This window comes from Paroedura picta, chromosome 6 (genome assembly GCF_049243985.1).
Source record: "Paroedura picta isolate Pp20150507F chromosome 6, Ppicta_v3.0, whole genome shotgun sequence".
NCBI lineage: Eukaryota > Metazoa > Chordata > Lepidosauria > Squamata > Gekkonidae > Paroedura > Paroedura picta.
The window spans coordinates 46,522,889-46,594,977 of NC_135374.1; the positions used below are offsets into that span (position 1 = coordinate 46,522,889).

The 72,089-nt window shown below is 41.0% G+C and overlaps 1 long non-coding RNA gene across 1 annotated transcript; it reads left to right on the forward strand.

The window, feature by feature from the left end:
- Positions 1–45,725: 45,725 nt before the first annotated feature.
- On the forward strand, positions 45,726–52,501 carry LOC143840677 (uncharacterized). The gene is made up of 3 exons (XR_013232306.1): positions 45,726–45,904; positions 50,884–50,966; positions 51,436–52,501. It is a non-coding gene; the product is annotated as an uncharacterized LOC143840677 (long non-coding RNA).
- The last annotated feature ends 19,588 nt before the right edge of the window (positions 52,502–72,089 follow it).

A 72,089-nucleotide genomic window follows, 5' to 3' on the forward strand; every position in this document is an offset into this window, starting at 1 on the left:
CCCTTCCAACTCTATGATTCTATGATTCTATGATTCTATGATTCTATGACTGGTGCAACTACTGTTCCCTGCCCAAAACCACTATTTAACTCTATATAGCTATGCCCTCTAATTCACTCTCAAATCCACTCACTTATACCTAAACAGTTTCGCAGGGCCTGCAAAAGGGAGCTCCTCCACCAGGCATTTGGTTGAGGTTGACCTGGACCATCGCTTCCAATTGGCCCTCAGCCCCCCCACTCCTATTATAACCGCCACTAGTCTGCCTGGCGCACTGGGTCCCGATGGGAGTTGAGCTGAGGCTCCTTTGCAGTTCATGTTATTACTGTTATCATGTTTGGGTTATTGTTGTTGTACTGTTGCTGTTGTCACATGTGTTCCTCATGTCATATGTATCTGTTTCCTGTTCCCTGTAAACTGCCCCGAACCTTCAGGGGACGGCAATATATAAATATAAATAAATAAATAAATACACTTTTAGACATTTCAGTTCCTAGTATTAGTTCTTCAGAAGAGTCTTTGCTCTCCCTGAGCTCTTTCATTTCTGTTGGTATTGCCAGAAGGCAATTACCAGTTGACTTGCAGGGGAGCATTTTGGTCAGAAGAAGGACACTTAATGATGTCAATATGGCCACATATTTAATGAAACAACCACCCTTTGCAGGGTTGGCCTGGGACAAGAGTTAGAGTCTGACCCACACACATCCGGCTGCTCATTTCCTTCTCATAGGCACCCCGAACCCACTACACACCCAGCCAGGAGAGAGGGTCCCTTGCCTCAAGTGAATCTTTTACCTGGGAAGCAGCCTCTGTTTGGGAGGAGCCTGCAGGCACCCACCTAGTCTGGCAACCCCCCACTACCACCTGGCAGACGAGTCCCTGGATTCCCAGCCGGGACAGCCACACCCATTCTGTGCCAGCCTCATTAGTAAGACTCCCAAAACCCACCAGGGAATCCAGTTCTCAGACTGATTCCCTGCCAACAGTCTCTCCCTCATGCCCCAAAACCGAGGCTGTGAAAAACACATAAAACTAGTCCTACAAAACATAACCCAAAACTGCAATACACAGGGAAGGAGGGTGGGGAAGCTGTCACTGTGGCTGTCCGAGAGGAGAGGCAAGCTCTGCACATGTGGTGGCTATAGATAGCTGCCTGCCCGCCTGCCTGCCCCTGACACTATGCGCCCAACACACATTAGTGCATCAGCCCATTGCGTCCTTCCTTTCCCATTCCCTGGCACATCAACTGCTGACCCCTGTTTAATCATAGCCGTCTAAAGTTCTTGGTTCTCTGATACATCTCTTTGTGAGGTTCATGTGTTCAAATATGAAAGATCTGTGCATAAAAGAAACTTCCTGATGTTTTTCAAATAATCTCCAGTGTCCTCATTGGCTCTTTCAAAACTTCCTTCTCCCTGCTTGTCAATGAACTGATTGAATGGATAACAACAGAACAGTTAAACAGTTAGGTCTCTTTCTTCTCTTTATATGCATTTATTTCCATCTTAATAAGACTTCTTTATACTTTTAAGTAGCTTGGTGTTGTGCCCCTCATTGCATATTTAAACTCTGCCAACATCAAAAAGCAATTTTAATGCTTAGATATGAAGCTGTATTTTATGTTTTTTATCCAGTCTTCAGATACTCCACCATATTGATACTTTACCATATTGATTGATGGGAAGAATGCATAAAATATTTGTACTTCCTATTCATATTCTATTCTGTCCAAACTGTGGAGAATATCAAGACTATACATTTGTAGAAGTTGACACTTATCTGACTATATTTTAGACAGAATTGACATTGCATCGTAAAAGGATAGTCTGAGCCTTGCTTCTAGATTCTGGAATGCATTGGGAGAAAAGACAGCTCCCCACATGCCTTACTGGACAGTGACACATGGATAGAGCACTCTTGGGCATCCTGCTGGATAAGCAAGTGCTAACTGTGACCAAAAGTGCCTTTTACCAGGTTTGACTGGCTTGGCAGCTGAAGCCTTTCCTGGACAGAAAAGATCTGGCCACTATGTTGCATTATATTTAGACTAGGTATTAAGCCCACTGTACCCAAAATACAGTGGGTGCTAATGGGGTGGGTGGATGGATGGGCAGAAGAAAGAAAGAAAGAAAGAAAGAAAGAAAGAAAGAAAGAAAGAAAGAAAGAAAGAAAGAAAGAAAGAAAGAAAGAAAGAAAGAGGCAGATAAATTGAGGAAGGAAGGAAGGAAGGAAGGAAGGAAGGAAGGAAGGAAGGAAGGAAGGAAGGAAGGAAGGAAGGAAGGAAGGAAGGAAGGAAGGAAGGAAGGAAGGAAGGAAGGAAGGACAAAGTGAATTCTGGGAGGAAGGATAGCAGGAAGGAGGGAGGTGGATGGGCTGAAAGGGGATGGGACAGGGGTGGGAGGAAGGGGGGAAGGTCCCATTGGTGGAGGGGGAGGTAGCGATGGTTGGTGAAGAGTGAGAGAGTGGGTGGGTGGGGGCGGGGTAGCAGGGGCGGAGGGTAGATGGGGCGGAAGCCTTCCCCACTCCTGAGGTTTCTGCTTCGGTTCAGCGAAAGGAGCAGGCCCACTGCATCAGATAAATGGCGGGCCTGCAGCTTTCGCCACGCCGAAGCCTTCCCCCCCCCCCAAGGTATCTGCTTCGGCATGGTGAAGCTTTTCCACCACCTTCCTTTCGCCTCACCAAAGCTTTTCCCCCACCCCCTCCCCTCCCAAGGTCTCTGCTTCGGCACTAGAAAAATCATTAATGCTTGGCATGGTCAGCGGCAAAAGGAAACGTGTTCTCCAAAGGATCCGCTGGCTCGACACGATCAAAGCCAATACAGGGATGACCATAAACCAACTAAAAGAAGCAGTCAGAGACAGGGGCGCATGGTGAAGAATTTCCTATAGAATCATCAAGAGTGGGACATGACTGAACGCATGACATCATCATCATCATCATCATCATCAACTTGTTTGTTTGAAATTGTTAGCAGCACTGATGGTCTTTTTTAAGGATAGAAAGGTTGGATATGAATTTTGTAAATAAATGAATAATAATTCATAAATACCTCTGCTTGATCCTGGTTACTAGCTGCTATCTATCAGTGGTTACCCACATGGCAAGGGGGATGTGCCGTGCAGGAGGGATGAAGAAAGAACAAATAATAAGGCACTGGGACTCCAAGATGGTACAACAAAATAATCCAATGTACTAAACAGATATTCAGGGAATCTTCAATCTTGAATTAATTCTTTAATAAGCAAAAATCTTAAACAATTTCATTATAGTTGAGACTGATAGTTGTGGCTTTATCAAGGGACATCAAATTCTTAAAAATATACAATAGTATAATTAACAATTATATAACAAATCAATAACTGTATAACAAACATATACTTAACAAATGACATGAATATATATTCAAATTGTTTTCAACTGGAAGCTTGAGTTTAGGAGAACAATCTCTAAACAGAGAATCTAAAGCTAAATAAAACAATGGAAATATTAATTATTGTAATTGTAATGACATAGCATGACTACAAACCTCTGTATTACAAAAAAAAAATCTACCTAGTATATATGGTTTTATTCTGAATACCATTACAGCCAACCACTGTAAAATTAAACAAAATAAAATTAAGAAAACAAGAAAGACCATAAAGTCCTAGAAATTCTAAATGAAGTTATAACAATAACTTACAATACTGTTGTATAACATTTTATAAACAGCTACTCCTAGGTTATACATTCCAGATATATCTGAACCAGATTGAAAAGAATGTTAAGTATCATGTGTAATTAACAATAGCTATGGGATACAGAAGGGCAACAATGAGTCAGCAATTACATAAAACAGTGGAAATCCAACAGATTATTCAAAACCCTAGGTTCCATTGCACAATTTTTAAAAATAGCACAGGATGGGCATGAAATCAAATAATGCACTTCAGTTTAGTTCTTGATTTATGGCCTCTGGAGAGTGGGGCAGGCCAGGGAACATCTCTGGTTGCTGTCTCTGACTGCTTCTTTTAGTTGGTTTATGGTCATCCCTGTACTGGCTTTGATCATGTCGAGCCAGCGGATCCTTTGGAGAACACGTTTCCTTTTGCCGCTGACAGTGGCACCCCGACTCACTGGCCTGTCCCACCCTCAGCAGAGTGGGGCAGGCCAGGGAACATCCACCGGCATGGCACCCAGCTACACTGGCCTGTTCTGCCCTTCACAGAGCAGGGAAGGCTGGGGTGTCTCCGCCACAGTAGTGCCTGGCCCCACTGATCCATCCTGTCCTCCAGAGAGCAGGGCATGCTGGGAAGCCTCTGCTACCATGGCATCTGACTCAGTGGCTTGGCATGTCGTATGCAGAACTGAGCAGGGCCTGGGAAGTGAGGAAACACTGTGGTTACTGGCAGAGGGCTGCAGAACTCCTGATGCAATAGATTAAGAAGGTGGGATGGGGGTGTATGGGTGAGAGTGTGGGTATGGATGTGTGTGGGGGGGATTGTGTATGGATCAGGAAGGAGATGTAGGTGCGAGAGGCAAGGTGTAGGGGAAAGGTGTGGGAGGAGGGACTGAGGGGGGAAGGACCATGAAGTACAGGCAGGTGCGAGAGGCAAGAGGGGACGTGGGAGCTGAACAGTTTGTGTGTTTGTATGTGTCAGAGAGGGAGGGGCCAGGATCATAGCGTCCCACGGCAGGTATGTGTTTCACATACCCTGTGATAGTCAGGCTCTCATGAGCATTTTTATTATTTTTTATTTTTATTTTGCAATTTTCCCAAGGAACAGAAAGCAGGGGGTAAATGGGACTAGGAGTCACTATAAACCCCTGCTTTCTGTTCCATCCATGAAACACCACAAACTCTCATTAACTGCTTTCATATTTGTGAAAGTTCATGAAAGTAGACCCCTCTCAAAATCTGTATGTGATTCATGAACAGGGCAAAAATCATGACAAATTTTGCTTTGTGGTTCCGTTCATGCCTATCCCTACTGTGTAGACTGTGGAGAAGGTTAGAAAGAAAGAGGCCAGAAGGACAATGGAGAAGAACACATAATTTAATAGATCCATGCTATGCTCAGGTCCACAGGTCACATTTCATTTCTCTTTGAAGTCTCTTTGAAGTCAAATCAATGCACACTTTTGTAGCTTCAACCCTGATGTTTTATGCTGAAAAACACAGGACAGTTGTCTAGGAGGAGCACAGTCAGATTTGGGAAGATATTGCCTGCCTCTGAGCATCTACACAGTAAAATTCTGAAATGCTGCACAATTCCTCTTCCTGCCCTTCCTCTCTTGGAATTTATCTTTGATCATTGTTCCGTTGGGAGAAAAAGAGAAAGAAAAATAATATATTATGTTACTCCCCTTGTTTATCTCATGTTTACCCTTACCCTTTTAACATGTAAAGGAGAAGTACCATATATTTTGTGCATTTGTGCCACCACCAGTCTTTCATATGACTTTGTATTATTGTAGATTTCCTTGGATTAAAACTTCCTTCATTGATATACAGCCAGCTTCGAATTAATAAATATTTGGCCTTTGTTTGCTTGTGTTATAAGTTAAATGCAAAGCTATTTAATGAAGCCATAAAATTGCAAATTTACCAATTCTGGGCTATTTCCTGTGAAGGAATCCCTGGCTTGCAGCATTCGCTGTGATTACTATTTTTTTGGCAGTTGCTTGTATCTTCTTCTGTTTTCAAGAATGAGCATTTAGCCGTCCATTGAAAATGTATTCCGCATTTCAGTCATTAATTATGGAACACTTACAGCAGAACTGTTGATATGCATCTGTGCCACATGTGTGGCCTTGATCAGCCAAGTCGTTTTTTTAAACAATTACAGAGTTAATTCTGACAAAACACCAGACATCTGGTCTAGTGTGAACAAAGGATCATAGATACAGCTATTCATTCAAACAGACCACCTACTCCATTAGCCCTCATTAAAAGATGGTCCAAAATCCAGCTGCTTAGCATACAAAAAAAGGGGGATAGAAATGACCATCAGGGCAATACAGAAATGATAAATCATCTTCATTCACTGGGAATGTTTATTGTTCCCAAGTTCACTTACAATAAAGTGCATATTTTTAGGAGAGATTATTGAAGAAAATTTTCATTTCTGCTTTGTGTATAACTCAATTTTTGCTTTTTATATAATTTGTGTATATAATACAACAGTAACCCAGATAATCTTAAAGTCCTGTATGGGTAAGATGTAAAAAAAAAAAAGCTCTCCAGAAAATCTAAAACCTAAGCCTATCCTCTCCTGATCCTTGGTCACATCTTCCAAAACAGATGTACAGCAATTGCACATCTGTTGATGTTAAAAATTAAAGTTCCTCAGATAAAATAAAGGACTGTTACAGTGCTATATACAAAGAGTACAGGTGTCATCCCATAATTCATCCTTGTCTTCACATTATTCAAGTTAAAGGAGGAAAAAAAACCCATATGAATATAAAACAGAAGAAAGAAGTGTTAGATGAAGAGATGATTCAGATGGTACTGTGTTGATCTTTTATTAAACGTACCAATAAACTTTCCATGTCTGTTCTAAATTGGATTTTCTGCCAGTATTTGAATGTCAGATCAGCCCTGGTCTCAAGGAGACATTACCCTAATTTGACACAGACAGATAAATAGGGTACACATTTTGACACAGCTACCACAAAAGGGAATGTGAAAAAAAACAGGGGTCCCTTGCCAAGGGGGCCAGGCTGCATCAATGTCATGTGCAAGTGGGAATGTGCCTCGGCAGGGATCCCATCTGAGCCTGGGGCTTTTCCTGTCTTTAACTTTGAGATTAGTTTCTTAATTTTATTCACATGAACAAACAGACAGCTGGGAATATTTAAAGGAATGGTATCATCTACATTTGGTATTTATTTATTTATTATTTATTTATTTGTATTTTATTTTATACCCCTCCCTTCTCGACTAAGTCATCCTGAGGCAGCTTATGACAATAAAACATACCCCATGAAAAACCATAAAATTTAAGATACAATCCCTAAAAATAGAATTAGAGGAAATATTGAATGTCTCAGAATAATCCTCCACCCATTCCTCCACCCATTCTTGGGTAGGTATAGCCGAATCTGTAGGGGTGGGATTTATTATTCAAATAACTAGAAGTTATTTGTCATAATGTTTTATTGCACTTAGTAGACAGGTCCAGTTTTCTAATCTTACAATGACTAACAGACAAAATAATCTGTCTACTGAAAAATATTTTTTTTTCCTTTTATGAAGTGAGGAAAGAAGGACTTATCCTGGGGGGGGGGAGTGGCCAGTTTATCAACCAAATGTCATCTGAATTACAGAATACATATTGCTGCTTGTTTACTAAATAGCCCTCAGGTTTCAAGTATATTGAACTAAGATTTCTATTATAAAGGCTTCTGAACAATTTGTCACAGCTGTCTTACATGGTGAGAAAAAAAATGGATCTGTTCCCACAAAAGAGGGAACAAAGAACAGCAGGTCTTTGCAGCATGCCTTAAATTAAAAGGGAAAATTACACTATCCAGGAGATCAGTAGATTCAAAGAAAAACATCCTCCATTGCTTTTTGTACCCTGCTTTTTAGGAGTTTCAAAGAAGCTCACAATTGCCAGTCGTCCCTCTCCCTAGAACAGACACGTGAGGTAGCTGAGGCTGCAAGTCCTCTGAGAACTGTGATTGGCCCAAAATTACCCAACTGGTTACATGTGCAGGAGGGGGAAATCCAACCTAGTTCTCCAGATGAGGCGACCGCTTTTAACCTCTACAACAAGCTCACTCTCAAGCACCCAAAGTTGGGGAGAAGAGATTCAAAATTCCCAAGAATCCCAGATTTGTATTCCAGTTCTGGAAAATTACTGCAACAACCTACAGAAAAAATTCCCATGTATATCTCTGGCTACAGAATTTCATAATACACATTCCTAATAGCACCTAAAACAATATAGGGATTGATTATACATCTCACTGAAATCGCTGAGATTTATGTGCAGATCTCCTTTTCTTGATTGTGGTACACATCATTCATATCTAACTTCCTTTAAAAAAGCCATATTTTCTTAATCTGGCCTGTAGAGATCAAGCTGCCTGATGCTGAAATGATAGTTTCTCGGAGCCAAAACACAGCAGCAGATTATACACTTATCATGTATCAGGTTGTCATCATTTAAAAAAAAATACACCAGGAAAAGTGACCTGGAGAATTACAACAGTTTCTACCATTCCCCCACATAAATTTAAATGTCATGATGCTTAAGGGCACAGCAGGAATCCAGAGCATTATCACATGACCTGACTTTGGCTGACCATTTTAATAACACTGAACACTGAAAACAAAACAATTTTGATCCCTAAGGTCAAATTCACACATGTAACAGAAGTGTCATTGCCAGCTGGAATTTTGTCAGTTTAAGATCTTGCTGTACATGGTCAAGTTATATGCAAAATAACTCACCACATGATTTCTCTTTAAATCAGAAGAAGAAAGGAATCATAATTTAAGGAACTGTACAGCTAGCAACTTTAATATATACATGCCACTTGAAGTAGCCTCTACAAGGCAATACTCTAATGAGAATGGGCGGTGCGGACTTGCCCATGCTGCTATTTGGTGGGTGGAGGGCGGGCAGGAAGAGCGGTGGCTCAGGCGGCCACACCACATTCCGTGCTTGTGCGCTGCAGCAGCAGGGCGCACGGGGTGAGAGGCAGGGCTAGGAGAGTCCTTTTAGGGTGCTTTTCATCTCCTTCCCGCCTCTTTGCCGGAGCACAGGCAAGCAAACCCACCCACCCACCCCGTTGGGTATTATTGTTTGTGGTTTAATAGTTGTATTTTGTCACAGCGTATTTTGAGCCTGTTTTGAGGGGAGCCAGTGTGTGATCAGTCTTCTCGTGGGGATTGGGGCCTCCTTAAGGGGGTGGTGGTAATGAGCAGCTAGCTGACCCGGTGGGGTATACCAGGGTAGCTCGTTCATGACCAGACAGCTCTGGAAGTAGCCAAGGAGGTTTGCACCCTTTGGCCCTCCATCTGGGTTGTCTCCCATTCTTAGGCAAATCCAAATCGGAGATCCGTATTCCCAGCAGGGAACAATGATGGACTCCTTGTGGGTTTGCATGCAGGTGTATCAATCAGCGGACTGCCTAGGTCAGGCTCATTCCTGTGTTGTGCCAACCCTCCGTGGCTGGTGGATTATTAAAGCTGTGGCCATTTAAATGACATAAATTTGAGTTGCATCATCTTTTCACCTAACTGGCCTCCTCCCTGCCAAATGTATTTGGATGCTGGTATTCACAAAGCAAACTTAACAACTACCTGAAAGAGAGAGGAGTGATTGAATATTTGAGTCTTTGGGGTAACAGAATAGCTGGGCATGTTATTGTCTCAAGGAACTAAAAATCTTCCACAAACAGCATTGGAGTGAGGTCATATTATCATTTAGCTAACATTTGTGTGAGCTTAAAAGAGCCTTAGTGCACATTAAGATACATGGTGATACTACTGTTTTATTTCATTGATGATCTTACCAACCCTCAGCCAAATGCAGCTCTTGAAGTGCCCTATTTATAATTGCTATAGACCTCTCCATGTGCATGACATTGATATGAAAGATTAATAATCTAATCACACTTATGCCTAGAATGTCATCTAAAATCTGAGATTGGTTCTGTTCTTCTGTTACATTTTATCCATTTTTATTTGTTTGTTTGTTTTATTGGATTTATAGCTCGCCCCTATCAGACCTTCCATTTCGGGGCATTTTACAACATTCAATAGTAAATTTTTTGCAACTAGTAGGAAGCATATCAGGAGACAATGGAAAGAGTTTTGCATTATTCAGAAATAGAGATGCTGTGAAATAATTGCCTTTAACTCTTACTTTAGGTGGAAACGTTTTTGCATTCCTGAACTCTGGCTATGAACATTGATTAGAACTTCATTATCTACTTTCAGGATGATTAATGTATGGGGATAGAATACAGAATATCTGAACTGAGTCAGGTTAGTTCTTTGTCTTAAAATCTTGACCATCTTTCAGACTCTCATGGTTTCTCATGAGTCATGTCTTTTGTTTGTTCCACTTGCACTTCCAGAACAAACCTCCAAATCCTATTTCTGTACAAACGCTCAATAAACTTACAGTGAACAAAAGGCTAAAAGTCAAAAAAGCGTGTATTGGGTTTTGTTGTTGTTTGCAGGGCAGAATAAAAAAAGAATTCACTGCAGAGATACACAGACTAGTCAATATCCTTTTCTTCACTACATCAAGTTCACACTTTAATTACATAGGGAAAATGATGCATGTATTGGAATATTCCTGACCTCAATTTAATGAAAATATTTAGAGCGTTATTTATTTTCAAGCACCAGCCTCATAAGTATAATAATTGAACTATTTTAGATTTATTTATTACTAGCAAGAAAGCCCATTGCAGCCAGGAATAAAATGGGCGCTAGGACCCAGAGGACACCGGAAGGCACAGATCTCTCACTCTCTCTCTCCTCCCTCCCTCTCAATCATAGCAAGAGCCATAAGAGGTAGAATCATAGAATCATAGATTCATAGAGTTGGAAGGGGCCATACAGGCCATCTAGTCCAACCCCCTGCTCAACGCAGGATTAGCCCTAAGCATCCTAAAGCACCAAGAAAAGTGTGTATCCAACCTATGCTTGAAGACTGCCAGTGAGGGGGAATTCACCACCTACTTAGGCAGCCTATTCCACTGCTGAACTACTCTGAATGTGAAATTTTTTTTCATGATATCCAGCCAATATTGTTGTACTGGTAGTTTAAACCCATTACTGCATGTCCTCTCCTCTGCAGCCAATGGAAACAGCATCCTGCCCTCCTCCAAGTGACAACCTTTCAAATACTTAAAGAGGGCTATCATGTCCCCTCTCAACCTCCTTTTCTCCAGGCTGAACATTCCCAAGTCCCTCAACCTATCTTCATAGGGCTTGGTCCTATTAAGGTAATCATGGTTATTTGTAGCAGGGAATGAGGGCTCGGGTTTGTATAACTCTGGGAGGCACAAACTCCCATTTTGAATGTCTGATTCAAAAACCACATATGTTGGCCCAAAAACATGATCAGCTACACAAGGTCCCAGAGGGACCCAGAGGGTAGCAGTGGGGGATGAGCTCTCGCGTTCCTACAGGCTTCCATGTGGAGTCCCACAGGGCACGGTCCTCTCCCCCACACTGTTTAACGTCTTTATGCGCCCTCTGGCCCAGCTGGTGCGGAGTTTTGGGCTGGGTTGCCACCAGTACACTGATGACACCCAGCTCTATCTCCTCATGGATGGCCGCCCGGACTCTCCCCCGGAACCATTTGCCAGATGTTTGGAAGCGGTGACAGAATGGTTCGAAGAGAGTCGCCTGAAACTCAACCCCTCCAAGACGGAGGTCCTGTGGCTGGGACGTAGGGGGCGGGAGCAGGAAGCGCGCTTACCCACCCTGGGAGGGACGCACCTTACCATCGCGTCCCAGGCCAGGAATTTGGGCGTGATCATTGATGCCTCCCTGACTTTGGAGGCACAGGTCAAAAGAGTAGCGGGCAAGGCATTTTTCCAGCTTCACCAGGCCCGACTACTAGCACCCTACCTGTCCCCCGAACACCTAGCCACAGTGATCCATGCAACGGTCACCTCCAGAATAGATTTCTGTAACTCGCTCTACGCGGGCCTTCCCTTGTCCTTGATCCAGAAACTTCAGCTAGTGCAAAATGCAGGTGCTAGGGTCCTGACTGGTACACCTTGGAGGACCCACATCCAGCCAGTGCTGAGGCAGCTGCACTGGTTGCCAATCGCTGCCCGGATCCGGTTCAAGGTTTTGGTTTTAACCTTCAAGGCTTTACGCGAGTTGGGACCCACATACCTGAGGGACCGCCTATCGCCCTATGCCCCCCGCAGAGCCTTACGTTCTGCGGGAGAAAATCTGTTGGTCGTTCCTGGCCCTAGGAAGGCACACCTGGCCTCGACCAGGGCCAGGGCCTTTTCGGTCCTGGCCCATGCCTGGTGGAATGAGCTCCCGGGAGAGCTGCGGGCCCTGAGAGATCTTACATCATTCCGCAGGGCCGGCAAGACGGAGCTCTTCCACCAGGTTTATGGTTGAGGCCAAGGCTAGTAGGGGGAGGGAGAAGTGGACTAGCCAATCTTGCCATGTTCGCCTGCTAACTATTAATTGGGGGATTGTAATTATCGTTAACGGATTTTAATGGATTTTATGGGGTTTTAGAATGTTGTAACCCACCACGAGCCGCAAGGGAGTGGCGGGCAATAAATCGCATAATCATAATCATAATCATAATCATAATCATAATCATAATCATAATCATAATCATAATCATAATCATAATCATAATCAAGGTCTTCATGATGTGTAAAGCGGCCATCATACTTATAGGATAATGGACACTTGGGGAAAAAGACATTCCATCATATCTCCTGAATCTCCAAAATAATACCAAGTTATCAAATTAAGCAAGCCTTCCTGAATTAACAAAGATTGAATCATTTCCTGTTACAATTAACAGAGGACCCAGATATAAGATAACAAAGGGCTACTTCTTCAACTACAGCTCCCATTAATCTCCCATGTAAAATTTCTTGAACAGCCTTCTTGTGATGGTACCCGTACTTAGAAGTGTTCACTTTACCACCTTTAGAAGAGAAGACTGGTTTTGTACTCCACTTTTTACTACCAAAGGTTGTCTCATAGCAGTTTACAATTGTCTACCCTTCCTTTTCTCACAATGGACACCCTGTGAGGTACGTGAGACTGAGAAACCTCTGAGAAAATTGTGACTGGCTGATGGAGGAGGAGTGGGGAATCAAACATGGTTCTCCACATTAGATGATGCTGCTATTAACTACTACACCAAATTGGATCTCTTAGGAAGCTGTTTTCTTCAAGAAGGCATTTGGTGGAGTATAAAGTGTTCTTGGCTGTATTTTTAACCATGTGATTTTGTGTCTGTGTGTTCAAGTGTGTACTGGTTTTAACTTGAGTCCAATAGCACCTTTAAGATCAACAAAGATTTATATAAGCCATGAGCTTTCAAATGCATTCACTCTTCCTTAGAAAAAATGGAACAAGGTTCATAAAAGTACATATATAAGGCAAAAGCAAATTACTGGCAAATTAGTAAACTGTGTCATAATATCCAAATTATTCAGTCTTTTTTGTTAAAAAAGCTAATAAGTTTTGCTACTTCAGACCAACACAGCTATCCACTTAAATCTGGTTTTAACTTCTAGATCAGTGGTCCGCAACCTTTTTGGGGTTGCGGACCGGGGGGGTGGGATCCGGGTGCCGCGCATGTGCAGCAGCCCCTGCACAAACGTGCAAGTCCGCACGTGTGCGTTTGCGCCCAATGGGGCTGCAAATGCAAATGCACAGCAGTTTTGCACATGCATAGATTCACAGACCTGCGACTCATGTGCGTTTGCACTCCTGGTGGGGCCACAAACGGGCATGCGCAGCAGTTTTGCGCTTGCTTGCATGCGCGGACCTGCTGCACATGCATGCTTGTGCTCCTGGTGGGGCCGCAAACGTGCATGCATGGCAGGTCTCTGCGTGTGTGAAACTGCCACGCATGCACGTTTGCACCGCCGGCATGCCGGCGGACGTGCTTCCCTCTCCCCTCCTCCTGCAGAAGGAAGCTTGCTGGGTCACAAGCTAATCGACCGCTTTGGTGGCTGATTTGCTCATGGCCTGGCGAGTTTCTCGCTGGGGGGGTGGGGAGAGGGAGCTGCGGCCCGGTGCAGAGGCCTTCGTGGCCCCGCACCGGGCCATGGCCTGGTGGTTGGGGACCACTGTTCTAGATGGACATTCATTCATTTGGGTTCCTTACAACTGTTGTTGTTCTCTTAGCTTCCTTGAGTTTGTTCCTTCCTCCAAACTCTCCCTTCCTTCTCAAGTAAGGTGAGCAGAACATTGGTAAAGTGGGACACCATTGACTGGTAGGCAGGGTTCTTGATTAAAAATTTGGTCTATATGGAGCAACAAAAAGTTTCATAGAACGCAAAAATTGTATTGTTATATATATATATATATATATATATATATATATATATATATATATATATATATATATATATATATATATATATATATATATATATATATATATAATTTCAACATAAGTACAATTTGCCAGGTGCCCCCAGATGTCCCTCCAAAAGTGGGATGATCTGGTCACCTTATTCTCGAGGTCACTTTAAAACAAAGCCAGGCAGGATGGCTTTATGAATCACTGCTAATATGGCTTCACAGAGCACAACCATGGCAATGGTCTTCAAATATTTAACAAGCTTTCAGGGAAATTAAAGGAAACATTTGTTGACCAATAGCCATGAATATGGCTTCCAGTTTCACTTGCAGGAAAATAGATTTTGGTTGTGTGTAAGAAGAAAAATTACCATAACCCTAAGAACCATTCTTCAAATGAACATGTAGCACAGGATGCTAAAGAATCTGTTCCTTTAACATTTTTCAAGTATGTTTTCTATACATACTTTCCCAGTTAATATTCTACAGATTTTTTCTGACCAAAATAATCTGGATATCGTTGGATTTCTGGACTGCTGGATCATTTATGAGTCATATTGAACTGATCATGCTATTTGATATTATTTTCTAAAAAGTAACAAAAGCAAAAATGCAAGTTTTTAAAAGGATTGTAGAGCATTTGGTGAAAATTCCATGTTTTTTTCAATTTAGAATGCATGAACTGATGACAGTATTCATCTGTCTAACAGAACTAGCATGGCAGAACTGCCCCGATCCAGCTGGTGACAAAGGTCATCCATCAGGGTGACCAACACCATCTCCACCCTGTGGCCAGGATGGAAGCCAGACTGGTATGGGTCGAGCGTGAAGTTTTTTTCAGGAATTCCAGGAGCTGATCTGCCACAGCCCTTTCAACTATCTTCCCAAGGGTCCAGCAATAGATTCTTGAGGAGAGAGCAAACTACCACCCCCTTAAGCAGTTCAGGAAACTCCCCAGACTGGACGGAGCACTAAACAATTTCCATGAGCTGCTCTCCTATCCGAAGGCCTCCTCCTTCAAGGAGCCATGACGGACAGGGATCAAGGGGGGCAAGTGGTAGCCCTCACTCTCCCCAGCAACCTGTCCACTTCAGGTAAAGAGAGCCACCTGAAGCCATCAAACGTTACCTCCAAAGGTGCCCAACAGGTCTCCAGTTCATTTACTGTATCAAATGTGGCAAGAAGGTCATGAAAGAGCGACAAGACTTAATCCACAAAGTAGCTCGCTAATGCCTCACAGCCAAGGTGCAATTTCCTAATATTTTGGCGCCCATCCTCAAGGGTAGTAGGAGACTGAACTACCCTAATGCTTGCGGATGCAATTTCCGGAACAAAAAAATCACGTTTTACCACTTTCAATGCCATCTCATATGCTCTCATAAGCATGCGATAAGATGCTCTTGTAGCCTCGTTGCGAGTCTTCCGCCACACTCGCTCTAGTCGTCTCAATGAAAAGGCCTGATTGATATTTTTTTCTATCTTAAAGAAAACCAACTATGGTTGCATGGTGGTAGAGAGGGGCAACATATTCAATTCCTAAATTTGGTGACCACATCCAAAGTCTTTCTCTAACAACAGAATCTGGAAAGTAAGTGTGTGTGTGTGTGTGTACAAAGTTACTAGAATATCTTCTGAACACTTTACCAATCTGTAATTCCAAAAGAATTTTTCAGGGAGAGGAAATGACAGGTTTAGTGGTCCAAAATTAATATTGAATATAGATAGTATAGGGATTCCAAATGTGGTATAAAATTTATATATACTGTACTATATGAAAGTTTGGAACATAGTAAAAACAAATTTTAGTTATGGAATTGTACTATTTTGTATTATGTGCTATAAATTTCTTGACATCCTGAGGGACACATTATCCTTCAATGTCAGGTGTTGCAAGTTCACTGCCAAACAACAGCAGAATTTAGTGCATCTTTTGTCTTGTATATTTAGCAAATTTAACCTACAATGTTCATAATGAGTTTGTGACATATTTTAATGTTCTGAAAGAGTTTGTTTCATAAAGATTCTAAGGATGAGGTGCTATGTCAGAACAATTCCCTCCAATCTAATACTACTATGACAAGATGAAATGTTCAAATGAGATCTCATTTACAATTTGCAGCAGAGCTTCTAAAATAGCAGAACAGGTTCTGCAATAATTATTGTACACTCTTTTGCTTCTTATCTTAACAAAAGCTTGTAATTACAAGCAATTTGAAGAATCACATTTTCATAAATAACTAGATGTGATCTGTCCTAAGATCTAAGACCCTTCCTTTTTTGTGTGTCTTGTCTCATACTCATTAAGATCAGGGTTGTCCATTATAATACTAAAAGAAAGAGCACCACGTTTTTGAGAGGTGATCTAATTATGTCTCATGTCTCACAATGTATGTCATCACTCCAGTTATAGAAGTAGTCAGGGCTTTTTATTGTGATGGTACTCAGCAGTACCAAGTACTGGCACTTTATGGGGGGGGGGGCAGTCCTGAGGAATGAATTGGTGAAAATCAGTGCCATAGAGCCTACCCAGGGAGATTCCTTTCTCCAGTGGAATTTATCTCTGTAGTCGAGTTTGTTTCTGGGCCCAATTCAACCTCTTTTTTTCTTGCTGTCACTGGTAGAGTTCAAAGGGGTGCTATAACACTGAAGTAATGCTTGTAAAGCCACTCAAATGTGTTGATAGAAGACGTAACATAGCATAACTTTTTAATTATTATTCACTCTGTTGGATTGTTAGAAATGTAAACAAACCATTAACAACTGGCACACTAATTGATTCCCATTTCAAATATGCTGCAAATTAATTAAATTACTCTTTCTGATCTGCACTGTCCAAGGATGCATATTATTTGTGGCAACCGTGCCAATGTTTCTTCAAGCTTAAATAAGCGATGTAAAATTAAGACTTTGAAAATTCAGGATGGAATTCTCTTTTGGAATAATTCCTTCAATTAAAGTCCCACATAAAACATCTTACAGTGCTTTCATCAGAAACTTATTCACAAGTATTCAGCAGCCACTTACTTTTGTAAAAAAAAAAAAAAAAGTAAAAACATCTTTTATTTTAGAACAATGCATTTCAAGGAGTGAGTTTTAGTACTGAAGCAAAAACATCTGACTGTTACCTTGTATGTCATGGTACATAAATTTAATATAATTACCATTACAAATCAGAAAATTGCTTCTCAAATGTACAATAATGCCAAATTAATGTAGTAAAATAATGAAATCTAATTTGATACATTCAGGAATATAGGAGTATTCGTTAGTTTTACAAATTATTATTGCTTGACCCATATGGGAGAATCCATTGATCTCTGCTAACTTGGAGGGCTCAGTACTTTAATAAGTTTTGTCTTCATAACATTGATGAAGAGCTGAACCTTTATAGATATGCTAATTAAATGGCTATTCTCTTGTAATAATAAACAATGACTGTACATTAGTATAAGCCACCTCCCAATAATGATGGTCTAATCCAGAAAGTGGAGCCATGAACAGTCAAGATTAAAGGGATATTAAAGGCAGATATTAAAGGGAGCGATCTGCAAACATCTGGAGAACAATTTGGTGATCCAAGGAAGTCAGCATGGATTTGTCTCCGACAGGTCCTGCCAGACCAACCTGGTTTCCTTTTTTGACCAAGTAACAGGTTTGCTGGATCAGGGAAATTCGGTTGATGTCATTTACTTGGATTTTAGTAAAGCTTTTGACAAGGTTCCCCATGATGTTCTGAGGGATAAATTGAAGGACTGCAATCTGGATTTTCAGATAGTTAAGTGGATAGGGAATTGGTTAGAGAATCGCACTCAAAAAGTTGTGGTCAATGGTGTTTCATCAGACTGGAGGGAGGTGAGTAGCGGGGTACCTCACGGCTCGGTGCTCGGCCCGGTACTTTTTAACATATTTATTAATGATCTAGATGAGGGGGTGGAGGGACTACTCATCAAGTTTGCAGATGACAACAAATTGGGAGGACTGGCAAATACTCCGGAAGATAGAGACAGAGTTCAACGAGATCTGAACACAATGGAAAACTGGGCAAATGAGAACAAGATGCAATTTAATAAAGATAAGTGTAAAGTTCTGCATCTGGGTCAGAAAAATGAAAAGCATGCCTACTGGATGGGGGATACGCTTCTAGGTAACACTGTGTATGAACAAGACCTTGGGGCACTTGTGGATTGTAAACTAAACATGAGCAGGCAGTGTGATGCAGCGGTAAAAAAGGCGAATGCCATTTTGGGCTGTATCAACAGGGGCATCACATCAAAATCACAAGATGTCATAGTCCCATTGTATACGGCACTGGTCAGACCACACCTGGAGTACTGTGTACATTTCTGGAGGCCTCACTTCAAGAAGGACGTAGATAAAATTGAAAGGGTACAGAGGAGAGTGATGAAGATGATCTGGGGCCAAGGGACCAAGTCCTATGAAGATAGGTTGAGGGAGTTGGGAATGTTCAGCCTGGAGAAAAGGAGGTTGAGAGGGGACATGATAGCCCTCTTTAAGTATTTGAAAGGTTGTCACTTGGAGGAGGACAGGATGCTGTTTCTGTTGGCTGCAGAGGAGAGGACATGCAGTAATGGGTTTAAACTTCAAGTACAATAATATAGGCTAGATATCAGGAAAAAATTTTTCACAGTCAGAGTAGTTCAGCAGTGGAATAGGCTGCCTAAGGAGGTGGTGAACTCCCCCTCACTGGCAGTCTTCAAGCAAAGGTTGGATGCACACTTTTCTTGGATGCTTTAGGATGCTTTGGGCTGATCCTGTGTAGAGCAGGGGGTTGGACTAGATGGCCTGTATGGCCCCTTCCAACTCTATGATTCTTTGATTCTAAGATAGGCATTTTTACAAATCTTTCAAATCACCATGCTGCTATAGAGGCTTATGGGATGAGTTTAGGACAGTTAAACATCCTCAGCCTCATTGAGCTTACAGTTATTTTTCTGAATATAACATGGAGGAGAGGAGGATGATACAAGCTGTTTTGGATTGTACAGAAAGGCAGGATATAAAGAACTAAAATAAATAGTAAATACAGGTGAAGATGTGGGCAGATAAGAACTAGGTTGATTGGTGAAAAGGAAAGAGGGATGTAGCAAAATTGGAGAATATCTGGATTGCCAGAAAGCAAAAAAGATGAAATAGAGCTGGAAGGAGAATGCAGGAAAATGTGAGGAGCCATCTTCAAGTTCTTGGCAGTATTGTACAGTGCCACTGGACTCAGCTTGGCAGCTGACACTGGGCCCTGACCAGCAGCACACAACCAAGCCATGGTTTTTCAAGGTAGAGACTTCCCAGGGGAGGGAAACCTGAGGACAGGTGGCAGATAAAGGAAGGGTGGCTGGTGCTTGGAAGAAAAAGATGCAGGAAACAAAGAGAAGCTAAGGGTTTTTTTAGCGTAGGGGAAGAGGAAATTGTGGGGGAAGGAACAATGAGTTGCTCTCCACATGTCCTTGGTGGTCTCCTGCTTGTGTATACACACACACATATATACACACATACATTTACGTGTGTATGAATGTATATATCAGAGAATGTAAAAATAGTTTGTATAGCCAGCAGCATACATATACCGTCCCCTACATGCTCACACACACATTTTAATTACTTGTATAAATTATAAGTTTTTACAATGGTTTACACCTTGAATTAAAAGTGGAAATTCCACATTAAGTAGCCAGAGGTTTCATTTGTCTGGGGCAGATATATCCATTTATGTGTGTAGTGCCCTGGATGCTAAAGCCAACCATTGCAGTATTGAGATCAGTATAGTAGTGAGCAGAGCCTCTTGTGGCACAGAGTGGTAAGCAGCAGAAATGCTGTCTGAAGCGATGTCCATGAGGTTGGGAGTTTGATCCCAGCAGCTGGCTCAAGGTTGACTCAGCCTTCCATCCTTCCGAGGTCGGTAAAATGAGTACCCAGCTTGCTGGGGGGTAAACGGTAATGACTGGGGAAGGCACTGGCAAACCACCCCGTATTGAGTCTGCCATGAAAACGCTAGAGGCCGTCACCCCAAAGGTCAGGCATGACTCGGTGTTTGTACAGGGGATACCTTTACCTTTAACTTTATAGCAATGAGCATAGGTGAATCCGGAAAGGAAAGCACAAAGGGGATTTGTGTACAAGTAGATGGAGGGGGGGGGAGGGATAGAAAGTAGAACGGTAAGAAAAGCGAGTACCTAAACCCAGAAGCTACTTCTAGTCTTATAAGCACACTGGAGAGCTCATTACATCTGTTCCTCTCCGCTCAGAGTCTGAATGAGTCACAAGCAGTGCTGGCGACCTATTCACAGGATCAATTAAAGTGATGCTGAGATCAGCCACCTCCTCAAGATGATGAACACTGTAAGAGCTACAAATGCCAGTCAAGTATGAAATGGGACATAAACATTAGGAAATCACAATTTACACAACAGTACATGTTGAATGGAGAGCTTTTAATTCACAAAACAACTTTTGCACATATACAGGAATGGAACGGGGGGGGGGGGGGAGGAATCTGCCCTGTTTCTATATTCTTACAATATAGGGACAACAGTAGGTCTTCTTCCTCCCCAAGCTACTAATTATATAGAGGGTTTTTTTTTAAGTATGTAATTCAATGGCAATAATTCTTTTTCTCAGTTTGTTGTAAAACAGGTCACCTTGCATTCTGGAAACTTAGGACTTTACATGTTCCTAGAGAGAAACATTTAAGCTGTTGTGAAGACCTTTATAGTCTTCACTTGGGGAAAAAACCCACTTGAAAGGTATGTGGAGAGGAGGAATCTATTGTAGGCTATATCTGCTACCTCAAAAGAACAGACAGAAGATAATAGAGCAAATTCATAGTTTCTCTCTACCACAAACTTTCAGAGGCTTTTCTAATAAATCAGCAAGGGAGGAGGAAAGCACAACCAATCCACATTATACCGTATGCACATTCCCCCCTTCCCTCTTCCCCCAAAGTTGGCTTAGAAAGAACAAAGGGGTTTTAACAGTTCATTGGTATTATGCCTGGAAAGCACTGTACTTGGGGCTCCATTTTGCCTTCTCAAAGCGGATTTTATTCAGCTGTCACAGAGAGCTTTTTTGCCTCTAGATAAAGCAAGAGCAGGGAGATTTTTTTGTTTGTACTTTAAAAATAGTCCAAAACATTCTAGTCTTTGTGGGATTTTTTTTTTGAAGTTTAACATCAGGAATAAATTCAAACTCAAATTCACTGTTAAGCCAGCTACGATGCCTGTTTCCTGTTCTTCAGAGAGCAGCATCTCTCAATTCTATGCAAGCTAAAAAAGTTTTTAGATTTTTTAAATAAGAGACGTTGCATTATAAAACTATTGTGGTTTTACTTAGAAAACAGACATTTTTGCAAAGTCTGCTATTGTTTTGTATGCTTTATTCATGTGCTTCAATTATTTCCAACACAGCATGTTATTACTGCATTGGTCCCAAAGCATAAAAAAGACTTTTGCTTTCAATTAGATTAATAGCTGTAGTAGAAAGGGTCAGGATTCCAATGTTTCATACTTCTACCGTTGATTTTCTTTCTGATAAAAAAAAAATTAGCAAGTCTGGTACTGTGCTAGCCATGCAAGCTTGTTATATGCATCCAGTTGATCTCTTTGCATGGGGATATACCTTCGTATGAATACAAAGAAACACCTACACAGTTCAGTGGGCGCAGATAAACATTGTGATGTAGATGATTACTAGTTCACTCACACAGAAACATACTTTCTCTCTCTCTCTCTCTCTCTCTCTCTCTCTCTCTCTCTCTCTCTCAATATAGACATAGATGATATAGATCACGGCCTAATACCTTGCCTTTTCAAAAGATGAATTTATTTGAATTTTTCTTTTTCATATTGACCAGAATTAATAAAAAGTTAATTACTTTGGTATTTCCTGTACTTAAACAGACTCTAATTAATTTCTTGCTGCTTTTTCAGAAGGAAGATATTTTGGGCTAATCAAGAAATATTCACAAGTTTGACTGGAAGTTCCAAAGTAACTCTGTAGACTGTAACTAACAAGCGTTCAATTTGGTTTTAATTAATTAATTTAGAATAGTTTTGTTTCTGAGCACAGCATTAAATTATACTGCTAGGTTCCCAGCTGTTTGATCTTTCTGATTACAAAGAAGAACCAGGCATATGAGCATTTACAGGTTCCACAAAATCAAAGATTTGGTAATCTTAGAATAAAACCTGTCTACATGATTCTGTGCCTTATTTATAGCATAATAACAAGAATAAAAATGGAGATAGTGCCCTCAGTTCAGATTGCAACCTAGCATTGGCATGAACTCATAGAGTGAAGAACTACAGACCCAATAACTGCTCTTTCCATCATGAAGAGTATCGATTAGTTTTTCATTGCATTCTGCCTCTTTTTTCAATAATATATGCTAATTACCAACAAGCCTCCATCATGCCATATTAGTCAACATTCAAATGTTTCCAGGCCTGTATGACTTTTAACAAAGACAACAAAAAAGCTTTGTTTCCCCTACCCCATGCATATATACATAATGCATACATTGATGTTTGTTCACAAAATTGCTTATTAACTGCAGGAGGGGAGCTCTAAATAGCAATACCTTGATGAAAGAAATGCCATGTTGTCACTATGCAGAAGTTGCAGCTGCAGATGTGGTGCTTCACTTCTTTCTGAAGGCAGGCTTACAAAAGTAAAAGTCATCCCCCTCAGGCAATTATTAATGATAGAGGGAGGGGAAGGTTTGCAATCTGACACAGGAGAAGCAAATTGTTCATATGGTTTCCATATTTTTGTAATGATAATTGCCTTCCCTGAAAAAGTATCTGGACTGACAGCAACCGGCATAATTAAATCCCAGCTCTTTCGTTTCCTTTCTGATTTAACCTTTGTTTATTGATGTGAATCCAGACAATCAATGACATTTTACAAAACACAGCAGCTCTCCTCAAGCCGGGTGGGCAAGAACACATCTCTCATCTTCATTTCATCCCCCCAGGGGTAACAAGGCTGAGGTTGTCTTCCCTTTTAGTGCATGATTACCAGTTCTGTTGTTTATTTTTCTGTCTTTCAGTAACTTTGACTGGTAGCTGAAGTTCTAAATCCCTGTCAGCTCATGAATGAACTGCCAATCTTAGCACCAGTCCAAACACTGTGAAACAGGAATGGAGGCAGTGGTAGTTCAAACATAAGAGCCTTTACCCCCCCTCTATCCCCTCCTGATGTCCTGATTTTGTATAAGCCATCACTAATGAAACTCTGAGCAACTGCCTGTCTACTTTTGTTTGCTTGTCTGTCTTGTCAACACACTGTAAGCTCTTTGAGGCATGGTCTGTCTCTTAACTGAAAGCACAGCACAAACTAAACAATGCCTCTATTCTTGCTAAGATTTATAGGAGCCACTGGCATACTAATACTAATAATCAAGGCAAAATATATAGAGAAGATCCAGACACCACTGGATGTCAGATCTCAGTTATGTCAAGATAGGGAAGAAGATTCTGGAAACAAGGTCAGGCTGTCTTCTGTAATCCAAGAGCCATGGGGAAAACAAGGAAATAGGACTGGGTCAAGGAACAGGAGGAAGATTAACTGAGTCCTAGTGGAGGACTTTCCATTTCTCATCTCTGCTGTTTCAGCTTCCCCAGCCTTTACTTGATAAAAATAAGTCTCGAAACTAGTAATCAAAGTAGAAAATGAAAATCTAAAATAAATAATTATAAATCTAACTGGCTGTAACAAGAACCAAACAGAGAATATTTGGCTATTCCTAGCAGCAATGGAGGATCCATGTACAGAATGAATAACTGATATGAACATTGTAACTGAAATTTGTTCTTACTACAAAAATATTATGTTCTGTGGTGTTAGAGAGGAAGACAGTTCTAAGTTCTGCCAGTGAAGTGATCACCTGTTTGTGTGTGTCTTGTAAAAAGGATACTTTGGCCTAATATGAAAAAGTGGTTTGTGATTGGTGACCTCAGAGAATCTCTAAGGGTTGCTGTTAGGATTGCAGTCCCCCCCCCTCAGACTGGAATTCCTTTGATGCTGCGAAATAGCATATGTAAGATCCTAATGCTGCCTAGCATTATGAAAGGTTGATATACTTATGCTGCCTCTATACTTATGCATGCCTATCTGTACACATCACTGGCAGTCTTCAAGCAAAGGTTGGATACACACTTTTCTTGGATGCTTTAGGATGCTTTGGGCTGATCCTGCGTTGAGCAGGGGGTTGGACTAGATGGCCTGTATGGCCCCTTCCAACTCTATGGTTCTATGATTCTATGATTCTACATTTATGTGCATATAATGAAAAGGGAAGTAAATAAGCATATATATATGCTGAATTATAAGCAATGGCAGATCTGCCCAGAATGTTGGTTGCCCAGAAGTTTGGCAATCTACAATAAAGACAGGAGGAAGTGCTTAAGATGTGTAGATTGGATGAGTAATCAACAACTTCATTTAACCCATGTCAGTTATCATGTCTTTTGTCCAGGGTATGGGTATATGGGTTTGTCCAGTCTTTAAAATGGGATGGGATTACATGTCTCATGAAGTGGGAAATTCTAGAATTCCAATACTGCCCCTGAAAGGGCCCTAATATTCCAGTGGAAACGGCACTGCATGACCCCTCCAAAAATGACCAACATGTTTGGGTAGACTCATGTTAGAGGTGATAGTTCTAGTACCTAGTTATTTAGATTTTTAAGGTTTTTAAAAAGTACTTAAGGTCAAAAACACCACTCATCCTAGATGAGCAGCCAGATTATGCTTGAAAAGCAATTTTTGAAATTTCTCGTGAGGAAGGGCTGTTTTTATCAGCTAAGGCAAAGAGATGAGTTGCCCGTACAAAAAAAGTTTATATAGTTACATGACTCTAAGGTGACTGCTGATTGCCTATGGACAATCAATGAGTAGACAAAAGAAGAGAAATGAGAGGAAAAGAGGATATCGTTTGCAAAACATATGCTAATTTATATTAATATATATAAGTACATATAATTAATATAATTTAACTAGTCGTACATAGTACCGACTCTGTCTGATAGCAAGAAGCTACTAATTACTAGGGAACTTAGCCCCCTGCTCTCCCATCTTTTGGCTCATTTAGCTCAACACAGTCTTTTTGGCTTTAGCTGACTTTTTTCCCAGTAGAAGGTAGCTCTGGGGATTGCAGAGCTGCAAAGGAATCTCACCACCACAGCCAGTTCAGCTAATTTTACTGGAAATAAGTAGAAACAGGACATTTCACAGGACAGCCTTCAAAACTGGAGAAGAAGAGGAAGAAGAGTTAGTTCATATATGCCACTTTTCTCTACCAGAAGGAGTCTCAAAGCAGCTTACAATTGCCTTTCTTCTCCCTACAACAGATACCCGGTGAGGTAGGTGAGGCTAAGAGAGCCCTGATCTTACAGCTTGGTCAGAAAAGCACTATCTGGGCAGTGATGAGCCCAAGGTCACTCATCTGGCTGCCTGTGGAAGAGCAGGGAATCAAAACTGGCTCACCAAATTAGAAGCCACTGCTCTTAATCACAACACCAAGATGGCTCTCCCTTCCATACCTGACTAAGGATGCCCTTTGGAAAAATGGTATTTTTCCAATCTGGACATTTGAGAATCAAAAAATATCAGTATTCCTGGTTATCTGGTTTGATATTCAGATCTGAGTTGGGGAGCAGGATGCCAATATTAGTCCAGTGCACACCTATTCTGTGGAGCAGTTATTATCGGGCCTTCCCCTTACATATATATGTCTACATAAATATGTGTATTGATGTATATGTATTGCTTCCGCTATTTTATGGGTAGGAATTTACCACCTTTACCCCAGGTTGTCCAATTATCCTCATGCTGGAACCAATGAGATAGGGTTCTATATGGAGGGGTTGTATGTATATTTTATTCTATTTTACAATTTATATTCCAATTTACAGCGTCATTGTAACCCTCTACTTGTTACCTGAGATGTTGTGAGAAGTGGATTACAAATTAAATAATAAATTATTTGACTCCATTACTATTTATAGGAAATATTTCTGGGGGCTGGAGGGGCTGTTTTTCAATGAAAGCACAAAGGATAGTCAAAGACAGAGCAAGAAGCAAAGCAACCACTGGCCAGAACCAGGGAATCCTAGCACAGGGACAAAACAAGGTAGCAAGCCTAACAAATAAATGTCAAATCCAAGAATCTAGGTCAATTTTAAATCAGAAAAGTCATCCAAGATAACAAAGAATGCTGTAGTAAGATCAACAAATGTGAAATCAGAGAATCCCTACCAATGTACAATCCTGGAATCTGATCCAAACCTTAACACAGAAAAGTGTCAAGAATAAAATAATACAAGACCAAGAGAACCAGTTCCAAAGGATATAATCAAAACCAAACCAACATGGCAACCCCATACCAAGCCCCTGCAAGACCCAGACACACAGTAAAATGAAAGGAGAAGAAAGTCCTAGGAACATTGGTTTAAATCCATGGTTCCCAATTTTCAAGGTTTCTCTCAAATATTTCCTGGACTTTGGGGATCCATTTCTTGGTATCTTGAAAAATCCTGGATACCATCCAGAAACCCAATTATATTCAGGTATTTGTCTGGGCTAGAAATATCCAAATGCATATCCCTATCCTTAATTACCAGATATATTTTCAAATGAAGGAAAATGTTAAATATTCCAATATTCCAATATTCATTTATTTATTATTGTATTTATATACCGGCTCCCTGAAGGCTCAGGGTGGTTTATTTATTCTATTTATTACATTTATATATCGCCCTCCCCGAAGGCTCAGAGCGGTTTGCATCAACAGAGATATCTGTACAAATAACTCAGTATACAATAACATAATAATAACTATAACATTATAAATAATAGAACATTGAGAAGAACAATAACTCAACACTTACTGATGGCCCAGTGGGTTGGGTGAGCCTGCAATGCTGGTTGGAGGAGGGAGGCTGAGGGGGGGCCGATTGGAAGCGGTGGTTTGGGTCGACCTCACCCAAATGCCTGGTGTAGGAACTCCCTTTTGCAGGCCCTGTGGAATTGTTTGAGCTTCGAAACATGAAACAAGAATGATACAGGTAACAATTGTAATACTGGGAAACCATTGATTTAAAGCAAAGTTCCTAGGATATTCATTCCCTTTGGAACTGGTTCTCCTGGTCTTGTAAGGACGATACAGGTAATATCTGTCTCAAAGACTGAAATATTAAGCTGAAAATTCGGTCTACATTCAGGACACAAGTCTGGTTCTTGTTCAGGTCCAAGTTATCCCCGCAGTCATTTTCACGTAGCCTCTACAAACCTATGCTTTACTAATTAGTATTATAGTTCTTTTGAACATATTTAATCACATTACCTGTACCTGTATGGATACAGATAAATTGAACTTCAACTATGGAAAACCCACATGCGAATATCTGTATGTGAGTGTGTGCATGAGAAAGAGAGAGGGAGGGAGAGAGAGAGGCTCTGCTGTCCACATGAGTTAAGAGTGTTTCCAAATTCAACATGATGTACTTTGATCTGGCTTAGCTGACAGCAGAATCTGCTAAAGTTTTATCCTCATTCAATGTCAACCTCACTGTAAACCAGCATTTCTCCTTTTAGGTCATCAGATGTGTGCTGATTTTCACTGACAGAGAAAGCCGTTTTATAATTCATTGTTGATTCCTCCCCTCTTCCCTCCAAAAAGATTACATTCTTGTTACTTTGGGTTTTTTTAACCTTATGGCTGAGTGATATAGTTTTGTTTATCAGCCACCTGCACCCCCTCACCCTATTTTGAGGAAAATCAAGGAATAAGAAATTCCAATTTTAAATTCAATCAACTCACAAGTTGTTTGATGCCATGGATCCAATTTTAACAGCTGCCTCTGTTTCCCTCACCCACATGAAAAAAAAAACTTCCTCCAGAGATCTGAACATGTACATTTGGTGGCTAAAATTCAATTTAATCCTGCCCAGATACAATATTACTGGCACTAGTCCCAGGCCCTGTGACTGACTTAACCCCCTCAGAGCTTTCTTTCAAAGTCCAGACTTTGTGTGGCATAAATACTCTATAGCTTGATACTGAAAATGTTTCCTTGGAATTAATTCTCAGTGATTTCATTGGAGCATAATTTCCCCAAAATCTGCTTAGAATTACTCATAAACTTTTCACACCACTGTTGGTATTTAACTCAGTTGTTCTGCATGTACAAATGTTCATTCCAGTCCTTCTTTGAAAAACATTTTAGGTTATTCTCAAATTGCCATTCTCCTGGAAAAGTGTCTAATGAGCAGAATTGTGGATATTAACTGGTAGAAGTCCATAGGCACTTACTGGACAGACTAATTCAATGGAATAGGTCTGATACCTTTAAAGTCCTTTTGCTTTATTCACTGACAGATGTTTTGACAGTAAAATATTTCCATCTGAACCTGCCTTACAAGCTTGTTGTGAGGATGCTACAAGAGAAGCAAGAATCATGTGAAAGGAGATGACCTCACATATTGTTCATTCTTCCCAACAGTTGTTCCTACTGAAAATTAAAGGTCAAGTAAACTCTCAGATACCCATTAATGTTCTGCATTTCATTAGGCTCTGTCTATGACATATTGCTTTTTTCAGAACATATATATCACTTTGAGAATATTGCACAATAGAGACTTCCTGGCGTCTGGGGAGGGAAAAGTGTAGTATTTACCTTCATTACTTTCTTCACATGATCTCTGATGTGCAACCTGCCTGCACATCACCATGTGCACGGTGTCTGATTGTTGCTCTTGCTTTTCTGTTCCAGTGGCAGAATTGCCTATCACCATAATGAGAACTCTTGGTCATATCCTCTCCCTGCTGCTTGCCAGTGTGTCCAGAAAGGGGGGGGGAGGGGAGTTTGTTCCTCTGCTTAGCAAGCATCATGCCAGAGAAAAGCAACTAGCAAGCAAACAGGTACTGTTGAATGTACAGAATCAAACCTAAACCCTGCAAAGATAATAGGCAACAATGTGATTGGCGTAAACATAGACAGGCCAATTATCACAACACTCTTTGGTTGTAAAACATAACTCTGCTGATTGAACAATATATTTGTTCTAGATGAAGAATAATCAAATGCCAAAAACTTACAGTAAGAGACCAGGAGATATATTGTTGCAACATATCCATGTTTTAAATGTCTATATATACATGCAAAGACCATGGGAAATAAACAATGTGAGCTTGAACTCCTTTCACAAAAGTGTAACTACATCTTAATAGATATAACTGGGACTTTCTCGGTTGACCCTCATTATAGAATCATAGAATCATAGAATAGAATCATAGAGTTGGAAGGGGCCATACAGGCCATCTAGTCCAACCCCCTGCTCAACGCAGGATTAGCCCTAACCATCCTAAAGCATCCAAGAAAAGTGTGTATCCAACCTTTGCTTGAAGACTTCCAGTGAGGGGGAGCTCACCACCTCCTTAGGCAGCCTATTCCACTGCTGAACTACTCTGACTGAGAAAAACTTTTTCCTGATATCTAGCCTATATCGTTGTACTTGAAGTTTAAACCCATTACTGCGTGTCCTTTCCTCTGCAGCCAGCAGAAACAGCATCCTGCCCTCCTCCAAATGACAACCTTTCAAATACTTAAAGAGGGCTATCATGTCCCCTCTCAACCTCCTTTTCTCCAGGCTGAACATTCCCAAGTCCCTCAACCTATCTTCATAGGGCTTGGTCCCTTGGCCCCAGATCATCTTCGTCGCTCTCCTCTGTACCCTTTCAATTTTATCTACGTCCTTCTTGAAGTGAGGCCTCCAGAACTGCACACAGTACTCCAGGTGTGGTCTGACCAGTGCCGTATACAATGGGACTATGACATCTTGTGATTTTGATGTGATGCCTCTGTTGATACAGCCCAAAATGGCATTTGCCTTTTTTACTGCTGCATCACACTGCCTGCTCATGTTTAGTTTACAATCCACAAGTACCCCAAGGTCTCGTTCACACACAGTGCTACCTAGAAGCGTATCCCCCATCCAGTAGGCATGCTTTTCATTTTTCTGACCCAGATGCAGAACTTTACACTTATCTTTATTAAATTGCATCTTGTTCTCATTATTGGGAGATAGCTCAAAAAGAACAGATGCAACAGAAAGGGAAGAGGAGCAGTGCTATGTGTCAAAATGTATAGACCTCCACAGGTGTGTATAAAGGAGTGTGAATAAGAGTGAATGAGGCAGTCCTGGAAAGAGCATCTGAATAAGTATAACCGGGGAAAAATAAGAACAAGTTGCTGGAAAAAGGGCTTTCCTCTGCTGAAATTCTTTAAGTAAAGGTGAGATTGATGCCTACCAAAGATGCTCTAAGTCTAGGTATCCTGACTAGGCATGTGCAGGGGGGGGGGAGTAACATTTCAGATTTGACCAGAAATGATTCATCCAGATCTGAAATATACTAATACACCTTTACCTTTTTAGATTTAGCTGAAATAATTCAGCTGAATTCAAAAAGTTTTGGGGCTTTTTGTGTGCATGTTTCCGTCCCCCTCTCTCTTCCCAGGCATTATTGTTGTTGTTGTTGTTGTTGTTGCTTTTGTATTTATACCCCGCCTCCCCCCAAAGGCTCGAGGTGGCTCGAGGCATCAGCTTCTCCACTGCCTAAGAAGGGGGGAAAGAGACTACCAGCCAAACAGTTGGAATGGGATTTAAAGGGAGCAGGCAGGGCTGTTGTCATCATCAGCTGTTCAGCATGCTGGCCCTTTAATTGCTCACCCCACATTTGCAGGCAAGCTGCAAGCATACCAATCAGCTAAACAGGGGGCCCTACCCACTCCTTTTAAATCCTTTTCTATTGGGGAGGGATTTAAAGGGAGCAGGCAAAGCCCCTGTTGTTAGAACTGATTGGCTGTTCCTATTAAATGCTTGCCCCACCTTTGCAAGCAGTTTGTGATTCCGTCACCCTGATTTGAACCATTCAAATGCAGAGAATGGGCAGTTCAGCTTGGATGAGCTGAAAAAGTACACAAATCGGCATTAATCTGAGTACTTTTCAGCATATCTGAGCTGCCAAATCATGACTACAGTTGATTGAAATTGTCTATGCACCTCATCCAACCTTGTGATTCTTTGTTCCAGGAACAGCAAATCACAAACAATATCCTTTAATTTTGGTATATGTATTTGGGAAATTCTTCTCTCCTCTACTTTAAATGGCTTGAATACTGATATGGTTTTCCAAGTAGGAAAAAAAATGATATGCAAATCAGGAAGCCAAAACATTGTGCTGGATATATCTAGTATGGTGACAGCACAACACCCAATGCATTTTGATAGCTATGTGACAGATTGCTATGCGAATGAATGATTCAGCCCATATTCTGTTGAATGCATTTCTGTTATCTGGACAAATGAAATTATTATATTTAATCCAAAATATAACCCATCTGCAAGATTCTTATATTTTATAAAGTAGTATGTTGTTCTTAGTATAAGCTAGTGTTAGTTGTTGGCTGTAGTTATGATTTCAAAATATGAGGCTCTGTTAATAATGTTCACCCCTTAACACCTTACACATCTCTTTCACCTGTTCTCTTTTACCTATAGCCAGACGTGTAGGAGTATATTCCATCTTTTGCTTTCAGAATATATTTAATTCCAAGCAAAGGATTTTCTTGGCCTTAATTATTATTCAGGCAGAGTTGACTTGGATCAAAGCAGCATTGGGCAGCCAAGGTTGAGATTGATTAAAAATGGACTGTAATTGAATGCGTTTGCTAAAGTTGCCTTTTTCAAATAATTGAGATACAAGGCTGTAAGTGGCAGGCCCTATCTGCATGTGTCATATTGGAAACAGAAAGCAGCTCATGTCACTGTTGCTTTTGGATAATTTGTGAAATTGCCTGTGAAGTGTGGGCTGGATAATTTCAATGAGTGACTAGTTTTATGCTTTAATTCAAATAAATGCCCTAATAGGCCATTAAAGCATGTATTCTTCAGACATTCATCAATAATGTACAGTACAAGGCAAAATCAAAACTGGTCCTCCAGTTTACTTCAACATATTAGATTTCTCTCCCAACAAAAGCTGTTTTAAAAATGAATCTGAAAGGGTATATGTCATGCAATTGTGCAGGAATTTATGCATGTAATTCCTATTAGCAATTACAGATGCTCATTAGGTAAAATGTCACTCATGCTGGCAAAATTCTAAAAAAAGAGTTGCACTCTTGTGACTGCAATATTTATCCTGTCTTCAAAGGATAATGGAAGCAAAAGTTCTGTCTGAGAGCCTGCACAGCCCTCGGTTATTATCTGTATTGCTTTAGTGCCCAAAGGCATCAGGTGTAGTTCTGGACCAAACTGCGTTAGACAATCCCTTAAAAAAAAAAAGCAACTACCACACAGAAGTCTCAAAAGAAAGCAGCAGATGCAAGGAGAGAAACAAAGGCAGGTAGCAGAAAACATTTCAAAGAAATCATCTAGTCTGTGTTATACAGTGCAGAGAAAGGTGGAGTCAGGGCTACTTTGCAAATTAGACAGCTATGGGACAGGCATCAACAAGGAAACAAAGACAGCCTGGGTTTCTATACCATGTGCATAATTTGGTGCATTCATGCATAAATGCCCTTTCCTATATCCTACATCTAATAGTGGTCAGCAATGCTATTTAAGGAAACAGTCAAGTTATCCCCCATCGTAACACCTCCAGCAGAGAGCTCTCTACTTTGGCTTTCAACTGTCATCAGTGCCACCATCAGAGATAGGACAAGAAGCCTGGATGGAATCCAGCATAGCTGAGAACACCTTCCAACTTCCATCAATGCAGGGTCATCAAATGAAGGGCAGGAAGTAGCCAGGGATCAATTTATCATGTCCAGCTCTGGCGCCAGTTGAGAGTTCTTCCTGTCAGTAACTTCCAGATGCCATTGCACAGAAAGAGGGAAGAAGCAGGCAGGAAGTATCCAAACGCCATTCCATTATAGTTCATTCCAACTCAGCTGAGAAGCCTCTTCCAGAGCAATAATTGCTTTTGACTAATTGCCATTTTAGTACATTTTGATTTCTGAGAAGCAAGGTAAAATTGAGCAAACAAAATAACTTAAATGTATGCATGTGCCGAAGTCTGTGCTATATACATCAGCCCTTAATTCTCAAATGCTGATACTCAAGTTTCATGCATGTTAACTGACTACTTGTTGCTAGGCAAGTTGGTCTCTCAGTTTCTCACCAGTAATGTGGGAACACATTGAGCTTACCTGACAAGTAGTTGTGATGACAGATATGCTGTCAAGTTGCTACTGACTTGTGTTACATCAGCAAGGAATTTTCAAGGCAAGTGTGTTTTGTCGTTGCGTACTTCTGCAGAGTCTTCCTTGGTGGTCCTCCATCCAAGCACCAACCCTGATTAGCCTCTGAGATCTACCAAGATCAGGCTACACTATGCCATTTCATATCCCTACTAGATTTGAAGACAAAAATAATAACTATGGATTTTGAAATCCATAGTTTTGAATCATATTGAAGAGAATAACAGCCATACATAAACTCTATAAAATTTCTTTCACAAGGTCAAGCCCTTATGTTTTTATTTTTATAGACGTTTTAATTTTGATGAATTGATTGTGTACACTGAATTTTGTTCTGCTTTTCAACTATTGTCTTGAATCTTGACTCCTTGTGACAGACAGCACTTTGAAAATCATGTTCCAGGAGCTGAAGTAACAGCAACAGAAAGTGAAGTAGAAATCTTCACTAGGCAGATAGAGCCAGAACAACAGGCTGCTCTGAGCACTCTATTCAGCCAGAGAGGAAATTGATATAGGAGATGTTGCTGTAGAGAGCTCTTTTCTATTTGGATTCTGGTTCAGAGAGCAGTCTAACAGAATCTGTATGTACCTTAGCTGACCATCTGCTCTAGTCCTCTTTGTGAAATAAAATCTTTAATTTGTTTATTGTTTAAAAAGCTTCAGTGCTCTTCTGACAAGGGTTATAATAAAAAGAGCTCTACATCTTCCTATTCACTTCCTGCAATGAGTTAAAGCCCAAAGACCTAACACTCAAAGGGTAAGACAGACAGCATAACATCATAACAAAGAAACTACCCTGCAAGTGCAGCTCCATCTGTGGGGGAACAACATTTTATTTTGGAAGGGAAATGTAACGTCAGAGTAGGGAAGTGTGTGTGCATCCATGATTTCATTCTATGTTTTTGGTTGCTTGCCCTTAAGGAGAACTCAAGACTTCTTTCCCTTTCTATCCAATTCAGCATTAATGCTGTAGGCTTACATGTGACTTCTATGTGTCTAACCAGCCCTCCTGCTCCTCTCTGTGGCTTTGAACAGGAGGAGTATGCAGGCCACTTAAATCTACATAATGAGATACGCAGGCTTAGTTACATGAAGCTGGATCCATCTTATCTGCACTGGGCTTTTATCCTTTATCATCTCAGATTTAAAAGAACAATCTGCACCTGATCTGATTTCCAATCTGATGTCATTTGGGTTTATTATTCCATCTGCAACTTCCCGGTTCAACTCTAGAGCAACATCACCTTTTCCTCAGATATCTGAGAGTGGATATTATCTGCTTAATTGGAGAAAAGTGCTCCAAAAGCCCATTCATCCTCACGCAGACATTTCCCTCTTAGGATTTTCTACCCCACCTCTTCCTCCTAACCTGGATGCACCTCCATTGTTCTTCCTGAGACTTCCAACTCCACTTACCCCTCCCCCACTGACAGAAGAGCCGGTCAGTAAAACAAAATAAATAAGTTCCTCATTTGGCATCTCCCCCTCCCCAGCTTGCTCTGGCTGTAGAGTAGAGGGATAAAAGGCTAGAAATAAAGCCCTCTCCAGCCACTTGTTCTTTCAGTGCTGGCTGGAGCTTCATAAAACCTCCACTTCTCACCCCTACACACTCTAGCTAAAAGGTCCCTACAGGTGCTTGCACATGGCAACCTCCACTCAAACAAGCAGAAAGAAGAGAGGAGACTGCCAATTGGAACAATTCAAATGCAGAAGACAACATCTTAGTAAAAGCTATTTTGAGTCAGAAAAAAGGAACATTGCAGATCTGTTGTATGTTCCAGTTCAGAACAATAAGAATTCAGCAGGATGAGAGCAGGGGAGGGGGGGATGAGGAGGGACTAGTGGAGGGGGGAAGGAGGTCTATATTTAAAACAACTTTCTAGCCCTCATGTAAATACCTTTGAAAATATGAAGATGACAGCCACATAATCCAGAAAGAGAGAGAGAGAGAGAGAGAGAGAGAGAGAGAGAGAGAGAGAATGGAATATGGCCATAATCTTTCCTATATTGCCTAAGTATTTTTTTATATCTGATATTACTAAAATATATATTTTAATCAAAACTTCTACCGAAAACTCACAAATACTTGAATCAAGAAAACTTCAGGTCTATTTTAGGCTAACATACTTACAATGGACATAATACACTCCAAGCATAAAATGTAACGTTTTGGCATAAAATATGTATTTTTATTTGATATTATGGTAACTATTATGATTTTCACAATCATTATTTTAACAGAAAAAGCTTTATATGATAAAATTGCATAGAATATTCTTGGAATTTTTTAAACATCTAAGTACTAAGTACTAAGTACTAAGTACATTTAAGTACTTTATAATGTTCCAGTAATTAATAAACATCTCTGCTTTAAAAAGTGAGATAGAGTGGGGGAAAATGGAAGTGCAGACAATACCAGGACTAAATTTTCCAATTGCAGAATATAATGTTCCTGTCTGTGGCTCTGTATTGAAGTTCACTGATCTCCACAAAATGTTGCTCTTTGTGGATTGGCAACCCTGAGGAATGGCACATGGAGATCAGGAGGGATCAATGGAAATTGCCCATTAAGTCTAGTCCAACCCACAGTTCTTGCCCCAAGAAATTTTATTTACATGTGCCAGCTCAACCATCTAGCTTTTTGGATTGTTACCACAATCCTGATTCAGTGGCAGCCTCCACAAAGTAATTTGTAGGAAATTGTAAGAAGAAAGAAAGAGGAAAAGGAAATGGTGCTTCTTGAGAGTAGTCCTGTTCACAAGTTACAGTTATCACAAGTATAATCCATACACAGTATATTGTTGATTGTTCTTTATGTGTATGATGAGAAATACTCTTGTTATAGTCAGTGCATGTATAACTGTTACAAACCCTACATTTATCAAGGTACTGATCAATTTTATTGGCTCTTTCTTACAGGAAGATGTACACATGCATACAGAGGGTGTATGTGCATTCAATATAACATATGAACAGGGCTACAATGAGAATCATAGAATTATAGAGTTGGAAGGGCCATACAAGCCATCAAGTCCAACCCCCTATTCAATGCAAGCTAAGCCTAAATAATCCAGTATAAGTATCTGTCCAGACGCTGCTTGAAGACTGCCAATGAAGGGGAGCTCACCACCTCCTTAAGCAGCCTATTCTACTGCTGAACTACTCTGACTGATATCTAGATGATATAATTCTATGTGTAGTTCAAATCCATTACTATAGGTCTGCTGCCAAAAGAAACCTTTCCCTGTCCTCCGCTAAGTGACGACCTTTCAGATATTTAAAGACAGCAATCAGGTTCCCTCTCAACCTCCTCTTTTCCAGGCTCAACATTCCGAAGTCCACACAGGGCTTGCTCACTAGGCCCCATGCCATTCTCATTGCTCTCCTCTGAAACTTCTCAATTTTGTCCATGTCTTTTTGGAAGTGAGGCCTCCAGAATTCCACACAACACTCCAGTTGGGGTCTGATCAATCCAGTATACAGTGGGACTATGACATCTTGTGGTTTTGATGTCTCTATTAACAAAGCCCTCAAGATGGCATTTGCCTTCTTTAGCATTGCATCACACTGTCTGCTTATATTTAGCATACAGTACACAAATACCCCAAGATCACGTTCACACACACTGCTACCCAGCAATGTATCTCCCATCCAATATTCATGCTTCTCACTTTTGTGACCCAGATGTAGAACTTTGAACTTCTCCTTATTAAATGGCATCTATGCTGAATTCCTCGAATCAACAAATATTTCTTCAGATGATTGCAGATCACTCCCTTTCAAACCTTTCCCATTATCTTCTTTGCAACTGAGGTAAGACTCACTGGCCTGTATTTTCCCAGTTCATCTCTTCTCCCTTTTTTAAGGATTGTGATAACATTCGCTATCCTCTTCTGTTGGAGCTTCCTTGTTTTATCAGGAGAGCACCTTGTTTTTGTATCCACAGAATGTAACCTATTAGCTGGCCTACTTTCCCACACCTCAATCATATTCCTATCCAGAGTTAGTCTGTGATTTCCCCTTCTCCATGCTATTTATCTGAGGGTTCAATTATCTGAAAGTTATTGAGCTCCTCACCCACAATTCAGATCAATAAATTTAAACTGTAAAGTCATTAGATCTGTCAGCCAGTTAAAGATTTTGAGGCTGATTAATTGTGTTGCTTTAACAACAAAGTGACAAATTAATTAAAGAAAAACTTAGTTTTGCACACTCATGCAAAGTTGCTTACGGGTCTGCACAAAGTATGTGACCCTTGTGCTTTTGTTCCTTAATGTGGAATTGTTAGGGTGCTTAAAAATAATTGGTGTGATTTTCTAAAGTAAGTGCTTTTTGCCTCACTCAGTTTTATCCACTATAATTTTAAATTACTAATTTATGTAGAATTGTAGTAACTTATACTCTTCTGACTTTCATAACTCCTGGCTCTTATTCCTGTGGAACAGTTTCTATATTTCAGAGTGGAGAAGGGGAAGCCAGTGTCTAGAAAAACAGCATTTTCAGCCATGCCCTGTTATTCATATTCCTGTTGCAATAACATTGCTGTCTCACATGACTCAAATGATGGACAGTGGGAACAAGAGTCTTGAAGTAAAGGTAAAGGTAAAGGTATCCCCTGTGCAAGCACCGAGTCATGTCTGACCCTTGGGGTGATGCCCTCTAGCGTTTTCATGGCAGACTCAATACGGGGTGGTTTGCCAGTGCCTTCCCCAGTCATGACCGTTTACCCCCCAGCAAGCTGGGTACTCATTTTACCGACATCGGAAGGATGGAAGGCTGAGTCAACCTTGAGCCGGCTGCTGGGATCAAACTCACAGCCTCATGGGCAAAGCTTTCAGGCGGCTGCCTTACCACTCTGCGCCACAAGAGGCTCTAAGAGTCCTGAAGTAAAGACATTTTAATATTTGGGCTGGCACCCTGAGTTTTCTTCTTTTTGCTGGGTGTCCATTTATTAACTCCTTTTATTTTATTTTACAGTGTTAATATTTCACCTTTCACTTTGAAACTCAAGACATATTATACAATGGAAATTAGTGTAGTTAATAGGATGTTACAACTAATAAGCAATGTGATAGAATTAGGATAGTAGAAATTTAAAATAGAACTGGTGTCTGAACAAAGCATGAGCATAAAACATAAGATATTGAAGAAAGCAGAACATAGTATTACATAAGTAGAAACAAAATGCATATGCCAGGCGCAAGCTGTTAAGATGTAATTCTATATCCTGTGTAAAAATTCTCCCCTGAAAATTCGGTTTTGCATAGATTGAGAAATGAACGTGGGAGCCTTCCTGACCTGTCCTGTTCAACCAAGCCATATCAGAAGACAGGAGCCATAACATACAATGCACATATATAGGCAGTTGTTGATCTTGATCATTTGGTGGGTGGCACCCCCCATAAGACTGCATTCAGATTAGTGAAGTTGTTATAGCAGGACATATCTTGAAAGGTGGTCCTGCAGATACAAGGCCATGATGAATATTGCATTTTAGCCAATAAATAATTTTTCTCAAGCTTAAAAACATTGTTGTTTTTTGTTTTGTTTTTTGGAGAATCCTAGTGTGAACTAACTGATGCAATGGTAGCAGAGAAGCTAAATTTATTTTACCCTGTCTCTATTATAGAAGAAGAAGAAGAAGAGTTGGTTCTTATATGCCGCTTTTCCCTACCTGAAGGAGGCTCAAAGCGACTTACAGTCACCTTCCCATTCCTCTCCCCACAACAGACACCCTGTGGGGTGGGTGAGGCTGAGAGAGCGCTGATATCACTGCCCGGTCAGAACAGTTTTATCAGTGCCATGGCGAGCCCAAGGTCACCCAGCTGGTTGCATGTGGGGGAGCGCAGAATCGAACCTGGCATGCCAGATTAGAAGTCCGCACTCCTAACCACTACACCAAACTGGCTCTCTTATCTCATAGGAATTCAATTAACTGTACAGCATTCTCTGTCAGGTTGACTATCAGCACCATAGCAGATGTCTCTCTGCCCTATTTAGGTCCTCTAGCTCTCTACTCAATAGCTTCCAGTAGCTTCCCATTCCAGATTCATAGGGTGGCCTCTATATAGTTGTTGTTTGGGGTTCTAAAATCTCACATAGTGTTCTAAAACCCAGATGGCCTCATAAGTCTCCACAGGTGAGCAGTTTTAACCACCCCTGCCACTATGGAAAGCTGGTGGCATGTTTACCTATGCCTTAAGGAGGCACAGGATGAACATCCAGCTCTAAATCCAACCTCCTTTCCACATCTCTGTGCAAAAAAATTACTAAAGTATGTCCTTTTCATATGTAGGGCTCATCAAAACCTGAGTGAGAGAAACAGCAGCCAAAGAGGCTACAAAATTACATTCCTTTGCTCTGGGTAATACTGCAGAGTTGATATGATGGGATATGATTCAACTTCAATATGAGAGCATACCATGGGTCCTCTAAACAACAGGGCAAAAGTATTAAGCCAGCAGCTCTTCAGCTCATGGCATGGAAGAGTAGGGGCACCTGGACTGATCAAGAAGAAACAAAATGGATGATAAGCCCTATATTTGCCCTTTTCTTTGGAGCAGAACTAGTGGAGACACTTATGCTGTTTAATGTAGCTTGATAGATCCTTGGAACACTGCAGATTTATATATGCATTCTTTGCAACCCCCAACTGCTGTGTCCTCATTTGAGTTCAGAGGTAATTGTACATCTTGCAACGTACAATGTAAGAAGTGTCATGCTGAGAACTACTTGGCAAATTTCTGCCTGCTGAAATATTTTTATGATGCACATAGAAGATGCTTTTTTAATATCTGTTTTAGTTTTATTACTCCCAGTTCCTGCACTGTGGTATTGTATGTTGCCGCACAATGAAAGCCCATGGAGGGATAGCTCAGATTTCCCCACGATTAAGTCCGCCTTCAAAAGCAAAGGCTTCCAAATTGTTCTGAAACATCAGCAGTAAATATTGTACCACCGAGCTGGCTGTGATTAAAAAGATTACTGTTATTGAGCAGAATAATCAGCTGCCTGAAACTTTTGAGCATGACAAAAAAATAATGAGGTGTCCTTGATCTTTTTAGCCCAGTAAGGTACCATGAGATTGCCTGAAGCTCTGAAGTGAAAAGAGCCAACTCTGTACAGCAAGAATGGGGACAAATTGTCTCCTTTGACATTCAGGGGATTTTTATGTTGCCAAGTTGGGAAGAATCCTTTTCTTTTCATTGATTTACTTTCTATAAAGTGCTTGGTGTTTTCTGGTCTCAGTCAGGGAATCTGGTGCCTTTCCTCCCAAAATGTTATATGTGACAGATTACTGAAGTTGCCAACTGAAGCACAGAGGAGAATGATTCTATTATGTAGTGACACACGGATTCGAACACAATAGAAGCCTTGCTGAAGAAGCACCTTTCATCTGATTTGAAGCTTTGTTAATTGAGTGTATTTTTACCTGAACATAAGCTTCACATTTCACAAGTGCAAAATTAGCAGAAATTATTCTATCTTTACGCAAGTCTTTAATTCTTAAACTCAGGCAGAAAGTTAAACATTTGATAATGGTATAGGAGTTAAAAAGGAAACCTCGTTTTGGAACATCTCAGCTGGAACCAAGGGAACTTCTATGGGCATTAGTGAAGTCACCAAAATTAATAATTCTTTCATTTGGAAGATCAACAACTGTGAGCCACCATTTATCTTAACACATTGTGTCCCCTCTTCCAAGGAGCTCAAGAAGAAAGTGTACATCATTCCTGAATCCTCCATTATATTTTCACAACAGCCCTGTCAAGTAGGTAGGTCTAAGACAGAGACAATGACTGCCCAAAATCACACAAAAGCTTCCTGTTACAGCAAGGCTTTGAACCAGAATTTCACAGTGACACTCTGAAGAAGGATGATGGCTCAGTGAAAGAGCTTCTGTTTTGTATGCAGAAGGTCTTGGGTTCAATTGCTGGCATCTCCGGTTAAAAGTACTAGGCGGGAGGTGATGTGAAAAGCCAGGGACAACTGCTGCCAAGAAGAAAAGCAGAGGAGATAGGCTTTTTTTACCCCACCCAAAGCAGTCTGAAAGCCTACCCTTCATCTTCCCACAACAGACACCCTGTAAGGGAGGTGAGGCTGAGAAAGCTCTGAGACGTGTCACTGGCCCAAGGTCACCCACCTGGTTGCATGTGGCAGAGGAGGAGTGGGGAATCACTGTTTTCAACCACTACACCAAGCTGGCTCTCAGCTCTATGTATGTTCAACACTGAATATTATCCCAAATGCTGGTCCTTAATATATAATGACCATTATGCCCCTAAGATTTTCTACGGCTTCAGTTTTAACAAGCTAAGCTAGATATTAACTCCTTCATTTCACCTACTCACTTGTCTGAGTACTGATCTAGCAGTGCACTAACAGAGGGAAAGAGGACAGAAAGAGGTTGTCCCTTTCAACTGTTCTAGACCCCTCTCTTCTCTGGTACCCATGGCAATGAATTTGTTCCTAGATTGTGGGAAGGACACTGCTTCCAGGGCTTCTGTTGGTACTTGGGTTATTGCATTAAAGTTGCATGCTAGTTGGTAGGGAGACAAAAAGAAAGGAGGAAAAAGAAGGGTACAAATGGGAGAGGGGGGAGAGAGACTTGGAACACTTCCACATGGAAGAAAACAATGTGTGCTGCCTCCTGCTTGCAAACGCACAATTGTAAACCGCCCATTTGGCCACTTTTTGATGGAAGACCCCTCCTGCATTATCCCTGCATCTTGTTCTGGCTTTTCCCTTCCTGACAAGGTGGCAGAAAAGATGGAAGCATGGACAACCCACAGCCCCCCCCCCCCACACACACTCCTCTTGTTGTCAATCAACACAAGCCACCAATTTCTTCCAAGCGGTGGTTTGGGGACTCAAACATCCTTTCCCACAAGTCCCAAAATTTAGAAAAAAAACCACTTTCCCATTCATGCCCTACCACCAAAAACCATCAATGTGTTTTAGATAGGGTTGGTGCCCACTCCCAATATTAACTATGCACACTAACGAGAACCCGACAGTACATTTTATTTCCACTGATACATGGGCACATTGCTTTGCAGTCCATTTTTTAAATAGTGATCCAAAAATTGAGTGGGGAGGTGGATGCAAGGGTGGGCAAAACTCTAGCAAGACTGTCACATGTTTCTTCTTTCAGGCAGGCTTGCCCCTGTTTGTTCCTTGTTATGCACCATGACAAGAAAGGGGAAGTGGATTCTCCCGCATTCTCTAATGGCGAGGCAACAGGGACAAAAACGCACGCCAACCTTCAGTGGTTGTTGCCAATGTCATGAGGAAGCAGCATTAAAACTCATGAACAATAAGAAGCTGGGCAGGGCAAATTCCTCATGCGGAAATTGTCTGAGAGATCTCTTGCATACTATCACTACCACTGCTGAAACACAGCTAAAAAGGGAGGTTTGGCAAATGAATGTGAACTTGGAATCTCAGGGGGTGAGAAGTTGCCCATTACCAATGTACATAACAAGGCACAGGACTACAGACTGGGAGTTATTTTTTAGTTTGTTTTGGTTTTTAAACTATTTGGTATCTCTAAAAAATCTTTTAAATACATTCAAAGGGCTTGGGTTATTTAATTTTAAATGCCAGTCAATTCATGACATCACTGTATTGCAAATTATGTTTAAAATTCCTTCTGTTTTCAAAAGTAACATATTGCCCTGTAGTTGTTAGTCTGTGGCTCATGCCATGATGATTTGGTGGACCCTAGCAGTAGGACTCCTGAAAACATCCCAGTACAAGAAGCAGGAGTGATTATTAGAGCCCAGGAACAGACCCCAGAACTCTTAACCAGATGCCTGGAAGGAGTGCCTAGAAGGAGTGACAAAAATGCTCAAGTAGAGTAATCTGAAGATCAGCCCTTCAAAGACAGAGGTCCTGTGGCGAGGTAAGAAGAGACCAAGTGAAGAAGTGCTCCTGCCCAACCTGGACGGAGCGTGTCTAGCAGTAGCCTATACACCTAGGTGTGATCCTCGACACCTCCCTCTCCATGAATTCATCTGAATGTAACATGAAAATAATTGAAGGGACATATGAATGAAATCAAGTTTACACTGTAAACAGATTGGGTGTTCACTTTGATTTGTGAACAGGGCTTTCTTCTTGTTCTGTTACTATCTTAAACTTCCTTACCTGTTTCCTGCATTAAAATATATGGACCTATATTGGCACGGTTCTGTTTTCTCCAATATCTGTATTCAACAAACAGAAAAAAGCACAAATTTCCACTGTTGTTGCCTAACATTCTCTTCATACTCATATATGCATCAGGGAGCTAAACTCTTGACAGTGATAGATAGAAAACAATGTCAGTCTAACAGGCTTTTGCCCTTTAATGCTATGTCTGCTAAGCTATAAGCCAGCCTGGGAGGAAACTATTCAAATCTTTGTACATTAATGAGCGAAATATTACATGTAGTACTGCTATTTTTGCTCTTGATGTGTTTATACAAATAAACATATCATTCATCAGGGTTGTTATAACTGATTGATATAATATAATAAATGGATAGTTATAATTGCTTAAGAATGTAAAACATTTTTGGATGCCTAATTTAATTACACATTACATCATTCCCATAAATAGCATACAGTAATATCAGAATGTGTCATGTCTGTTAGAATGAAAGCCACCCTGACAGGGAGATACTTGATTATCTATACCTTGCTAAGAATATAAGAATGTACTTACTAACGGATTGGACTTGGTTTTTAAAAGTTTTTATATGCCTACAGTTAAATCTAATGCCAGTTTACAAAAATAGTGATTCGCAATGTCACATTTTGATCCCTGTAATGCCGAAAACAAGTAATTTTGATTTTGTCCTAAATTGTGCTTCCTGATATTGCCATATTTCTCTCTTCCTAAAATAACTTGCTCTTCTGAAGCATACTCAGTTGCTGTTTACTGTCTTATGGTTTTTAACCCCTCTCCCCCCCTCTGAAAATATGTGGTTCTTGGCAGGTGTGAAGCCCAGATTTCCACAAAGCTTTCCCATTTATAATTCTAAGCCCTCTCAACATGTACGGAGCCTGCAGTCTTCCCCATCATTCTTTGCTGAGTCCCATTGAAAGTGCTGTCATTTCTGCACTTTACTTTCCTCCATCAAGGCAATCACGAATCTTCCAGTGAAGCAGAGGGTAGGGCAGCTGCATGGGTCAGTGGACAGATGGAGAGCACAGGCTTGAGAAAGCTAAACAGTTTGCATTCGCCTCTAAAAGACAGAAAATCTTGGAGCAAGGGACTCTACTGTCTAATTTGACAATACAGCCGCCTATAGCTGTTGTGGTGAATTTACAAGCTAGGTATTTAACTGACAAGTGTTTGGGTTACTGCTCAGCTCAAGTTGTTTTCCACTTTGTATTTACCAATATGTAACAAAATCAAATCACAAATGTTCAGTTACAACATAAGCTAATTGGTGTTTTTCTTCCAATGGTAAGGGGAAGTGCTGCACTCTTTGTCTAGTTGTTGTTTTTTTAGGTGAATACTTCCATGAATTAAGCAAAGAAAAAAATGGATTTCAGTGCCTGACAATGATGACCTGGCAAGGAATTCAGAAACTGTAACTTTGTAAGGTTTTTCTAGGATGCAAAACAAAATCCCAATTGTTCATTTGGTGGTAACAGAGTGAAAACATGTTCATGTTTAGGAGAGAGAGATCCCTAAACTGAAGTTAATTAAGAACATGTCTGTGGCCGGAATCTCATAACTAATTTCTGTGTAGCAAGGCTTGTCTGCAGACAGCACTTCTTCTTGTGCACAATTCATATTTGCAATGAGCCCTTGCATGAGTGGAGGTGATAGTGGCAGAAGTATACTATACAACAGAAGTTGTCCTATGCACATGGAATGCAGTCATAGGATCCAAGCCTGTGTGTTTGGTAACAATTCTGAAAACTGTATTACAGTAGAAATATAGCAACATGTAACAACTGTTACAAACCCCCCCCCCCCCACACACACACACACGTTCCCTTTGGTCATAATCTATGGCCTCTTGCAGGTGCCTGGTCCCAGGATGGCTTACTTAGCTGTCACCAGGGGAAGGGCCTTCTCAGTTCTGGCCCCCTACCCTATGGAATACACGTGTGCCCTGCCAGACTTGTTTAATTTCCACAGAGCATGCAAGGCAGAATTGTTTAGGCTATTCTTTGGTAGGTAACCACATGTTTGGGATGTATTAATAGTAGCATGGCGGTAGCCACATCTTTTAATAATTAAATATGTTAATGTTATTTTTTTATATTTCTTAATATTTTTATGTTATTTTATCTTATTGGTTTTAATGTTGTAAGCGACCATGAGGCCCTTCAGGTGAGCAGCAACTTAACATCTAATACATCTTTGGATCCATATTCTTAAGTTAATTCAGAACATCACTTTTGATGAAACTCAGGAATATGCATCCCAAATTCTTGTGATACATGAGTCAATGCCAACTAGTATGTTTGACCATAATATTCCACTACACTATTCTGATTGCCATTTTTTTCTTATGCCCAATTCATTTTTTTTTGTATCAGGATACTTGAAGGACCATCTCCTGCTGTGTGAGCCAGCTTGTGAATGAAGGTAATTATTTGGTGCTGTGCTCTCCATGGTTTTGATGAGAACATTGAGTTAATGAAAACATGAAATTGGACATTTTCAGCAGTAAACCACAGATTGTGAATCTCCTTGCTCTAGAACAGGGAGTCATGGTAATTGTAGTCCATGAACATCTGGAGAGCCACAGTTTTGCCACCCCTGTTCTAGAAAGTTTCCTTTGTCATCTGGTTTTTCAGAAACTTTTTAGATCTGCCTTTTTTCTAGAGGGCTTTTGGTGCCTTTATTCTTTGGTGCATTCATTTTGAACTATGTTTTGGCTGAGGCCAAGTGCACCAACAGATTCAAACCCTCAGAGAAAAGGGCCCTGTGGGGAGCATAAAGAGACAAGTGGGGCCCAGACCAAGGTCAGCACCAAAACCTTGAATGTGATCCAGAATGCAACTGGCAACCAATGCAGCTGCCTCAGCACTGGCTGGATATGAGTCCTTCAAGATGACCTAGTGAGGACCCTAGCAGCTGCATATTGCACCAACTGTAAATTCCAGGTCAAGGACAAGGGAAGGCCCATTATTTTAACAACAGAAAGATGATTGAGATAATTTGAAATGAAATAAAATTCATTTTAATGTATTCATATATACCTTGGCTTTCTCCATATTCGGGGACAAGAGCAGCTTAGATTTCATTTTATCTTCACAAGACCCCTGTAATGTATGTTAGGCACCAAGTGTCTGATTGACCCAAGGTCACCTGTGGCAAAGTGGAGATCTGAACATAGGACTTCTATTCTAGTTGAATACTCTAGCCACTAAACCACATTGTCTAAATAACGTCAGTTGTTTGTGAACATAATTAAAGACTGAGAATTTCTTTCGACTGAGTCTAAAGAAAATGGAAAGTGAACATGTACTTCTTTCAAAGTCATAACATGGAGGGAAACTAGGACTGATAATTCCCCTTTTGGTCTTAATCCTAGATAAAGCTCCCACACAGAGCCTGCCAAAAAGTGCTTCTTTGGTGATAATTTGAGAGAAGAAGATGTCTTATTTTGCTTCAGCAAAAAATGACAGGAAAATTTCATGGGTCAAAGATGATTCTTGGTGATTTACTGTGTAATTAAAAACAAACCAAACACACTAAAAACACTTTACCCAGAGCACCAGGTATGTCTGTATAGCATATAAATAAGCAATAGATGTCCAATGAGAAGGTTCTGCTAGAGCATAAACTAAGAATTAATTCCTCCATTTACAGGGCCAGTATGGAGGACTGCAAGAAATATTTTCACATGACATTAGCTTTATATATAAAAGAGCCCACTCACCATATGAAATGTCCAGATTGTACATAAAGTAAAGTACATGTGGTATGCTACTCACTTTCTGAATCCTCTTGGCCAGGGGTAGTCAACCTGTGGTCCTCCAGATGTTAATGGACTACAATTCCCATGAGCCCCTGCCAGCAAATGTAGTCCATGGACATCTGGAGGATCACAGGTTGACTAACCCTGCTCTTGGCAACTGATGCTGCACAATAGGCTTTTCAGCAGCCTTCAATGTGAGGGCCATAGCGTATGAGCACACATCAGAAATCTAACATCATGGGGAAAATGTAGAGGTGAATGAAACAAGTAACTTGCCACAAGCCTACTTGGGAGTGTCAGGTAACAAATTAAATTATTGTTGTTATTGTTGTTATTATTATTATTATTATCATCATCATCATCATCATTATTAACAACAGCCATGACTGTTCAACTATAATTAAAAGAATGAAGGAGCAGCTACAACACAATCCTACACAGAGTTACTCCATTATTTATTTCAGTGGAATTATTGTGTAAGATTGCACTATATAACCACATTTTAAAATACTGAGTGCACAAGTTCAGTAAAAACAATATTTAACTCAAATCTGCTCCCATAATACTGCAGGTACAAACTGTATACATGGGGAATCTGAAAATCTCCTGGGATATGTACATCTCCTGGGATACATACGTTCCTGCAGCCTAAACAGAAGATATGTATTACTTTCCACAAGAGACAATAGATGCATAAGTCAAGACCTCTGCTCTGAAAGACAACCTATCTTTCTCTTCAAACCCTTGTCCTTTCAGTCCCTAAATAACCTTAGTAAAGCTCATCCAATAAGGTGTTAACCATAATTCTGATTATTTGACCAGGAATCCTTAAAACTTCAATACAAATAATAATAATGTTGGTTCTTATATGCTGCTTTTTCTACCCAAAGGAGTCTCAAAGCAGCCTACATTTGCCTTCTCTTTCCTCTCCCGACTTCAGACACCCTGTGATGTAGGTGAGGCTGAGAGAGCCCTGATATTACTGCACAGTCAGAACAGCTTTATCAGTGCTCTGGTGACCACAAGGTCACCCAACTGGTTGCATGTGGGGGAGCAGGGAATCAAACCCAGCTCACCAGATTAGAAGTCCGCACTCCTAACCACAACACCCAGCTGGCTCTCACACCAAGCTGGCTCTCACATTAAGTCTCCAGTGCATTTTAGTTGATCAAACTTCTTGTTTACATGAGTCAGTTCTGTTCACTGGTTTGCCTTGAAGTTGTTCAATGTTCACTGCTAATAAGATTCCCTAGAGGATGGTTACCTTGTTGGACCGTTGATATTCGTAGTTGATATTCGTAGATATATGTCTTAAAATATAAGACTAATTTTGTTAATATCCTTGTAAAAACCAATTTAAAGAAATACTACACTGTATTGATAAGTTCACTGATGAAGTAAAAACGAAAATGAGGCTCTTGTACGTAGGAACTCGTTCTGTTTATAACAATTTATATTGTTTGAATAAAGTTTTTGCCATCGCCAGCTTGAAAAATACCTTTTTGGTAAATAAATAAGCAACATTTTAAATGTATATACCGCATCATGCAGCCACATTTTTTAAGTTTATTTATTTAAAATCTAGATAAAATTCATAAATACATAACAGAAAACAAAATTTAAAGCCATAATTTTAAACTGCCAGTAAATCAATCATATTTAGTCCTAAATAAATGTTTTTCTTCTGCCTCCTAAATATAGAAAGTGAGTGGGCCAGGGTCACATCCCTGGGGAAAGTTGTTCAATAATTGTGGGGCTACCATTGAAAAGGCCCTCTCTCATGTACCCATCAGGTAAGTTTCTCTCACTGGATAATCAGAAGAGACTCTGGCAGCTTAACTGCTGATCAGGAACATATGACAGAGGATGGTCATTCACACATTCATTCCCTCCAATTGGGTTTGGGAGTGGATTGGTAGCCAGTGGAAGTGCTATAGTATTGGGGTAACATGCTGCCAATAGCTGGCCCTAATCAGTAGCCTGGTCACAGCATTCTGCACTACCTGGAGCTTCCAAATACTCTTCAAGGGAAGCTATAAGTAGCCTGTATTGCAATAGTCCCATCTGGAGATAAGTAGGGCATGGATCACTGTGGCTAGATCTGTCTGAAACAGAACTGAATGAAACTGATGCATCAGTTGAAGCTGGACAAAAGCATTCCAGATGACTGCAGACATCTGGTGATCTAAGGTGACTGCTGTATCAAGTAGCATTTTTGCACCTGAACAGCTAGTGTACTAAATCTTCTTGATAACAGTAAATATGCTCCAGAGCCATGACCACTTGTTCAACACTGAAACCTGCACAGTTCATTCTGTTTCAATTGTGCAGGTGGATGCATTCTTTAAATGATTTATTGTTGGATAGATTGCTCAAATTTATCCCTCTTTACTTTTAGCTGCTAATGATGGTATCATGTTCCAGGATAGAAATGTTATACTGCCAATACATCAAGCCCCAAGCCACTTCTTTTTCATGCATGTCACAGGACATATTTCATTCCCATGAGGCTGTGTGAAAGTGTGTGCACAAACTGATATGAAACTGCACAGCTCAGACATTGAGTAACACAGCATAAAGAGGGAACGATATAGGAAGTGCCAACTAATATATTTTTAAACAATGCATTTATAAGGTGAAGATAGCAAAAGTGTACATTTGTGACAAAACAGTACATAATTGTGAGTGTGCAATTACTCAAAGCCTGAGTTCCTCATCAGAGAAAGGCAGCTAATAAATGTTTTAATAAATATAATCCTCTCTAATACTGGACACATTCAAATTCTTCTGATGCAGGCAAATTGTGTGTTGAACATTCCATTCTCAAGACTGCATATTTCAAACTTGATACAAGCCAAACAAGTATCAATAAAATAGTAGTAGAAGAAGAGTTGTTATTTTATATCTTGCTTTTCTCTACCTTAAGGAGTCTCAAAGGTTACAATCAAATTCACTTCCCCTCCCCACAACAGGCACTTTGGTGGGGTCAAGAGAATTCTGAATAGGGGTGGACACAAACTGAACCATGGAGCAAAATCTGTGATGAATTTATGAATAGGTCTACCACAATGAAACTCCACAAACATTTAACGAAGTTTCTGGCGTACATGCTGGTTCATGACTACAGCCGAAAGCACAAGTTTAAAGAGACTCTGAGTCCCTTTAAATCCCTGCTATCTGCTCCCTGCAAAAGCAAAACAAAAAACAAAAAAACAGCTGAGTGGTAGGGAGAGCTCCTTGTTGCTCAGCTACTTTGGCCTTTCTTCTGCAGTCCCTTTAAACTGGTTTGGTTCACTGGAACCTCTGGCTCATTATTTGGTACATGATTCAGTTTGTGGCTTTAACACAAACCATGAACTGAACTGAGCCACAAAAATGTAGTTCGTGCCTATCCCTAGTTCTAAGAGAACTGTAATTGGCCCAAGGTTACCACCCAACCTTCATGTGGAGAAGCGGGGAATCAAACCCAGTTAACCAGATTAGACTCCATCACTCTTAAACACTACCATATGCTGTAGATGAAGAGTAGATGAAAAAAGTTAAATTGTGTCAGCAATAACTTATTATTTCTAACTGAATAATTTATTTCATATATGAAGATTTGTAATGAAATATACATTCTGTACTACTTGTCACACAGGTCAGCATGATTTTCAACAGTGCAACATTATCCATGCTTTCTCAGAATTAAATGGCAGTTTATTCAATGGAGGTTACTCCCAGGTAAGTGTGTATAGTATTGCAACTTTAATCTATTCAAATGTGGATTTAAAATATGGAACCCTTCCCTTTGCAAAATAATAGCTATCTACTTTCTGGACACACTTCAAGGATATTTTTCAAAGCAGTCAAGGATATATTGAAGATAAAAGTCAGTATGTTGGCAGGGAGAAGGACAAGCTGACCTAACAGAGCTTTTCCAGCTCTGATTTCTCTGATACCGTGAAGCATGCCCTCTATTTATGTAAAACTGGGAGCAATATAGAAGCTTCAAGGAGTCATGCATTTGACATTAGTTACTGCAACTAAAACCATTCCCAAGAGATACTCCCTGGCTTTGATTGCCAAGACCTTATAAGCATCTGTAGCTTTCCTTACTTTCTGAAACTGGAAAATCTTTAAAATCTGTTGACCGGAGTGTCAGCTGAATATTGTAAATATGCACAGAGAAACTTCTGCTTTATCTTCCTAGGAACTATAATTCCCCAACTCTCACCGGTGCAACTATGAACAGTAAAATATATTGATAAGTAATGTCTGCAACTCTCTAGGCATATTTCTGTCCTGAATATCCCATGACAATGGCGAGCATGCTTAAGCACAGTAGCTATGCTATGAAGAATAAGAGGGAAGTGGCAACTGAAGGAGCTGACCTCAAAGCTTATTGGAACAGTTCAGCTGTATGAATTCATGTGAAAACATTTGAGCAATTGGTACTAATCACGTTTCAAAGAAACAGCTTCGGGCACAAGTTTTCAGAAATATACTGCAGATATATGGCCATGTGCCACAGCAAAACTGAAAATCAACTATGTTTCTTAATGAGTCAGATATTACAATAAGGTTAGTGTCTGTCAATAAAGCTGACTCTTAAAAATGTGAAATACACTTTTAAAAAGATACCCTGAAGAGTTATACTTTTTTGCCTGGCAGGTACAGGGTACACACATGTTATCCGTTTGAAAAGATCTATTCAACCTAAGCTTTGAAGCATGCTGGATATACAGTTGTTCAAAACTAGAGACCAATCTAACAACTTGATATTTTTGTTCTTCTCCATGTTAAGAATTGTGTGTGTGGTACATACTCTTTATTGCTTCTGAAAGAACCTACCCAATGCCTTCTCTTAGGACCAGCAATGTGGCCACAGCATATAGCAGTCACAGCTGCTGAGAGACAAATGTAAAGTCTCATGTTGGTCTGAATAAGAGGAATTGAATCACACACTGATAAGAGAATGCACTGTTTGTATCAGATGAAATCATTTTCATGCTCCCAATCCCACCACATATTGTTTCTTTAAAAAGCCTGAGCTACAGGATAGAATGTATTCACAGGTGTGTGAACTTCCAGTGCTTTTAATGCTTTGGAATTTGTTTCACCAAGTTTTGAGACAGATTATTTTTCATCTGGTCAATTGCTAACAATGTCCTATTAGAAAAAAAATGGAGGGAAAAATTATGCAAGCATTTCCTTCTATAAATCCCATTTTTAATATACAGAAAGGGTATCAGGGTTTTTTTTTTAAGAGTATGTGGAGAACAAACCAGCAGGGACACACCAGCAAGTTCCATGAAATGTTATATTTTCGTCCAAGCAAGTTAGTGTGGTGTAGTGATTATTTAAAAAAAATAATTTTCTCTCAGACTTTCTTGCTAGATATCAATACAGACATTCAGTTAATTCATATGCTAAGTTGGAAATATTATTTAATTACTTTCTCTCAGCTTTACTTTATGTTATCTAACCTACCTATATCTGGGTGAATGTATTCTACTTCTATTTCTTACATTAAAAAGTCAGCTCCCTATAAGTTAATATTTTTCTTTCGTGGTCTGATTGTACTCATTTCATGAATGCTCACCATAGCATATGTTAAAAACCAATTGTTTTGACTGATGTGGCAGCAGTTGGAAAGTAGAGTGTGGAAAAAATATTTCTATTGGAGTATTTATATCCCATCTTCATATATAGCTCAAACATAAATCATAGAAAATATATCTCCTTTCCCCATTAAAATGCCTACAGCATATACCCTGCAGCACTAGCCTTACAATGCCTTCAAAACATGTCCAACAAGGGAATCATATGGGGGCTATGATGGAAAAACATGTGATTTGGGTGTTGCCAGATAAACTAATTTAAGTGGGAGAACAATAAACAGGTGACAGCTTGTTCTGTTGGTTCTTATTCATATATGATGATGTGAGAAATGGGGTTTGCAAGCAAAAGTAGGCAGCTAGTATGGGTTACTCATTACTGAATGTACTAATGTACTTAGTTGAAGATTCTGGGGAGTAGGGTTAACCACTGATTTCTTCCCCCCTTTTACTCTTGGTATGCCTAGAATTCACTTCAATAAGGATCACACACTAGGTACACTGAAAGCATAAAGAAGTTTAAGAAGAAACACAACAGACTCCACAAGAAATAAAAGAAAAAGTGATGACATACAATGCTCTAAATCCTAAACTATCTTTAATAAGGATACGATCTTAATTATTGGACTGGAAAGCAAATTATCCCTTTGTCTTACTCCCCATTTTGGCATGAAATTCTGGGATGCAAGTCATTTAACTGTACATGTTATTCCAATGTCTTCTTAAATCTGAAGAATTTGAATATTCTCAATTCCAGAAATTTCTTATAGTGATGCAAGAAATATGAAGCTTCTGCCAAAAATAATAATCCTTTGTCAAGTTCATCTTTTTCCCTTTTATAACATGCTAAAATTTATACCATGTTCTATATCAGTATGTTAGGTATTTTCCCTATCCCTGCTAACAGTGTTACCCAAATAGGCAGTCTCCTAATTAGTTGTGGGAAATTATTTTAAAGGATGCAAAAAGACAGGGAATAACTGGGATTCTCCATGGGGATTGTTAACACAAGAAACCCTTGAAATAAACCAGACTAGGTTCACCGGAAAGGGTTTTTCACTTAAAAGAAAAATACAAGGATAATGCACATATAAAAAAACACCAAAAACACATACAAGGCCAGTTTAGAGGAAAATGGGGAGGAGTGAGGAGTTAGCCCTTCCAGGGAAGGCAATAGTTACTAGTCTGAAAGACTGAAGCAAAATGAACAGCATTTCATGGGAAGAAAATACCACACACAAATGTGTTTGTGTGTAAGATCCAAGAACACACCCACACTGCCATAGAGCAAGATGCCATATTTAAAGGGCAGAATGCTCTCTATGGCCTATTATGCACGGCTGTTGAAACGGTGGCATGGAGAATGAAGATGAGGAAGAAGTGAAGCAAACCGATTATGCACGGGATGGAACACAATGGTGGCAAAACCCAGAGTATCCGATTATGCACGCGGATACTTCGGAGCCGCTTCTGGTTGCGCCCTGGTTCTGGAAAGCTCCACCTTCTTCCGCATCTTGCTAACGTGGCATTTTCGGCGGCATAAGTTGACTCTGCACCCGGTTGCCACCTGTAGCGTGCATAATTGGTGATTTTAGCCACCACCATTCCACCCCGAATGCAGACTTTCCACTCCGTGCATAATGGGCCTGAGGCTAGCTAATGTATTAGCCCCAAACCTATATCTTGATGGGCTTTCTAGGGATAGATAATGATTTGAGAGATTGATGGGTCTACCTGAAGTAAACTATAGGTGTAAATGTTATTTGATGACTTTGTAAGTATCTGATGGGGAAAGCTACCAGTGTTAAGTATTGCTTAATTAGGGTAAATGAGCGAGGGGAAGTGAGGCAGTGAGGCAATAGGTTCTTGGGATCCCTATTGTCCTAATTATGCATCTCCCTGGGATGGGGAGGAGATTACTGGTATGTCAGCTGCTCTTCCCTATGCCTCTAAATTACATGTCCAGATTTGTCTCTGGATGGCATCGATTTTATATGATATTTTCAGCCAGGCTATGTGTTGCTTGTGATATTTGAAATATTACAGGGAGAATGTTTATGATTTTATATCTAGCAACTGTCCCTCATTAAGAGGAGGAAACTGACTGCTAATAACAGTAACCAGGGATGAGGGATGAGGATCCAGAACTGCCCACTTTATTGGCATAAGGATACAAGATAAGAAATATTTCTATAAATTAGAGATGAGGCATAGGTTGCCATTTTATTATTGCACCCTAATTTTTTTATAACTAGGATTTCATCAAAAGTAATTAACACACTGAGATAAAATGATGTTATATTTTTTCCAATCAAATGAATGGCATTTTATAGAATTGCTACGTTTACAGTTAAGACAGATACTTTAAAATGGCAAAAAACAGCAATCTACAGTATTAAAAAGTTGTACAGAAATAAAGGAATTGCAACAGCAACAGATGTGAAATGAAAAGGCTCACAAAGACAAAACAGAGAAACCATTGGCAAATAAAACAAGCCTCTATACAATATGAAGGAGTGTATGCACTTCTGATGATATGGTGTATGTTACAAAGCCTCCAGATACAGCCCCATCCATGTGAGAAGGATTTGAAATGGTTAGTAAGTTGCCTGAAGGGGTGGGGGGAATGTTACCCAAATTGCTTGGACACGTGTCCTAAAAACACGTATCTTTGAGTTTGTGGGGAATATTAGCTCAAATGCTGCGAGAGGGGGGTAACTTAGCGTTATCGGATCGTTACCTTTGTATACGAGGGTCGATTGAACCCGTAGGAACTCAAGGCAAACACAGATTTAAATGGTAAAATAGTAATATAAGCTTTTATTGAAAGGAAAATAACAAAAAGACACATAAATAGCTAACACACACATACAAGCAGTCATATAGAGAAGGGGGAGGAAGAGTGGAAGGCTTGATAGTTACCTGTCCGAGGGGTGGTGGGTCAGAGGAAGAAGCACGAACCAGCGTGGGAGGTCCAGGGTTGGAAGACACTCAGAGTGGCTGTGTGAAGCCACAGTTTTTATAGGATTTTGGGAAGGGGGCTATGTGACAAGGCTCAGGTAAGCATGTGCTGGAAGTTTCCAGGGTCCCCAGAGATTAAGACAATGCCTGGCCAAGTGGGGGGGATGGCCATAAATGGATTTGGATAAAGGTATTAATGGCTCTGAGGAAGAGAGCCATCAGGTCTAGCTGGCAGGGTGTGGGGAGGAAATATCCCCTGGCAGAGGGGCCAAGTGTGAAAAATGTTGCAAGACAAAGGATTTTCCTAGGAGCCCTTAGGCAAACAGGAGGAAGCCAGTCCACTCACTTAGAAATACAATGGGGGGGGGGGTAAGCTGATGCAAGCTTGTGTCCAGAGGCACTTCTGGGTCAGGCAAAGGCTGTCATTCCAAACCTAAGGCAGAGAGCAAGATTTCTAAGATGGAGTCTGGCCTGGCTTGGCTGACCCTAGCAGTGTCATGGCTTTAGCGTAAGCCTAGACTATTGTGGGGTGCCATTGGTTATAGAAGACAGTGTGCCAAGGCATAAGGCAGGGATCCTGCCATGCGTAACATTCCCCCCCTTCTGTAGTGAATTATATGTCCAATTTATTCACTACAGACCAATATACTGTGTTAGTGGCGGCAAAGATTGAAATTCAGACTAGAAATTCAGAGAGAAAAGTGGGGCCATCTTCTGCCACTACAAAAACTACACAAACTTAAGCCAAATTAAAAACAAAACACATTTAGGAGGGGTTTGGGTGACTTAAGGAAAGCTGTGAAGTTGCCGTTCCTCTTTACCACAACCACTCAAAACTAAATGTAACATACATGAACTATGAACTAGCTAAGCGTGAGGTCTCCACCATATGAATAAAGCAATGAACCAATGCAAACTAATACGTTGAGCAAGGCAATCTAGCAAACAATAGACAAAAATCAAATGCAGTGAAAACCAAATTCTATGCAGGCAGGAAACCGTGGGCAGTACCTGAGCAATATTTCAGAATGCGAGCACTAGGCAATCCTAAAAATGCTGGCAATGAATATCAAGCAATTACTATGAAGCAAGCAGAAAGTGGTAGAAACTAAAAAGTTAGACAATTAACTAAGCAATGGCTTCTAATAAGCAATGCAATAAGAACAAAGTAAAGCTAAGCAATTTAGCCAAACTTATATACATAAACCAGCAAACTATTTAAAACTGATACAGGCACAATGCAATAGACAGTGAGTTGAAATAAAGGGCACAATACAATTTGGAATACAGACAATACAGTTTGAAAAACTTCCTCCCCCCCTTGTCCCATTGGTAAAGGTGGGAGTGAAGCTGGAGATTCCTTGAATAGTTGAACGTGAGGATTGTTGAGGATGAGCAACTGGTTCAGCAGTTGAAGATGTTGATATATATATGCATATATATATAAGACATTGCTGGGTGATGTTTGCAAACACATAGAATGGTGAAGGAGGTTCCTCCATGGGGGTAAAAAGCAACTTTGGCGAGGATCCATTTTATGAGAGAGCCACTGGCTCCAGCCACTGGTTGTGGCAACAAGCAAATAGCTGGAGATGTGTTCAGGTCCGGGTTAGCTTGCAAGTTGATCTTCTTCCCCCCCTTGTGACTGAAATGGCAGGGGAAGAGGCAGTGAAGGCACTAATCCAGGGCGTCAGAGATTGCAGAGATTGCAGAGATTGCAGGGTCAGAGATTGCACATAGAAGAAACAGCAGGCAGGCTGGGCAGTGAGGCTTCATAGAGCAGGAGCTGGGGTAAACAGCAAGCATCAGTAGTTCACCACAAGTAGGCTGGGGCAGAAAGTGCAGAACAGCAGGTCACAGGACACATCCATAGCAAACACAGGCAGAGGATCGCTGTCATCTTGACCAGGTCAGGTCTGGAGGTTGGTGAGCAGGATACAGGTGAAGAGCACACAGGCAGGACCATCAGGAACTGGCCTGGCGATCTGAGGTTTGTGATGCACAAGCCTGGAGCCTCACTAGGGCAGACTTGGCAGACGCGGGTTGCAATAATGTTTGAGCGGCCCAGGGCATCAACAGCACAGTGGAGCTGAAGAGCTCAAGGGGGAGACACCCAATTGAGAGAGGGACAAAGATTGACAAAAGTTCAGTGGAGAAGTGTGTGCAGCTGCAAAGAGTGATGCTGCAAAGTCTGTTGAGGCTGGGCTCAAGTAGGCACACAGCCTGATGGATAGGAAAAATACTCAAAAATTTAGAGCTTTGAAGACAATGAACTCAAAATGAAAGATTGGAGCAGAGGGGTGCCCCCATAAGTGACTGTCAAAAAGATCTACTGTGGTGGGTGCCCACCATGACCTTACAGAGACTGAAAATAGAATTTAAGAGGAGCTAGATGCCATCTCCAGGGAGGGAGAGGGAGATTAGAGTGCAATCATAAAACAAGAGAAGGAGGTTGCCAAACTCCTGGTGAGTTTGGGAATTTGAGAGAAAACTGATAGATTACTATGGGTGACTAAGGCAAGATGCTTTGTAGAAATACACAAGAGGAGAGAAATTCCTGTAAGTCCTGGAAGAAGATAGTTTTTGGAGGCTAGGTCTACTGGCCTTCTGCACTGTTGTGTAAAAAAAAAACGCATTCAGAAAAATAATCAAAAAGCCAAAATTAAAGGTTCCTGCAAACATGTAGCTCATGGTCTATGAATGAATAGATTAGCAGCTCAAATACAAATATATATATGAGGGGGAAGAAAAGAAGAATTGCTAAATAGAATCTGGTCAATTGCTTCCCAAGTTAATAAGCACAAAAAGAAATAGAAGCTCTGATATGCAATAGATTAAAAGCATAAGCAGAAAACATACTACAGATTTTTCTCTATAAGGAACATAAGATAAATCAAAACACAAAAAGAAAGCTTCAAAAACCAAAACTTGGATTGTGATCTATAAAGATCTTGCTATAAAGAGCACAAGAGAGGACTCCTAATTAAAAGAGGACTCAAAAACATGGCAAAAGAATTTGCAAAATATTGTGGATTGACATAAACAGTCTAAAAAGTTAGAGCACATAAGCACAAATCTAAAAGCAAAGGTTTCTTAAAAAATGAATAAAACCAATAACTTCAAAGAAAATTTAAAGGTTGAGGTATAGAAACTTGTTTTTCAGATTGAGATCTGCCTGTTTGTAGGCCAGGCTGATTAGATGCCAATTGCTTCTTTTAAAAGTTACATTGGAGTACTGCTGAGAATATGAGTGGGAAAGAATGAATGAGAGGAACATGAAGATGAAGTCAGAGTCCCATTACACAATAGTGTGTCAAAAGAATTGTGTTTTTAAGGAGGAAAGACTGTTCCTCTGTACATACACAGAGTGCCTTTTCATAGGAGTCAGGCTGAGTGGAAGCCTGAGTACCCAAATGAAAGGTCTGTATGAAGCTTTCTAAACATATTCAAAACAAAAACAAAATTGCAAAAACAGATTTTTCTTACGAAAAAAGGGAAAAAAGTGTTAACTGCCAATTAAAATTTAAACTAGGAAGTAAAAATGTCAGAGGGAAAAGCTATGGAGGGAATGCTTTTTCTCAAAGAGAAAATATTTCAAATACTAAAAGCAGCCAAAATTGTCTTAAAATAAAAACTAAAACAAAACATATTTTAGAACAGAACTATTTTACTGTACTCTCCCCCCCCCCCAGATTCTCTCTGAGGTAGGGGTCAGTCTTTAAAGAAACAAAACTTCTTCCCTTCCTGATTTGAGAAGAAAGAATACTTTCTGTGCTGTTAAAGTTCCTTAGTTATGTAGATTATTTGCCTGGATAGGGGAGAGCAAGGCATGAGTCATGGGGCTGAGTGCCTAGGAAGGCAGTTAGACAAAGAGAGTCTGTTTTAAGATTGCAAAATAGTGGCTGTTTCAGTGTGACTGCAACTATAGCTGGAGGCTCTACTAATTGCAGCCAAATTTAAAATTTGAAAGTTTAAAAGTAAAAATGGAAGCACACATGTTGAACCATTATTGTGAACTTGGATTTTGGAACTCTGTACAGGTTCAGAGGCAAGATTTCCTTCCTGACTCTGTGATGGGGGAACTGAGAATATTTCCTCTTCTTTAAAGACAAGAGGTGAAGCTGGGTTACTGGATCTTCTGTATTTTCTTTTCAATTTATTATCTGTGTGGCTTTGGAAATCCAGTACATTTTGCAAATGGGTTTTTACATTTAAAAGTTCACCCTGGAATTCCTTGTTTTTCTTATCAAGATCCTTAATTTCCAAATCTTGTTTCTGGGTAAGAGTTTTAAATTTCTCTATTTCCTTCTGCCAATCCTTAGGGGATTGAGAAGAAATTTCTATGGGGCTAGTTTTCTGTAGCTCACATCTAAGTATGTCTCTGTTCCTTTTCTCTCTAATGGCCTTTACAAAACCAAACATGAGTACAGATGTTGGTTGGTCATGATACTGGGACATGTCTGCTCCAGCATTTCTAAGTTCCCGCCACAGAAAAGTCCTGTTACTGATTCTTTTATTGCGCTGCTGATGGGCAGAATTTCTATTCTGGAAGTATTTAGGTTTGAGAGTATTTGGGGGGAAATTATTTGAAGGGAAACCATTTTGTGGCTTACTCCTTTCTCCTGGCTTTTGTTTGCTCCAGCCATTAGGTGGCTGCAGGGAGCGATTGTCTCTATTCCTATTAGAATTGGGGTGATTCTGATTAAAGCGGTTCTCCCTCTTGATCCTGTACTGAGAGTGGAGACCACTGTTTGCCTGAATGTTTAAATTTTTGGAGTCCTGGTTAGTGGGAAATTCAAGAGAACCTGATTCTCTAAGCTGGCCTGCAATGGGGAGCTGTTTCTGGATTTCCTGCCTCTCAGTTCTATCTGCAGGGGTTGTAACTAGAACTGGGTGGAAGGGAGCTGAATTTTCCCCTTGGGGTTCTATGAACATTTTGGGGGTTATTTCTTCTGGCAGAGGCTCAGAAGGTAGAAGGGGAAGAGTCTCTGTATGAATTGTGGCAACTAGAGCCCTTTGGAGCTCTAGCTGCTTTTCAAGTTCCTGCATTTTTCTATGGCATGCCTCATGGCTTACTTGAGCATGCTTGGCCACATTGTTCTCCACTAGGAACTGTGCAGCTCCCTTGATCTTAACTAGCTCTGCTTCTAGCTCGAGAATGCGAGCCTCTGCTACCTCAGCTCTTTGCCTTGTGGCTTGGAGCTGACTTTCTAGTTCCTGGATGGTCTGAAGCTGATGAGCCTTCTCCACCCGTGCACTCAAGCGCTCAGTTCTCATGTCCTCCATCTCGGAGAGGTGGATGATATGAACCTCACGCTGTTCCAGGAGATCAGCTAACTGGGCCTCCCGTTGTTCGAGACGGTCAGTTAGTTGAGCTTCCTGCTCCTTTAGTAGAGCATCCTTTTCTTCTAGGGCATGTTGCAGCTCAGCAATCTGGGCTACACTGTCCTGAAGGGCAACAAACATACCCCAAGTGGCATAGGAGTCCTTACTGCCACCCCCGAGCTTCCTGGTGTTACACCATTCTTGGAAAGCCTCGGTAAGGGATTTCAGGGGGTTGGAGCTTTTGAAAGCTCCCGGGCGCCAGGGGTTCCGGCCGCCCTTCTTGGTCACCCAGAGTGTCAGTCTGTCTGCCGGTTCCTTACAGGCAATCAGGCCAGTCAGATTGAATCTGGATGCCATTTCTTCCTATTAATTTCCAAGATCTTAAAGGGGACGGGGCTTGGTTTTCTGGCTTCTTGTAGCTGGGCAAGCAAGCACAGAGGGGATGAGTTTAGGGGCAGCCGCTGCTAGTCTCTTAAACAGCAGGGGAGAGAGGGAAAAGGATCCCGTGGAGTTTAACCTCTTACGGGTGTGGCTAGTTTGTTTTTGGCTGAGAATGGCCGGGGCTCTTCTCAGTTCAGGGCAAAAACTACCAAAAACCAAGCAGATGGCTGATTTTTCCAATCAAGGTTGCCGGAGCGCACTTGATCCTCGGGAAAACCACCGAAAACCTGAAGGTATTTTTAGGGAAGAAATCACTGGGGGATTTTCTTGCGGCTTCTATATCCTTCAAAGCGGCAAGGGGAAAAGGGGGAAGGGCTCCCGTCAAGGCACGTCCTTACGGGGTTTGGCTAGTTTTCTTATTTTATACCGAGATGGCCGGGGCTCTCTCGATTCAGGGACAAAACTACCAAGAAAACCTGAGGGTACCGGCTAATTTATTCGGTTAGGATCGCCCTGGCTTTCCTGAACACGGGGAAAATTACCAAAACCTGGATCATCTGAGCTTCGCAAAGCCCGCTTGAGTTCTCGTGCCACTCCCGACACTCGAAACTCCAACTCCTGCGGCCGCAGGGCAATTTGGTGCTACAGAGAGCGACTCTGCTTGCACAGATTTTAGCAGTAGGGGGATTTTCCTGGTCCTTCCTACAGCTAAGAGGAATTTTGCCTAACGCCTTCCTACGCTTGGCTAATCCCTAGTTGTTGGGTGCGTGTCGTCCACCCGCCCGTCTAAGCCTAAGAAAACCTTGCCTCGGTGTTCCTAGCCTTAAAGGAAACTAATCTCCAGCAGGAGCAAAACAATAGCAAAAGGGTAGAAAAGAGAGAGAGAGGCCAACCCTTTTAGAAAGCACACTTCCAAGAGCACATTCACACACTAATGCCAAGAGTTCAAACGGGCTTTTCCCCTTACGTCCGGGTTACTGGAGAGTGCCGTGCGTCCACTTTACTCCCGAGTAAGCCTGGGGCAACTGCCCGCGAGATCCACCATAATCTGTTACCCAAATTGCTTGGACACGTGTCCTAAAAACACGTATCTTTGAGTTTGTGGGGAATATTAGCTCAAATGCTGCGAGAGGGGGGTAACTTAGCATTATCGGATCGTTACCTTTGTATACGAGGGTCGATTGAACCCGTAGGAACTCAAGGCAAACACAGATTTAAATGGTAAAATAGTAATATAAGCTTTTATTGAAAGGAAAATAACAAAAAGACACATAAATAGCTAACACACACATACAAGCAGTCATATAGAGAAGGGGGAGGAAGAGTGGAAGGCTTGATAGTTACCTGTCCGAGGGGTGGTGGGTCAGAGGAAGAAGCACGAACCAGCGTGGGAGGTCCAGGGTTGGAAGACACTCAGAGTGGCTGTGTGAAGCCACAGTTTTTATAGGATTTTTGGAAGGGGGCTATGTGACAAGGCTCAGGTAAGCATGTGCTGGAAGTTTCCAGGGTCCCCGGAGATTAAGACAATGCCTGGCCAAGTGGGGGGGATGGCCGTAAATGGATTTGGATAAAGGTATTAATGGCTCTGAGGAAGAGAGCCATCAGGTCTAGCTGGCAGGGTGTGGGGAGGAAATATCCCCTGGCAGAGGGGCCAAGTGTGAAAAATGTTGCAAGACAAAGGATTTTCCTAGGAGCCCTTAGGCAAACAGGAGGAAGCCAGTCCACTCACTTAGAAATACAATGGGGGGGGGGGGGTAAGCTGATGCAAGCTTGTGTCCAGAGGCACTTCTGGGTCAGGCAAAGGCTGTCATTCCAAACCTAAGGCAGAGAGCAAGATTTCTAAGATGGAGTCTGGCCTGGCTTGGCTGACCCTAGCAGTGTCATGGCTTTAGCGTAAGCCTAGACTATTGTGGGGTGCCATTGGTTATAGAAGACAGTGTGCCAAGGCATAAGGCAGGGATCCTGCCATGCGTAACATTAAGGAACTGCCAAGTGGTTCTCCCTCCCCTACAGCCATGTCAGCGTGCAGGGAGAAGCCTCCCTTAGGCCTGATGGAGTTGTGCAGGAAAGAAGAAGCTGGCAAATTGCTTTCCGGATTGGGAAAGCTGCTTGCTGGCTCTTTGAATCTCCCTGCTTGCCACCAAGTCAAGGTGCAGGGAGAAACCTCCCTGAACACTGCTGGGGTGACATGGGGGGAAAGAGCTGGCAAGTGGCTCTCTTGATGGGGAAAGCTGCTTGCCAGCTCTTAAAAAAAAAAAAATAAACCCTCCCCATTGCCATGTCAGTGTGCAGGAAGAAAGCTCCCTTAAGCCTGATGGGGAAGTACAGGGAGAGAAACTGGTAAACAGGTCTCCAGATAGGGAAAACCACTTGCTGGCTATATAAATCACTCCCCTTCTCCCATGTCAGGGAGTAGAGAGAAGGCTCTCTGTAGCCTGAAAGGGTGGTGTAGGGAGGGAAAGGAGCCTGCAAGTGGCTTACCTGGTGGGGAAATTCACTTGAAGGCTCCTTAAACCTCCCCCCTCCTATCAGACATCAGGGAGTAGGCTACCCAGCACCCCTTGCATTCTAGTATGCAGCAGCCTTCACTGCTGGTACAGCTATAAAGAACACCTAGGAATCCCTCATAACACCTCAGATCGTTCTTGGGAATGGAAGAATGCCAACTGCTATTCTGCAATAGTTTTAAATTATTTAATTTATTGTATTACTGTTTTTAAATTATTGTACACTGTCCCGAGAAGGCTGCACCAAAAGGGGCAGTTCTATAAATTTAATAAAGCAAATGAAATATTTGTTTCTGTAATTTAATGATATATTTGTGTTTCTTTATGTTCTATCCTTACCAGAATATAAAATGTGATGCCTAGATGGATATCTCTTTTCATTCTGTTTGCTAGATGAAGCAGGTTTTAAAATCCATTCTGTGTTTGAATTTGCTATTTTCACTGACATAAATTGAATATCCTAAATATTTAGGAGCAGGAATACATACTTGACTCACTCAAAATAGAGCCCAGGTTTCACAATAAATGATACATGTAGTTGCAAAGGAACGAATGGAAAGCATCTCCGTTTGATCTCTCTTAACCATGCATTTTGTGGGTACTGGATGAATTATACGGCAATGTTCCATGAGTTCAATGCAGGGGCAGTGACAGTAAGCAGAGGCTGACTGGTCAGAACCACCAGCCAGCCAATGGAACCTTCTACATGTTGCTAGACTGCCAAGCAGTGACAGCTTGGGGATGTGTAGCAAAAAGCTTAACAGTGTTTCAGTTCTGGGTCAACAATTGAAGCTGACATCTGGTTCCTAGAACTAGGGAAAAATCCATTTATATTGTATGTCTTCATGCTAAACAGCTTGGAAATTGCTGGACTAGACCAAGCAGCATCTTTTAAAAATATTACTGTGATACATATGTTGAAATACTGCTAATTCATTGCTTAGTTTCAAGCAGTCGTATTTATGTTAAACAGTTTGGTTTGGGATGTAGGCAAGCTGAGAATTAATACATAAGAAGAAACATGGAAGCTGAACTATTTGGAGATTGCCTCTCTCTGCAGTGCAATACTGTAGGACAGTTCATCAGTCTAGAGCTATAGCAATTTTGCCCTGGAATACTGTCTGCAGAAATGTGGGACTAGCCCCAAATAAGAGAATTGCAGCACAGAGGAAGGTATTCTTACCTTGTTGTCTCTCAGATGAAATAAGGGCATTTTGAGGGAGGCATGACTCAAAAGCACATGTGGTGACACCAATCCATTTGCCTGACATAGCCCCAGAATACCTCGCCACAGTGATCCATATGATGGTCACTTCCAAGTTGGACTACTGTAACTCATTCCACACAGGCCTTCCCTTGTCCCTAACCTGGAAACTGAAACAGGTCCAAAATGCAGCTGCTCGGGTTCTCACAAGAACACCACTGAGAGCCCATATCAGGCCTATTCTTATGCAGTTGCATTGGCTCCAGGCTGAATTCTGGATATGGTTCAAGGTTCTGGTCCTAACCTTTAAGGTCATACACCACCTAGGCCCTACAAACCTGAAGGACTGCCTAACTGAATAAACCCACCAAAGGACTTTGCACTCAGATAATATGAACAGGCTGGCAATCTGTGGCCCTTGAAAAGTCACCCAGAGCCAGGACCTTTTCAGTCCTGGCCTTCATCTGTTGGAATGAACCCCAAAAGAGTTGTGTTCACTTCAAGAGCTAGCCCAGTTTCTAAGGGCCTGAGAGATGTAGCTCTTCCGGCAGGCATTTGGTCGGGGCCATTGACTAGAAACATCTGTGTTGGCCTCCTCCTGAGGCGATCTGCCCTAGATATGAGTAATTATCAATTGGCAACTGCTAGATACTGGTAGCAATGGAATTTTAAGGGATTGTTTTTAATTGTTTTGTTTTTCCTAATTAACTATTATGATTGCACAATTGTTTTATCCTATAATTCATTTTATGTTGTTAACTGCCCCAAGCCAGCTTGTCAGGAGGGGCAGCATATAAATCCAATAATAAATAAAATAAAAGTCCAAAGACTTCCAAATGAGCAACCAAGGCTTGGGTAGTAGCACTGTGGTGCTCAGCAGTGTGAATGATGGCCACAAGCATGGCATATGCTCATCACTGCCTGCCAGATCTGAACAGCCACCAGCCAAGTCCAAGGTAAATCTCTGAGATTCTGGCAGTGGAACTTGTCTTTTTTCAAGACCCCCCACCCTATTTGGTGGCACACCAAAATCTTCACAGGAAGCCATAACGTTTCTTTCAGTATGTGGGCAAAAAGACTGACCACCCCTGCTCTAGTGTGAGAGTCCAGTTGATTGCTCCCAATAAACAGAAAAGCTCTTTATTACAGATACAATTATGCTCAGTACCTTTGCTTAAGACTAACTACTCAGAATCCATTACTCTGTTTTGATCTCTAACCCTTAACTCCACCCTCCAATGCTTGCACTTTGGGGCATGACATTTTCCAGATGCCAAACCTCAGCTAGGCCAGAAAGACACAACTGACACTTCCTGCCCCAAGGTCAGTGAGAAAGACAATACTTTCCCTCAGATCAAAGCATCAGACCTGGGCCTAGTCTGCACACATAGGATAAAGCACTTTCAATGTGCTTTGGCAGCTGGATTTTCCTGTGCAGAACAGGAAAATCTACTTCTAAAGTGCATTGAAAGTGCATTATCCATTGTGTGCAGACTAGGTCCTGGAATTCCTGAAGCCAGCTGAGCTATGATACAATACAATACAATATTTATTGTATTGGCATACGTGGCTGAACTACTCTAAATGAGCTACAATTCACACCTAGGACAATCAATAATACAAAACAGAAAGTAGAATAAAACAGCAAAGCATACATGGTTTTGATATCTACACTGTAAGCAAATTTCAATGTGTAAGCAAATTTCACTTCCATTTCTGCTTTGTTTTTTATTATTATTCTTTCTTTCAGTGATATAACTAAATCAAGGGCGGAGCTGACTGATGCAGTGTAGCTGTACAGATATGGGCTGAATCAATTGTTTTATATGAAAAATTGGGCACTTCTGATTTGGTTTAGATCCAACTAGAATGAGGCAAAACCCCAGGCCTAATAGTCAGCAAGTTAATTTCCCGTGTCAACATGCCGTAAGGGTCAATGTGGTTGGAGGGTTGAACTCGTTCTTGGATAACCAGATTAAAACATGCGCCACTGAGATCACTGAGTGACTTTGGACCATTCAAACTTACTCTGACCTACCACACATGCTGGGAGCATGAGGGCAAAAGAAGAAGGGGACGGCAGAGAATGAGGTGGCTGGATGGCATCACTGAAGCAGTCGGTGCAAATTTAAATGGACTCTGGGGAATGGTAGAGGACAGGAAGGCCTGGAGGATCATTGTCCATGGGGTCGCGATGGGTCAGACATGACTTCACAACTAACAACAACAACCACACAGAGTTATAATTGTGAGCCTACCGTGGAGGAAAAGAGAACATTGTAATCCACTTTAGATCCCCATTGGAGAGACAAGCAAAAAATAAAAATGTAAAATAAATAAATAAACAAAAGAGAAGAGTTCTAAGTGCTGCTAGGAATTTTGACATTTCATACAATCTCCTTCCACTAATTATCATTTTGCTAATATTGAGTTAATATTTAAAATTATTTGTTTTAGCTGTGCACAAATAAATGGATGATATACATATTTCTTCATAAGAGACTGACACATGTTTGGGGAAATGATGATGCATTTGAGTGCTTAATAATTTACATTGAATTAATTATTTTGTCTACTTTTTGAGATCATATAATATTGCACTTGGTGCTGTTAAAATAATTACATATAAATATTTAATATATTTAAATTGATTACATTCAATAAAACCTTGGTTTATACCACCATATACGCATGATGCTTCTTCTATAAAGCCAAGACTTATGTTCAAAGTTTCGAATTGTTTGGGTAAATGAAATATACATACTCAAGATATGTGTGTATGATGAGGGGGCACTGGAGGATAAGAGAAGGAGTTTGTGTCTGTGTTTCAGGGAGCAATGTGGTTGCAGAAAGAAAAATGCTAGCAGGGTGAGGGGGCAAATAATGAAAGAAACAGTCTTTGGGGGAAGCAAAAACAGTCTTTGGGGGAAGAGAGAGGACTAAGAGAGAGAGAAACATGAGAGAAAGGGTGGGGAACAGGGAAGAAAGCAAAAATGCCGCAGAAGTGGAGGCCACTCTTGCGCTTTCCTTGAGGAGTCCTACTTATGTATGTACATAGAATATAGATATAGAGTCAGGTCAGGAACTGTGTTGGTCTGAAGCAGAAGAACAAAGTTTGAGTCCAGTGGTACCTTTAAGACCAACAGAGTTTTATTCAAGGTATAAGCTACCATGAACATGGACACTTCTGATTACAGACAAAGGAGTGATAGTGCATCATAGGGACAGATCCAAGGGCTGGATGACCCAACTGCCACCCGATGAATAATCCCTACTCAGCCTGTCTGCTGGAAGATTTATTTATTTATTTATTTATTTATTTATTTATTTATTTAGATTTATATACCGCCCTCCCCGAAGGCTCAGATACACTGTGGAGTGACAAGATACTGGGATATATGTGGACAACATTCTCTTCATGTTTCCCCTGCCACTTGGAGGTGGAAACCAACTGGCAGGCCCTGCCTAAATGGCTCCACACCCCAAGATGCCTTATGGTAACCCCCAGAATGGGGAAGTCAGGCACACAAGCATGGCCTCCCACAAATGATCCATCTCAATGCCCAAACCACCAAAGAGTGAGGGGCCCATGCCCTGTTCCTGCAAAAGTTCCTAAGCCTGTAGCCAAAACAGCAAAGTGATCCAGATCCCATGTAACCAGATATTCATGCCCCACTCAAAGAGGTGCACACCGCGACCTCCCAAAATAGAGCAGGCTGTCCAAATTAAATATTAGAATGTGTAACAGCTCCCATACACAGACACACCAAGAATCTTAATTGTGAAGCAGCCTTGCAAGCCTTCTTTCTGGCCAAGTAAACCTTTTCTAGTACCAGGAACACCCCTATTTGTAGTGCTGAAGGCCAAAGTAACATTGATTTGGGGATTCTTTAATGCAGGGTCTTGAACTCGACAACAAGAAAACAGGACAAAACAATTTTTTTGTGTTCAAAGGTCATTCTCCCCCAGTTGAATGATAACCACAAGAGGTGGGCCATGATGAAAAATATTGGCTGATATGGTAGAAAGAAGAGATGGCCACTTCATTCCTTTGCGTCCCAACCAGTTGATGTGAAGATGTTCACCAAAACCCAAGCTGGAATCCCATCCATATGAAGCTGCATAGTTGCTCACCCACAACAGTAGTACGTGAAAGACAGATTGAATATTGCATTTTGAAAACAAAGTGCCAGGGTTGCAGGACTGCATAATACTTGACTACATAGTCTAAAGAAGCATACCAAATAGAGTAGCGCTCAGGAACAATGGTTTCATTCACTTAAACTGCTTTTGGATGAGACAGATGATGAATTAACTGAAATTCACCCAAGGCCTTCTTGAGAACAATGCCCAGGGTGACACCCAGAGACTGTGCAGCATTTGTGCCATGAATGGACCTGCCAGCTTGGCTATTTTCTTAGCAACAATGGCTGGAAACTCCTGGGCAGACTTAACATTAATTCAGTCTCCTGCAATGCAAGAGCCCATAAATGGGATGTGAAAACCCTTACTAAAGCTTTAAAAGATGTATGAAGCAACAGCCACATTAGGATACTTACAAAGGAATGGGGGAAAGTGCTCAATCCATGCTGGGGTCTTTGCAAGTCATAAATTAAGAACTGCATTAAAAATGGGCCTGCTTTGAGAAATTCAAAATTGAGGTTCTGGCGGCATAAGACCCTCCTTTTATTTTTACTGCTGGAGCTTTCAGACGGATGGAAAACCCAAAAGGGCTGCTGTGATCCTTAATTTATCCTTTGGCTCCACTTTCAACTGTTTTTATGAATTTCAACGTTAATGCTAAAGGCAAGAGGTTTTGCAGAACTTTCATATCAATACCTTTTCACATTTTTTATTGCACAAAAGCCTTGAGTGGGGACTAAATCATAACTCACAGAGGTGCATCAGAAATGGTGACACCTGTCTTTATTGTATTCTCATCATTCCTGCCAGGAGCTATCTCACTTGAATGTAATATTTTTAAAAAAATTAGTCTTAGGCTTAATATATGTGTGGGGGAGGGGCATTATACCCCACCTCAAGCCTTCGGGGGGAGGCGGGGTATAAATACAATAACAACAACAACAACAACAACAATAATAATTGTCAGAAGCCAAATCCTATCATTAAGGAGATCCCATCTAGCCAGCTGAAAGGCCTCATCACAATCAATGGCAAGGGTGACAGCAACTATGGACCAAGCATTAAAAACATCTGTATGATTGGCAAAGTGACAACCCACTCTAGCGCAGCAAGAACAACTAGGTTCATAGACCATATAGCCTTTGAGACAATTCTGAAAAGTATGCTTTTTACTTGCCTAAGACTTGCTTTTCCAGCCTCACCCTCCAGTTTTAAAAGGGAAAAGATGTCCATATAATATCCATCTAGGACCTTTCCCACAGTGAATGCTTGGCAGGTCCTCCATATCATTATATTAAAACAGAGGGGAGCATCTTTGCTAATCTCCTCATACACTACTTGGGCTGGATTCACCCCTTGATCTATGCTTATGCAATCATGAAGACAACCACCAAAAAGTCCCAGCCCTCCAATAGTTACCATCCAAGTCCACAGAATCCATGTCTTCAGATGACTCACTAGAATATGGGCTGCTGTCCATCACCCAAGTTCAAGATGGCATATTCATCTTTCAGTACTTAGCACAGTGCTTCTCTGGGCAGGTGGGGCTCCTCGTGAGATCATCCTCAGAAACACTGGAAGCTCGAGAATGTTGTCTCTCTACCTCATCCAGGAAGCAGGCTACACCAGCATCTCTGGCAGGGCTGTGAGGGCTGCAAGCTGTTTCATATGCTCTGACAATTGGACTAGAGTTTGTTAAATGCCCTGTAAAATAGTAGTATTATCCACAGTAGTCATGTGGGTCCATGGCTCTGAAGGCAACTCTGCTTGTGGCCCATGAACTCTGGAAGTGCTTCCTGAAGCCCCTACCCTTCTAGAAGCACCTTCTAGAGGCACTATCAGGTATGTGGGAGTGACCTTCTGCTACAACAGGATCACCATGGCCCATTCCGCACAAGGACCAATATTGCCAATGAAGCGATTTTCGTGCTAGTGTTGCAGGAGTGTTGCAGATTGCTCATGACATCATGCGGAATGTAGTTTTAGTGGCGAAAACAAAATGCAAGACTAGTGCTATATTAGTCATGCGGAATGGACCCATCTCTCTCTCTCTCTCTCTCTCTCTCACACACACACACACAGGATACTAGGAGTTCTGGCATCTTATGCTGTACCTTTTTTCATGATGGTAACTCTTTTTTGTGGCATGGTCAAAAGCAACAAAACCACAAGTAAATGTAGCTCCCAGTAAAATGTAGCTCCCAGAATTCAATCTTGCTGTTAAAAAAATACAAACTGGTTAGCCAAAAGTACCTAGATTTAAACCACCTCACATTCTCTCTCTCACACACACACACAAAATAGTCTTGTTTTTTTAAAAAAATATTCTAATTATCTGCAACACTTTTGAAACCACTATTGTTTTTAATGAAATCACTGTATTTAACCATCAATATAACCAGAAAATAAACAAAACATATTAAAAATATATAGAGGTGGATGAGCCTAAAATGGTGTTTGAAGTGTGCTTCTTTAAGTGAGCGGCTGTAAAACAAGCTTCAGGTGAAGGAGAAAAACAATTAAAGCACCAGCCACCCATTGAAACAAAATACAAACTAAAGATTTGGGGGTAGGGATGCTTTTGAAAGAAAGACATGCACATAGGAAACATGAAAGGGAAGGCTCAACTCCCCCTTTCCCCATTTCCCTGTACTTGTAAGAAGGGTAGTGAGATCCTATCATGGATCTCATATGCAGCTTAGCACAGAACAACTGAAAGAAAAGC